We start from the raw sequence: 72,089 nt of genomic DNA, 5'->3' as shown, positions 1-72,089 counted from the left end.
ATTTTAATGAATGTTCAATCCTTTTAGTCACAGTGAGAACTTCATCCAACGTAGGTTCATCCCGTAGCCATAATTCCTCTCTGACCTTTTCCATATTGCATCCAAACATAAACTGATCTCGTATCCTTTCATCAGTCAGATTGTCAAATTTGCATGAGGATGCAAGCTTTCTCAAATAAGTTACATAACCTTCCACCGTTTCATCATCACCTTGCATTCTTTTAGAAAATGTGTATCTTTCTAAGATGGTGCTCACCTTTGGCAAATAATGCTTATCTAACTTCTTGATACAAATTTCATAGTCATTGAGTCCATTAACCTCCTGTGAAGATAAGTCCAGTAAATGGTCAAATACATCCTGACCCTCCGACCCTAAACAGTGTAAGAGTAGCGAAGATTTCCTCTCTGCGCTAAGTGAAGGTCCACATACCCTAGCATATCTTTTGAACACTACTTTCCACTTTTTACCACTGTATAGGAGGAGCCCCTGCACTAGTAAGAAAAAACGGTGCAGCAGTAACATTCTGCATTTTTAATTTCTTAAACCTAAGCAAATTACAGTAAAATATATATTTCACTCAAAACTCTAATATATCACACTGTTTTGTGTAAGAGAATTACTTAGTATACATACAAGTGATAAGCGTTGTCATAATGGTGATAAAACAAAATCTGACTAAACAGTGTACATTGTATTTATCAAACTAGTAATGCAAGATCATTTAAATTTCGAATGAAATTCTCATTAAACATACAATACTCTACTATTAATACTATTACTGTGCACGTGAGTACTATGAATGCTGTGCACATCAGCACAGATCTATAGGCAGAAGAAAACTATAATGCAACTTCCAGAGCTGTGCGTGTCAGCGCTATGAATGCTGTGCACATCAGCGCAGAACTATTTGACAGATGCAAATTATATATTGTAAATTCCTGAGCTGTGTGCGTAAGCACCACGAATGCTGTGCGCATCAGCGTAGAATTATTGACCACAGTAAAATAATGTAAATTGCACAGCTGTGTGCATCAGCGTAATAAATGCGTGCGCATGAAGAAACTTTCACTGCTGTGCGCATCAGCGTAACGAATACATGCGCATCGGATAAACAAACTTGGATACTCCGTTCACGTGCGCATCAAGTAGATTGACAAATGCAAACTTTTACTGCTGTACGCATCAGCGTACGCATCGGGTAAACAAACTTGAATATTCCATTCACTTCCCGATTAAAGATGGCTCCCACGTTTGAGATTACACTGCAGGATGACGTAGAACGCAGCTGAGGAAATAGGCTGCAGAGAGAAGAACACCTGTGAGGCGAGCGAAGCCTCCGCACTCAGGATTCCATTTCGAAATCATCAACCCACAGCTAATGACAAAACGTTGATGTGTACATTTGATAATTTAAGGATACACTTGTAATGGTCAACGATATATGCTGGTTTCCGTCATGAAATTAACTCACAAATCTTGTTTCGACCCACGCAAGCAGGCAAGAGTCAAATTGGATAATAAGCAAGATTTCCAACGGATTTCTGAAACTGAATCAACAATACTATCCAATGCCGTTAGTCAGCGACGACAGGCGAACGACTTTAAATGTGTTAGAAGACACATTCAACACCGCACTGGCAAAAGTCAGATGCGCATAGTCTCAATAAGCACATAATGCTGATTAATACTTCAAGCGCCAAAAACCATTACAAGCACCAAATGCCAGATGCGCTTAGACACAATAAGTACATAATGCTGATTAACATTTCAAGCGCCGTTAATCATTACAAGCGCTTCATACAGATTATCTTCCTGCCGCTTCCCATCACAAACGCTTAATGAATACTTCGAATTACAAGCACTTCATTTTGGTTTGCAAATAACATGACAACCTTTCCAGACTAATAGGATGAGCCCGCATCGATATTTATAACACCACACAAAACAAAAAATAGGGCAATTATGCGGCGAAGCTCCCAATCCTTTAAAGAACAAGTCATAAGTTATCAAAGTTCTTTGGATGACAAATCTTCTTTTCTTTTAGATATTAAATCTCTCACCAATCATCCGTGTTGAGATCCTTACTAGGTATCCTGCCGACTACGCCAGTGAAGCATTCCTTTAACATAAAGTCTGGACAGAGGAATGCTGTTTCTTCTCAAGTTTATTCCAGGAAGGATCCCATCCATCAACACCAGGTATTAACCTCAACAACTGTACAGTTTACTTCTAAACAGCTAATAGAATGCAGTGACATAGGGTTATGACACATCTAACATTCTGTACATGACACATTACAATTCCATGCCTAATTGAATACTATTGAGAGAAAAGGCAGAACACCACAACCAGGTTCTAAACAGAGGCTGCATGGGTGGGGATACACAGCAGCAAGTGTTGCAGAGGCACAAAAAGTACATGCAAAGAAGGCAGGGAACTCTCAGGAAAAATCAGGGCACAAACAAGTGGCCCAGCAGCACTGGATGCTGGCTAAAATGACTTAAAGTTTTTTTTAAAAAAAGCACAATGAGGCAGACAGCTTTGACTGTATCATAGCGCTTTACATTTTTTATTTTACTTTAAATCATGTTGGATAGTAGCCCGTTCTGCTGTGCAACATGTAAAAGAACAGTGTGGGGGGTTGAGTGTTTTGAACCTAGACGAGGGAGGAAGTTGCGAAAGACGTGGGTGGGGGGTTGGATGAAACCACAGGGTTAGGGAGGAGGAGGGGTGAAACCATGAGTAGGTTGGAAAGTATTTAGTGTTGTGTAGCTTTATGTGCACACAAAAGGGAGCACTAGAGTGGGTCCCTGCTTCGGCCCCGGGGAGACTCGTGAATGCGCTACTTGGTTTGCAAACAAAAGGGAGCAATAGGGTAGGCCCCTGCTTTGTCCCTGGGGGTGTTAAAGAGTGTGCATTGCAATTGGAGCGCTGGCTTCCCACAAAACATGCAGAGGTGTTGACACGCTTAAAAGAAGCTTCAGCAAAGCTGATGAAAACAGTTCTTGGGCCACAGAACAATGATAAGAAAAAAACAGAGGAACAACAGGAAATAGTATGCTACAGCCAATAGAAATGGAGTAAAAGTAAGTGGCAAGCACAGGAACCAATGAAAAGTAAGGGCAAAATGTAAGCCACTTTTAAGATTTATACTAAATACAATAGGTTTCACAAGCACAGTGCACGCCTAACAAGCATTTGCAATTCAATAGGTCTCGCATTTACGGGAGCATAAGCTATTGGCATTGTAAATGACAATGCCTTTTATTTTATGTTTTGAAAACCAAAACATAAATAAAAGGCATTGTCATTTACAATGCCAATAGCTCAAACTCTCGTAAATGAGAGACCTATTGCATTGCAAATGCTTGTTTTAATTTTGATAACGCCTTATCACTTTCTAACATTGTGTTTGTTGCATGATTTACATGCCAAATATTTTCAGGGCTCGGCTTGTGCATGAGCTCTTGAGCCAGAGCTGACCTTTGGTTCGGCTCTCCCTGTTGATTTGTTGCCTCACCCACCTTTAGTTTATACAATACAGTCAGTGGCCCAATTGACGTGATTTTGACTTTTTGCAGAAGAACAGTCAATGCCAACCCTGATGTGCAGGCAGAGTCTCCATGGCATTAGACTTCCTGCCTCTAAAGAGTACAGACCCCATGTTTCACGTTGGAGTGTAGTCAATTCCTCCCAGCAGTAAACAGCATAGTGAAATGACCTAATTACATCAGCCCTTCCGGCTGTCCTCAGTAGTAAAGTCAATCCTCCACCCCACCCCCAAACATCCCCGCACCAGGACTTTCAGACACCAGAGATACTCAAAGTATCTGGCCCTCCTGACCTTTCCATGCCACCCCCTGATCAACAGCAGCACTGGGTTGCTGTTCACTCCACTCAGCACTAACATTAAAAAGATGTTAAATATGCAGGGAAAGCTTTATTTAAAGGTTAAGTGAAGTTAAAGGAACACAGTATCTATGCTGTCCTGCACCACTTAACTTTAGGAACAGTGCTGCAGGTAAGAGGGGGGGAGGTGGCCGCCGACCCCAAAACCTGTGCCGCCCAGGGTGGACCACCCCCACCACTTGCAACACCACTGCCGTACACTCAACATCCTCCTGGTTCACACAGCAGGACAGTCACTGCCCCCTCCAGGAATCCGGGCCATGTTGCCTTAGTCAGCCATAAAGTCACACTTTATGCTGGGCCCTGGGGCACATTCAATGGGTTGTAGGCCATGAAGCCCTCAGCTGTGCAGTACAGGCAATACCCATGAACTTACCGCCCCCCTCACCCAAGAGTATATAAGTATATATACACAAATACACACACCTGTCGCCATCGCCTTTATGCAGTGTGATATGTGTGTTTTGAGAGGGGCGGGCGTAGGTGGAGTGTGGGCCAGAGGAACAGGGTGTTTTGAGAGGTGGTGCCATTGGAGGTGAAGAAGTGAATGTGCATATGTATGGCAGGAGAGGGAAAGAGGGGAGGAAACACGGAAGAGAAATGAGAAGAAGGACAACGATTGGAGTGGTGGAGATTGAAAGGAGAGTGAAAGGACGAGAGAGGAAAGGGTGCTCTTGTTGCAGAAAAAAAAGAGGCAGGATAAATGAAGGGGCGTTACAGAAAAGAGAAACACGGGGCATGTAGGAGAGTAGGGTCTGCAATCCTATGATCACCCAGATTTTTTGCTTTTGCTTCGTTGGTTTACGACTTTCTCCGGCTGTGGGCCTGCCAATCAGACCCACAGCCTAGCTGTTCTCTCTCGAAATCAACACACATGTACATTAGGTGCATCCACTAATTGGAACTGGGCCGCCTTGTCAGTCCCTGTCTCAGCATACCACAGGTATCCAGGGCATCGGTGTACCCAGGGCCTACCAGGGGCTGAAGCATGTATTATGCCACCCCTGGAATGGCCGCCCAAATCTGACACAACTGGCTGCACGACAGCTGGGGCCACGTGGTGTAATCACCCGTTGCTGTAGGTGTAGTATTCCTACACCTAAACCCTAAAATGGACACATGGATTCCTATCAGTCACTCCTATAGCAGGCCTTATCAATCCTGAAGGCAGAGTGCAGGGAATCATGTGGGACGGTGCTCTGGCGCGAGCTGAGCCCGTCGACGGCTTGCGGAACCAAGTCCTAATAGCCGTTCCATGGTGACGCGGGCCAACTACTTTTAATGCATTATAATCCTTGCGGTTATTTGCTAACTTTGGCATCACATCACCTACACATGTCGAGTAAGGTGTCATACGAATGGGAATACGAACCCCTCGCCAGTCCTGGCGACGGGGTTAGCATTCCCCCCTTTTAGAGGGACACGACATGGAAGTAACCTTGAACCCCGGTTAAAGTTGACTCAAGCCTCAGCATCACAAAATGGATGCTGCCACCAGACACAAGTCTGACCTCCTGCTGCTGGGGGACCTTCCAGCAAGGGGAGCTTGGACAAAGGGTTTCCTGTCGAGGGCGGTGTTAGCACCATCCCAGACAGGGTTTGTGTATCCCAGGTAGGCAGGGCTGAAAGGAAGGTGATTGCAAGTGGCACCCCGGTGCTCACTGTGCATAGCCCGGCTCAAACCAGTTTCGGGGGCACACCAGCCCCTGAGCTGGCGCGAAGCCGGACAAAGGATAGGGGTGTAACCACCCCCCTCCTGGCTCCACCCATAGGTAGAACCTAGTCACGGGCCAGCCCCTTTTCTTAGAATAAAGGTAGGAGCGAGTCCCCTTCCCAAATTGGATAATCAGATAATCGGATAACTCCGAATCACGAACCACTTTCCACGAAAGGAACTCTTGACTATTTCTGAAGACTCTCCCTTGTGGCTAAGGAGTAGCCACCCTGCACCAGCAGGCACCACCTAAGCGCTTGCGGTTTGCTGTACGTCTCCTACGGATCAAGACTGCCCAGCTCGACGAGACCCGAGTTCCCTGCCATCTCTGACCTCTTACCTACCTCATCAGCCCAGCTGAGAGTCGTAGGTGTGACGAGACCTGCGGGACCGGCTATCGTCAGAACCTGCACGACGCTTATCTAGCACGCCCACCGAGGGACCCTCGAGTGAGTGCACCTAGGGTTTGAGAAGCCCTAACCCCTGAGCAGCTCCAGCATCGAAGTCTGTCTCCCCAGCATCCACGAGATCTGCGTGGGGGCCCTTCCGCTTCTTGCTGTTCCCGGCGTTGTCCGACCACTTGCCGACCGGCTTGTGGCCCTCTTCACGACGCTCCAAGATTATTTGCATCACCGGTCTGGTTGCTCCAGACTGGCTCTTGCTCCCCTTCAACAGAGGAGTACCACGGACCCTCCTGGTCCACTCCCGACGCCATCTTGACTCCCCCGCTTGGGTTGCCACTGCCAAGATCCGCTGCCCCTTCCTGGGCCCAGCATCATCGACAGCAGACACCTTCGTGGGACAGCTCGCCCTCCATCCTGTTCGCCGCCGCGCCTCCTGGTCCGAGGAACAGCCGAGTCCGACGTCACCCACTCACCTGGTCGAGGTGACTTCAGCCGGTACCCCCCTGGTACCCACACGATCGCTGGCTAGCGGTTGAGAACTGAGTCCCCTCTGCTTTCAGGTTTCCTTCATCACCGATCCAGGCTTGGATCGCTCTGAACATCGTCACTGGTCGCCTGCCAGCAACTTCTTCTTTCAGGCTCCTGAGACTACACGAGGACTCCCGACATCTTGCCGAACTTCACGCAGCCGCAGCTTCCGGGCTCGGTAACTCGAGCATCTCGGTGCTCCATCGCAGGTTCGCTCTACAAGTGTCCAGTTCCTTTTTCGTTTAGTCCCACTGATCGGAACACTCCGGAATCAGTACCTCCAGACTCTAACCATTCACATTTCACTGTTAGTGTAGATGGTTTCTCGTGCCCCTCGGGCATTTGTGTAAATTGTGCAACTGAAGTATTTTCCTAAGAGTTTTGTAGTGTGCTTAGCTCCCTGACTCATAAAGAGCCAGGGTAGTCTTGTTATAAATAAATATCCTTTTATTTTCATAACATCTTGTGTGGTGTCCTTTCACTTGGTGTTCAAGGGGTATATGTGATGGTAAACAGCTGGCTTAACACGCCCTCTAGAGTTTAGCCTAAGACTGCTCGTATCCACGCTACTAGGATAGCTGGTCTATAAGGTTGACTTACAACCAATCATCAATAAGGGTCGTTTGGAATGATACACAGTGATCACTAGAATAGTGAGCACTACATATCAGGCCAACTTCTCACATTGGTGTGCAGCGGTTGGGATTTGAGCTTGCTGTTGTTTTACCACACACGTATCCTAAGAATATCGCAGTGAAAGATCACATAAGTACCCAGGTACATATAACTTAACTTAGAATACTCCGAGTTCTACTGAACCGGCTGTTGTAGTGTAACAGGGCTTAGCACACCCTGACTACAACTCTTAGCAAGGGATCAGTAGGTAAACCCATAGTGTAGGTAGGTGCAACACTTACACCTCACTAGAAAAGCATGTCGGTCCACGGAGAGTCTGCAGGGACTCCCTTAGTGGTCAGTGACCCTCCACAGGTCGTGTCACGATATGCAACTCTTAGCTTCAAGGAGATGAGACAACTGTGTGCCTCCAGGAAGCTAAACCAGGGTTCTAACCCTACCATCGCAATACTGATAGGTCTCTTAGAGGCGTACGATGCTAGGAGGTCCTCTAACCCAGGTCCCCCCAGTGCAGATGGGAACATGCCTCCCTTAGAGGGAACCCTCGGTGACCCAGACCTCGACCTCCACACAGAGGAGGAGGACGAGGACGAGTTATCGGGAGACGAGGCAGACAAAGGTCCAGTGGTAGTCGGCAGGCTTACAAGGACCAACTTAAGCAGGCATGAGAATGGAACTGGGGGAGCCCCGGGCCCACGCTCAAGCAGGCTTAACCTTGGGAACGGACGAGCTAGGTCTCTCTCCAGAGGCTCTGGCAGATCGGTTCATACACATGTCTCTCAGGCACCTTCTCAGAGAGGAATGACTTCCCCTCAGAGGAGGGAGCATGAAGCGAAGATGCGGGAGGTCAATCTGAGGATCGAGCGGGAAGAACTTGCCCTCGCCAAAGAAAGACTTGCCTTGGCCCGAGAGCAGAAATTAAGTGGGTTAGACCCCACTGGTGGCAGCATTCTCAATAGAGAGAAAGACAGGGGTATAGACACTAGACACCTGAGTAAAATAGTGCCCCCCTTTAAACAAGGGGACGACATCCACAAGTGGATAACTGCCTTGGAGAGGGCCTGCACTGTCCAGTGCGTCCCCCCAAGTCAGTGGGCAGCTATACTGTGGCTTTCCTTTGAAGGTAAAGGAAGGGACAAGCTCCTCACTACAAGAGCTGAGGATGCTAACAACTACCAAGTCCTGAAGAACACACTGATTGATGGGTTCGGCTTAACCACGGAACAGTACCGGGTGCTGTTCCGGGACACCCAGAAAATTCAGTCTCAGGATTGGGCTGACTTTGTCGATTGTGCCACTAAGGCTTTGGAAGGCTGGTTGCTGGGTAGCAAGGTTACTGATTACACAGGATTGTACAATCTTATCATGCGAGAACAGATTTTAAACAACTGTCAGAACCAATTGTTGCATCAGCACCTTGTCGACTCGGATCTGACCTCTCCCCAAGAATTGGGAAAGAAGGCAGACAGATGGGTCAGAACAAGGGTCAAGCAAAACCAGAATCAGAACCAGGGTGGTCAGAAGAAAGCAGACCAAAAGGGTAACAAGAACGAACAAAATGACCAGAAGTCTTCGACAGGTCCCCAACAAACCAAAGAGGGTGGGGGTCAGGCTTCACAGAAGAAGAAGACTCAAGAAGGCCAGTCAAAAAGGTGGTGCCAATACTGTAAAAGTAAGACTCACTGGTTTAGTGAGTGCACCAAGAAAGGAGGGCAAACTCCTGCCACTGCAGCCCCTAAGGCACCTGCGCCCCCTAGTACAGTCAGCAGTGGTAGTGCGCCTCCCAAGGCATTAGTTGGGTTAACCTTGGGAACCGAGGGGAGTGACGACTTAGTCGGCACGCTCACTCAGGCCGTCCTTGTCTGTACAGGGGATATGGATATGTCCCCTGATGCCAGTCCCAATACTTTGGGCAAATACAGACAGACACCTTTGATAAATGGAAAAGTGGCTCAGGCCTACAGGGACACGTGTGCCAGTGTCACCATGGTGACGCCTAACTTCGTGGACCCTGGACAGATCATGCTAGGTACCAGTTACCTAGTGACCAATGCCAGCAACGTCACTACCAATCACAGTATGGCAGTTGTTGATTTCTCCTGGGGAGGGGTAAGTGGCCCGAAAAAGGTTGTGGTTAGTTCAGACCTCCCCGTAGAATGTCTGTTGGGCAATGATTTGGAAACGTCACAATGGTCAGAAGTGGAGCAGAGGACTCACATGGAGATGTTAGGCTTGCCAGCACATGTCCTTGCTGTGACCAGGTCACAGGCCAAAAGATGCCCCACTGAACAGGTGCTGGATCCTGGAAGAACGGACCAGACACCTTCCAAGAAAAGGAGCAGTAAGGGTAAGGCTTCACCTTCCCCCTTGCCCCAGGTCGTGGATCAAGTCTCCGAGGAGGCTGACCTTAAAGAACTGAGGGAAACTGAGCCGCAAGAGCTTGAACCTGGTCAGGTTGAGTTTCTGGGCTCAGGGGGACCCTCCAGGGAAGACCTGGGGAAGGCACAGTTAGACTGCCCCTCACTTGAACCCCTCAGACAGCAGGCCGCTGCTGAGGCTGCAGGGAACGCCACAGGTACCCACAAAGTGTACTGGGACGATGGACTCCTGTACTCCGAGGCAAGAGACCCCAAACCTGGTGCGACCAGGAGGCTGGTCATCCCCTTGTCTCTGAGAGGTTTCCTTCTCACCTTGGCCCACGAGATTCCCCTTGCAGGTCACTTAGGCCAGAATAAGACTTGGGACAGAATTGTTCCACACTTTCACTGGCCCCACATGTCCGAAGATACGAAGGAGTTTTGCCGCTCCTGTGTCACTTGCCAAGCCAGTGGTAAGTCAGGTGGCACGACAAAGGCCCCCCTCATACCACTACCAGTGGTGGGGGTACCCTTTGAACGAGTGGGGATCGACATTGTCGGACCAATGGAACCCCAGACAGCATCGGGGCACAAGTTTATACTGGTGGTGGTGGACCACGCCACCAGGTATCCCGAAGCTATTCCCCTTAGGACCACTACAGCACCTGTGGTGGCACGGGCCCTACTTGGAGTGTTCTCCAGAGTGGGCTTCCCTAAGGAGGTCGTCTCAGACAGAGGTGCAAACTTCATGTCGGGATATCTGACTGCTATGTGGAAGGAATGTGGTGTCAACTACAAGTTCACCACACCCTATCACCCACAATGCAATGGGCTTGTTGAGAGATTCAACAGGACCCTAAAAGGGATGATTCACGGACTACCTGAAAAGCTTCGGCGGAGATGGGATGTCCTGATACCCTGCCTCTTGTTCGCCTACAGACAGGTCCCGCAGAAGGGGGTTGGCTACAGCCCTTTTGAGCTTCTGTTCGGACATCCTGTAAGGGGACCCCTTTGTTTGGTAAAGGAAGGATGGGAGAGACCTCTCAGAAAGCCGGCATCAAACATTGTGGACTATGTGCTCGGTCTCCGCTCGCGGATGGCGGAGTACATGGAAAAGGCGTCTAAAAACCTGGAGGCGAGCCAAGAATTACAGAAAGCTTGGCACGACCAAAAGGCTGTCCTGACTGTGTACCAGCCTGGACAGAAGGTGTGGGTGCTGGAGCCAGTGGCCCCAGCAGCACTCAAAGACAAATGGTCTGGGCCCCACACGATCATTGAGCAAAAGGGAGAGGTCACCTACTTGGTAGACCTGGGAACTCCCCGGAGCCCCCACAGGGTGCTCCATGTAAACAGGCTCAAGGCATATGTCGACAGGGAGGGCATGGGCTTGCTCATGGCCACAGATGAGGGACAGGAGGAGGAGAGTGACCCTCTCCCAGACCTGCTCTCTCAGAACCCTGACGATGGATCAGTAGATGGTGTTGTCTTTTGTGGCAGCCTCTCTGGACATCAACAAGAGGATTGTAAACAGGTTCTTCAATCCTTTCGACATATGTTCTCTCTGACACCCAGTCAGACCAAGTGGTGTACCCATGAGGTCGACACTGGGGACAGTCTGCCCGTAAAGAGTAAAATCTATCGGCAACCTGATCATGTCAGAGACTGCATCAAGACAGAGGTGCAGAAAATGTTGGAGCTGGGAGTCATTGAACCCTCGGACAGCCCCTGGGCTAGTCCCGTAGTGCTCGTGCCGAAACCTCACACCCAGGGCGGTAAGAAAGAGATGAGGTTTTGCGTGGACTAAAGAGGTCTCAATGCGGTCACTAAGACTGACGCCCACCCGATACCAAGAGCAGACAAACTTATCGACCGGTTGGCCTCGGCCAACTACTTAAGTACGTTTGACCTGACAGCTGGGTATTGGCAAATCAGGTTAGCTGAGGAGGCCAAGCCCAAAACAGCATTTTCTACCCCGGGTGGGCATTACCAGTTCGTGGTAATGCCCTTTGGTTTGAAAAATGCACCTGCCACCTTCCAAAGGCTGGTGAATCGAGTTCTCACTGGGTTGGACGACTTCTGTGCGGCGTATCTGGACGATATCGCTGTCTTTAGCTCCACCTGGGAGGATCACTTGGTCCACCTGAGGAAAGTGTTAGAGGCCCTGCAGAAGGCAGGCCTCACTATCAAGGCCACCAAGTGCCAGATAGGGCAGACACAGGTTGTATACCTGGGCCACCTTGTAGGTGGAGGCCAGGTTCAACCATTGGAGAGCAAAATACAGGCCATCCAGGACTGGGCTCCTCCAACCACCCAAAGCAGGCCATGTGCACAGCACCTATCCTAAAGAGTCCAGACTACTCCAAACCATTCATTGTCCAAACAGACGCTTCGGAGCTGGGTGTGGGAGCTGTTCTATCGCAACTGAATTTTGATGGTCATGACCAGCTCATAGCTTTTATTAGCAGGAGGCTGACCCCCAGAGAGAAGAATTGGTCAGCTATTGAGAGGGAGGCCTTTGCTGTGGTTTGGGCCCTGAAGAAGTTGAGGCCATACTTGTTTGGCACTCACTTCAAGATTCAGACCGACCATAAGCCCCTCTTGTGGCTAAATCAAATGAAGGGTGAAAACCCCAAACTACTTAGGTGGTCCATTTCCCTCCAGGGGATGGACTTCACAGTGGAGCATAGACCTGGCACTGATCATGGCAATGCAGATGGGCTCTCCAGGTATTTCCACTTAGAGCAAGAAGACTCACCTGGTCAAGGTTAGCTTATTGTCCCAAAGTTTGGGGGGGGGTCATGTAGGAGAGTGGGTCTGCAATCCTATGATCACCCAGATTTTTTGCTTTTGCTTCATTGGTTTACGACTTTCTCCGGCTGTGGGCCTGCCAATCAGACCCACAGCCTAGCTGTTCTCTCTCGAAATTAACACACATGTACATTAGGTGCATCCACTAATTGGAACTGGGCCGCCTTGTCAGTCCCTGTCTCAGCATACCACAGGTATCCAGGGCATCGGTGTACCCAGGGCCTACCAGGGGCTGAAGCATGTATTATGCCACCCCTGGAATGGCCGCCCAAATCTGACACAACTGGCTGCACGACAGCTGGGGCCACGTGGTGTAATCACCCGTTGCTGTAGGTGTAGTATTCCTACACCTAAACCCTAAAATGGACACATGGATTCCTATCAGTCACTCCTATAGCAGGCCTTATCAATCCTGAAGGCAGAGTGCAGGGAATCATGTGGGACGGTGCTCTGGCGCGAGCTGAGCCCGTCGACGGCTTGCGGAACCAAGTCCTAATAGCCGTTCCATGGTGACGCGGGCCAACTACTTTTAATGCATTATAATCCTTGCGGTTATTTGCTAACTTTGGCATCACACCACCTACACATGTCGAGTAAGGTGTCATACGAATGGGAATACGAACCCCTCGCCAGTCCTGGCGACGGGGTTAGCATTCCCCCCTTTTAGAGGGACACGACATGGAAGTAACCTTGAACCCCGGTTAAAGTTGACTCAAGCCTCAGCATCACAAAATGGATGCTGCCACCAGACACAAGTCTGACCTCCTGCTGCTGGGGGACCTTCCAGCAAGGGGAGCTTGGACAAAGGGTTTCCTGTCGAGGGCGGTGTTAGCACCATCCCAGACAGGGTTTGTGTATCCCAGGTAGGCAGGGCTGAAAGGAAGGTGATTGCAAGTGGCACCCCGGTGCTCACTGTGCATAGCCCGGCTCAAACCAGTTTCGGGGGCACACCAGCCCCTGAGCTGGCGCGAAGCCGGACAAAGGATAGGGGTGTAACCACCCCCCTCCTGGCTCCACCCATAGGTAGAACCTAGTCACGGGCCAGCCCCTTTACTTAGAATAAAGGTAGGAGCGAGTCCCCTTCCCAAATTGGATAATCAGATAATCGGATAACTCCGAATCACGAACCACTTTCCACGAAAGGAACTCTTGACTATTTCTGAAGACTCTCCCTTGTGGCTAAGGAGTAGCCACCCTGCACCAGCAGGCACCACCTAAGCGCTTGCGGTTTGCTGTACGTCTCCTACGGATCAAGACTGCCCAGCTCGACGAGACCCGAGTTCCCTGCCATCTCTGACCTCTTACCTACCTCATCAGCCCAGCTGAGAGTCGTAGGTGTGACGAGACCTGCGGGACCGGCTATCGTCAGAACCTGCACGACGCTTATCTAGCACGCCCACCGAAGGACCCTCGAGTGAGTGCACCTAGGGTTTGAGAAGCCCTAACCCCTGAGCAGCTCCAGCATCGAAGTCTGTCTCCCCAGCATCCACGAGATCTGCGTGGGGGCCCTTCCGCTTCTTGCTGTTCCCGGCGTTGTCCGACCACTTGCCGACCGGCTTGTGGCCCTCTTCACGACGCTCCAAGATTATTTGCATCACCGGTCTGGTTGCTCCAGACTGGCTCTTGCTCCCCTTCAACAGAGGAGTACCACGGACCCTCCTGGTCCACTCCCGACGCCATCTTGACTCCCCCGCTTGGGTTGCCACTGCCAAGATCCGCTGCCCCTTCCTGGGCCCAGCATCATCGACAGCAGACACCTTCGTGGGACAGCTCGCCCTCCATCCTGGTCGCCGCCGCGCCTCCTGGTCCGAGGAACAGCCGAGTCCGACGTCACCCACTCACCTGGTCGAGGTGACTTCAGCCGGTACCCCCCTGGTACCCACACGATCGCTGGCTAGCGGTTGAGAACTGAGTCCCCTCTGCTTTCAGGTTTCCTTCATCACCGATCCAGGCTTGGATCGCTCTGAACATCGTCACTGGTCGCCTGCCAGCAACTTCTTCTTTCAGGCTCCTGAGACTACACGAGGACTCCCGACATCTTGCCGAACTTCACGCAGCCGCAGCCTCCGGGCTAGGTAACTCGAGCATCTCGGTGCTCCATCGCAGGTTCGCTCTACAAGTGTCCAGTTCCTTTTTCGTTTAGTCCCACTGATCGGAACACTCCGGAATCAGTACCTCCAGACTCTAACCATTCACATTTCACTGTTAGTGTAGATGGTTTCTCGTGCCCCTCGGGCATTTGTGTAAATTGTGCAACTGAAGTATTTTCCTAAGAGTTTTGTAGTGTGCTTAGCTCCCTGACTCATAAAGAGCCAGGGTAGTCTTGTTATAAATAAATATCCTTTTATTTTCATAACATCTTGTGTGGTGTCCTTTCACTTGGTGTTCAAGGGGTATATGTGATGGTAAACAGCTGGCTTAACACGCCCTCTAGAGTTTAGCCTAAGACTGCTCGTATCCACGCTACTAGGATAGCTGGTCTATAACGTTGACTTACAACCAATCATCAATAAGGGTCGTTTGGAATGATACACAGTGATCACTAGAATAGTGAGCACTACATATCAGGCCAACTTCTCACAGGGAAGATGACGCAAAACAAGAGGCCTGTGATGGCGATGGTAAACAGAGCGAAGAGAGAATGGGTTAATAGACGGGAGAGTGGAAACGCGAGAGTGAGAAGGACAGGGGATTAGCAAAAGCAGAAGGGGTGCGAGTGAGGAGAACGAGATCCCGGTGAAAGAAGGGAAGAGTAAGAAGATAGTGGTAGGATACGAAGGAGAGGGAATTGAGAGCTTCCTTGCAGAGGAGGGAGGAGAATGATGGAGAAGTGAAGAGCCTGTGATAGAGGGAGTGCGGGGCCGGAGCGAAGACTAGAGATAAGCCCTGAACGTGGAACGTGATGGTAGGGCGCAGGGTGGGGATGGGAGGAGAGGGAATGGGAGGCACAGGGAGCTCCCTGTGAGGTCACGGCCTCCCTCCCTCCTCGGCACTCAGCCCCCGCAGCTTCTGATTGGCCCAGCAGGACCAGGCTGGCAGGCCTGAGGCCGCCCCCAGAATAGGAGCCGAGGGCCGGGGAAGTGAGGGACGGAGGGTGAGCGCCGGGCCCAGCCTGCAAATAACACCGGCCCAAATAAATCTGGCCTGAAATAGCCAGCAGAGCCTGGAAGCCAGCCCTGGGGAGAGGGGGAGCACGGACCGGGGCACACTGGAAACGGGGGCACAGAAGCCTCCACTTGGCAGGACAGGAGAACCGACCGAGGCGGCCCTACTCGGTGAGTGAGAGCCGCTCGTGGAAGGTGGCAGTGAGCGCTGAGTGAACATGGGTGTGGGAAGGTATGAGGGACAGTTGTAAATGTAGATGGATAGTGTGAATAGAAGATGCAAGTGTAGCGGTTGACAGTATGAATGAAGGGTAAGAGTGCCAGATTAGGGGTGGTAGTGTGAACGAAGGGTCTAGGTTGTAGTGTAATGGAGATGTGGTGTGAATTAGTGTGGGTGGTGTGAGGGGAGGTTGTGAGGTAGGGAGGGCAGTATGAGAGGACAAGGGTGTAGTGCGAATGAAGGGTGTGATGGCAGAGGTAGTTGAGTAATGCGAATGACGGCAGGGTTACTAGTGTGAGTGACAGATATAACGGCAGGGCTGGCAGTGAGTGACAGTGTGACGGTTGGTGAAGTAATACAGGAGCAATGGGGTAGAAGTGTGAGTGAAGGGTGACGTCGTGAGTGAAGTTGGAGCAGTACTTTTCAGAGCAGGGGTGGCAGTGTGCTTGAAGGGCAGGGGTGAAAGAGTGAGTGGCGATGAGACTGAAGGTGTGGGTAGTGTGAACTAAGGAAGAGTTGGTAGTGTGGTTAAGTTGCCAGATGACTCCTCTCACCGGAGCACTGTGTAACAGTCATAGTTTTTTTCCCTTTTCAAATGACTGTTTTCAGGTGAGTAAGCCCCAATGACTTAGGTGAAGTGAACCAAAAATACAACTCCCAGAGTGCAATAGGTTTTGAAAGAGAATCCTAGGACCGAGAAATGATGCTCCTGATGACAGTCATTCATATGGTAATCAAACTAGTAGTTGGACTGTGAGAATAATGTGCTGATAGTCGGGGTGGGAGGGTCAGGTCATGAAATGGTGGTTTAGGTGCAGGTTAACAGTGATGGGTAGCATCTGTGAGGCTAGCAGTAGGCCAGAGCTCTCAAGTTGCTCTGTTATGTGTGAGGTTAGCTCATTCATCATGTATTTCTGGGAATTGAAGTCATGTTTGTCTTTTTATGAAATCAAGACTACAAGTTGCAAAATACAAATAAAACAAGCATTGGCCGCGCGGCCATAAAAATAACGCGGCCGTGAACGTGATCGCGGGGACGTGCTCTGTGGTGGGGGAGGGGCGGAGCGAGGTAGGCTGTAAGGGTGCCGCGAGGAAAGCCAGGTGGCGGCTTGAGGCCAGCAAAAGTGTGTGGTCGGACTTTTAAAAGCCCACTTACTAAATGTCTCGCCAGAGCAGCGCATGCACTGGCGAGACCTAAAAAAGGGAGCAAGAAAGATGCAGCTGAAACGCATCTCTTTAGCCGCAGGGTCGAGGGAGACCCGAGGAAACTAAAAAAGTCCTATACCTACCGCCTTGAGTATGTGCCTTCTTCTTTGTTGGAGCAGGATGGAGCTTTGCATACAATGTAAATGTAGGAAAAGACTAAGGGGGAGATTTACAAAATCTCAACGCAATGCAGCACAGCCCCCACAAGGCTGCACTGCGTTGCGCGACAGGGAGGTAGCAGGAGAGCACCATATTTTCAGAGATATGACTCACTCCTCCTCTTTCCCTTGCGCCGGCGCTGATTTCAGCTGCTGTGCGCCATGCACACACCTTAGCGCCGTAGCACTAGGGTGTGTGCATGAGTGCTGCATAGGTTTTGTACAGGAAGGCTACCCTTCCTGTACAAAATACTATGCTAGGCACGATGCAACGTAGGAAAAGGGAAGAGGAATGAAAGCATTTCTCCTTTCTTGCGCCTACTTTAAAAGGGCGCAGTTTTCTCACGCTAAGCCTAAACTACTGTTTTTAGTAAATTGGGTTTAGCGTAAGAAACCTTGGGTGGCTGTATAGGAATGCCCATGCACCACCCTTGGTACGCCCATATGGTGCAAAGTAATGCGAAGCAACGCAATGCGCTGCTTCATATTACTTTTACGTTATTTCCAGCGCTAAACAAGTTTAGCACTGGAAGGTTAATTTGGGAAAAAAATATTCTGTGCTGATTTGTGTCACTTTTGTGATGCAAATACAGCACAACATCTTAGTAAATATCCCCCTAATCGTTCTCTCTGATGTAGGGGGGGTGTAAAACTGTCATCACCTGCCTTGCCCACACACTGGACTTTCAAGGTCTGTGGGCCAGGCAGAAAGATCAATTCACATTTTTTTATATCTGAGATTAAATCACAATCGAATGTCTTTCTCGAAAATGACATATAATAAAACAAAACATATTGAAATCTCACTTGAGGAGATATCAGCCATAAACTAAGTGGCTGAGGAGGGGCTATCTTGCCCCGCGAAATTGAAAAGTAGATTACATATCTTGCCTCACTTTGTCTTGTGGAGAGACTTCACTGTCGCAAGACCACTCCCCAATTTTTAGACTACTCCATTTTTCGAATGTATTAATTAGCAAGCTGAGTATTTCTACCAGAAAGTGTGTACACAGTAAACAAGTGGTAGGTGTATTATAGTTATCAGATCACAGGCAGCAGCATGGTACAATTGTTCAGTTGATTGGTGATAAATGAGACAATACAATATAACATTACATACAATTTACATTATACATAATGAGCCTTTTTTCCTTATGCATAGTTAGAATTTTAGGAACAGAGAGATAAAGTGATTTGCACAGAATCGCGTGTGTTGTGATTTGCATAGAATCCAATGAATTTAATTAAAACATGTCTTCAGGATTCAGGGTTGTAAACTTGGTCACACAAGAGTACATTTCTACCCATTTTAAAAGCATCACCAGTACATAAGACGGAATCTTGCAGAATTTCCGAAGAGTGACATTTTTAGACTGACGAGCAGTTGATTTAAGAGTGCAAAGCTATGTTTATGGACTGGAATTACTAGTGGAGACTGCCACCCACTGGAAACTCTCCTTGCTAGAAGTGGAACTAGAAGACTGGCTCTGCCCCCACCATACCAGCCTTTCAGTGTCATAAGCCGACTTATGATAAACTCTACTCCTGCACTAGGAGCTAGTTTCAAAGTCATCAGCTCTTCAATCTCACTAAAGGTCAGTGTCTGAAAGGTGACTGGCAAAGAAACGGTGTTTCAAAAACATATATGTAATCGAAGTCCAGGTCACTTCCTACCATGGCCTCCCTTGCTTCAAATGCCCTGCTCACTGGTTCTTGCCTACATACTCTGGTACCTGAAGCCAAATAATTTCTAACGAAGATGAGCTGTGCTTGATAGACTCATTGTTCATACACTCTGTGGCAGCTGTGATTCCGTTTGTTCTAGGCTCTGTGCTATATGTCTCCTATCACATCGGACTACTTTCTGGGACACTCTCGATCTTATGTGTACCACTCTCCAAGCATCTCTTGCTTGTTTTATTTATTACTCCAGTTTGATCTCTATTCCGCTCCAGTAAAGTAGTATAGAGGTAAGGCCAGCTTGAATCAAAATAAGCACTTTACTCACTGTACACAAACCACAGAAGGTAATCCTCAATCAAACCAGTGTAGTGGGATAATAGAAGCCTCACGTCAATAATAACCCACTCATTGAAGGTTTTCACCCGATGACTGTGCCCTAAAGAAGACATACAGAGGTTAGGGGACTCAGTGAAGCAAAACACATGGCACTGTGGAATAAGCTGCCCAAGCTGAGGGAAGGAGAGGGCGGAGCAAAAAATCCAGTATTCAAAAAACCTGAAAAAATTCAAGGCATGTTGCAATTTCTAGTATGTGTTAGATATTCGATGAGCATGAGAGGAGCAGGTTCTCATCCACACTGTTTAGAAGAAAAAAGAAACTGACAAGTGTGTGCATACATGCTCCGATGATGATCGCACGTGTGTACAGTACCTGCACACAAAGCTCTGATTTAAGAGCCACAGAAGCAGCTTAAGTACTGCATACATGCTCGGACATGTGTACCATACCTGCATACAAAGCTTTGATTTAAGAGCCACAAAAGCAGCTTTCAGTACCACCACTCCCTGCCACAGGATGTCTTTCAGGTTAGGAATGGGTTAAAGCCAGGATTTAGGACCATGCACTTTATTCATTGTACATTGAACAGAATATTTTTACTAAACATATAAGTAAAGTAGCCGGCAAATCAAATTCTTGTGAACATGAATGGCACTTAAGATGAAGTGGCTTATTTGCCGGGATGGTGTGTCAAAAGAAGCTTGCAAGCTGCAGCCTCTGAGTTGCTAGGTTTCCAAACAAAAGGAAGGATTGGAGTGGGTCCCTGCTTTGGCCCCAGGGAGACTGGTGAGTGTGTTTCTCCATTTGCAAACAAAAGGGAGCACTAGTGTGGGTCCCTGATTCTGACCCTGGAGGACTGGTGAGTGCGTGTTGCGATCAGAGTGATGGCTTCCCACAAAGCACACAGAGGTGTTGCCATGCTTAAAAGAAGTTCCAGCAAAACGGATGAAACCAGTACTTGGCCCACAGGAAACTGATAAGAGAAACCCACGGGGAACAGCAGGAAATAGTATGCTACAGCCAATAGGAACGGAGTAAAAGTATGTGGCAAGCACACAAACCAATGAAAAGAAAGGGCGGGATGTAAACCCCGTTTAAAATGTATACTGATTACAATAGATATCACAAGAGCAGGCCTAACATAACAAGCATTTGCACTGCAATAGGTCTCGGATTTACGCGAGTTCAAGCTATTGGCATTGTAAACGGCAATGCCTTTTATTTATGTTTTAAAATCAAAAACAAAAATAAAAGGCATTGTTATTTACAATGTCAATAGCTCAAACTCGCGTATAAGAAGAATGTTCCTGTGCTAAGTTATCCAGGATGGTATAGGGAAATGGTTGAGAAGAAGTTTGTGAGTCCCAAGGAGACTGGATGCCAATCTAGTATTAGATATTATGTGGCCTGAAACACTATGATGCTATTAAAATAAAACAAGCACAGAGAAGCAGTACATCTTTTAATTGTCCTTAGTAATATGCAACTAACAGCCATTGAGAAAGCCAATAGTGCTGGCTTGTTGTAGGTGTAATGTTACTTGTTGTATCATATATGTGGATGCTATGACAGAAGCAGCAAAATAGCAGTAGTGTGGCACACTATGCTAGGCACAGATGTTTAGCTTAGGTGTTTTAAGCCACGCCCTTTATTAGATTGGCTATAGACCTTTGAGAGACCTCCCCCCCCAGTTTCTTCATCTTACTAGCTAGAAGTGGGCAGCATCTGAGCAGGAGGGAGCAGTACCGAACACAAAAACGCAGCATAGAAGTGGCCAGAACACGGCAGCGCAAAACTGGATAGAACAGTACAGCGCCCAAAAGAAAAAGCCAGCAGAGAAGTGGGCAGAACAAGGCAGCACAGAACAATGCAAAATAGAGCAGGGCAGCACAGAAGAGTGCATAATAGAACAGGGCAGCATATAACTGAAAAGAACATTGGAAAATAGAACAGGGCAGAACAGAATAGTGCACAGCAGAACAGGGCAGAAGGGAACAGGGCAGAGCAGAGCAAGGAAGCACAGTGAAGACCAGCAGAGAGCAGAGCGGAATAGAACAACGAACAAACGGGAGAGCTAGCATTGGGAACAGAAAGGAGGAGACGCGGTGTGTGAAGAAAGAAATGAAAAGTGAAACGGGAAAAGTATAGGACAGAGACGGGACAATAAAGAAGGGAGAGGAAGTGAAGGGGAATGGGGGAAGGCAGGGTATGCCGTACAAAAGGCAGAAGAGCGGGAGGGGGCCACATGCCTTACGATGCCACGGCAGACTCGGTGGTTGCAGACAGAGGGCACACCCAATGCCATTATCGCTTGGCTGAGCAGGACCACAGCTGACGTGCTGATTATATTAAGACACGCTGAGGCTTTTGAGAAGGTGGTCACACATTAGAAAATCCTTGACAGACATGAGAAAGTGGCGAAATGGCGAAGAAATAACAGAATGACTTACCATGCAATTCCCGCTGAAATGAGCCACTCTTGCTATAAAATAACAGAAACATCGGCTTTGCAGAGGGCGCTATTGCAGGTTATGTTTGGGCTTTTTTAGCCTTTTTACATTCCATTTAAGCTTTGCGTTCCGGTGCTTATATGTTTTTTTTTTTTAATAAAGCACTGTGCCAATCTGTGTGCAGACGGGTGCAGATTATTTGCGCACATGCACTATACAAAAGTTACACCTATCGGCTGCGCCAGTGCTTGGTGTTTTTGTGGGACGATTTGAGAAGCTGCAACCTTTAGAGACATGTTTAATGACAGACTTGACAGGTTGCAGGCGTTTTTGCTATTGTGTGTACAGCAGTGGCCTTAAGTAACTGAAATACCCCATATTCAGAAACCTCTGCAGAATTCGGGGTGAGCATGCCATGCCATGGCAAAGCTGCAGCTCTTCCTAGCTCCGGGGTCGCTCTACAGTCCGGCCCTGTGACATTACAGGAGGTACACCGATGAGCGGCGGCAGTGGTGGCTGTTCATCAGCGAGCGGTATAAGATGCCCGGATGCCTGTGGGACCTCAGACCCTGCCCTGCTCCGGTGTGTGTTTGCGGAAACTTAAGCACAAACTCCCGGTATGGTTGTGGGCCCCGGACCCTGCGCAGTCTAGGTGGCAGAGAGCGCACCCCAAGTTCAGCCGCCATTAAGGTCCTAGTAATGGAGAGCGCCGCGAGCTCCTGCCTGCCCTCGTTAAAGCAAGATGCACATTTGTATTTAAGCCTCCATGCTTCCGCTTCTGGGTAACGGAGCAGCCGTGTGAACGAGCGACTGGACAGGTCAGGCAAAAAAGAGTGCAAATACAATCAGAGGAGAAGGCAAGCATTTACAAATGCAATAGGACTCGTATTTACGCGAGCCCTATTGCATTGTAAATAAAACTGCGGTTGTGCAAGAAGACAGGAACGGGAGTGGATGGTGGGGGTTGTGGTGGGCAGAAAAGTGATGGACTGCGGGAGGGAACGGGGGAAGTCAGGGGAACTGAACTGTTTTGAAAGTAAAGGGGCTGATAGCCACAGAGGGACAAAAATTGCGTCATGACCGTGAGGAGGCGGGACTAACTTGCCGAACACCAATCAGAATGCGGCATTTACATTTTCGGCCAATTAAAAAGATAGCTGGAAAGTGAGCGGAGCTTCCCCCACTATACTGTATACAGCATCTCTCTGACGAGACAGCGCATGCGCTGCCTAGTCCGAGCCCTAAAAAGGAAGACAAACTTCCACAACAAAAACCTCAATTAAAGAAGAAGATTGTGGGAATTTTGACTAAATGTGCCACATTTATTGAGAACTCTTCTTCAGAAGAAGACGTGGGCAGTGACTCTGCTAGACAGTGTGACAGAGGTCACAATAGTTTGCCATCTTCAACAGTTTCTGGATATGAAAGCAACTAACAACTTCATTGAAGTTGAAACCCCAGACCAGCATTCAGACCCTCCAGGCAGACTTTATACCTTAAACATACAGATTGAGGGTGACATAATGCAGACCATTAGGGTAATCTTCTGGGAAAATGTAACACTTAGTCATGACATTCTCTTAGCGGAGGTCGACTGGCCACCGGAGTTTGTAAAAACAGCACCACAAGGAGAGGAGGTAATTTTCTGTTCTTTTTTCGGCTTGTCCCTGATGAGGTTAAACAAGTGTATGTCACAGAATGGGCTCTTACACAAGCCACGGCATTATACTGCAACCATGTAGGTTGGGATCAGGACTTGACTTATCATATTATACCCATATGGTCCAGCCCACAAGTGCAACCACAATACCCAATACCCAATTACGTATTAAACGAAAGCACCTGTGAGAGAAATCCTGTCCCAACTAGAGTACCAGGGAATAGTTGAACCCTGTGTATCTCCTATGAATAATCCCCTACTTCTGGTTGCTAAACCAGATCATTCCTATCGCATAGTCTTGGACTACAGACACTTAAGCAATCATACACGCACAGTTGTGATTCAAAACTCAAGCAGTACGGCTTTATTGAACAACATAGTCCGTAAAAAATTTAAAACAACCTTGGATATTTCCAAAGGATTTTGTCTGCCAAAACATAGCGCCTGAAAGCAGAGACATTTGACAGTGTTCTCTGCACTGGGCTCACAACTCCACCTTTGTGGGGTCCCTCAGGGGTATAAGAACAGTCCTTGATTGTTTGCTGCCCGAGTAATGTCAATCCTACATGAAAAGCATTTTCCTACATTGATGATATATATCTAACGGATGATGACTTAAAGGCACACTTAGCGAGAGTAGATCACATTGTTTTGGGATGTGCTGAACAAGTCTACAAATTCAATTTAAAAAAAAAAATTGCCTTTCTCTGTGTCCTTTTTGTAAGATACAAAATATCAAATGAGGGAAAGAGGCTGTTACCACATTGCCTAGAGAATTGTGCTCTTTTAAAATCTCCAAACACCATAAAAAATTGCAATCTGTTAAGAAGCGGACTCTAGTAACTTCTATTAAGGTTTAGTTCCTTCTATACATTCACCACCAACAGTGCCAGCCAGCTGGGTCAGCACACAGACTTCAATACCATCCGGAATGAATAGCTACCATGGAGCCCATGAACATCCCTAGCAGGTGCCTCTTGCAATTCTTAAAGAAGCAGACTAAAGAAATGCACAAAGCAATAACATCAAAGAAATGCAACTACAACACAATACTTGTTAGGATTCTTTAATTTTGGCAGAACATGCATACCAGATTATGGACAACGCAAAACACCTTTATACAATTTGATTCACCCAGATTTTTCCAGTGCACATTGGACATCAGAACACACATAAAAACTCAGATCACTACAGCCTGACATACTTACATCAAGACACCTACATACACGTGTCAACAAAACAAACTTGGTAATCCGTATAAAAGCGGGTGCCATTGCTTGAAATATGTCACATATGTCACATTCAATGAAGGTGACACAGTGCCAATTGCATATAAATCACATCTATATTCTAATGCTGAAATACATTTTGCATCCACTGAAAAAATACTGACTGCAGTTCAGATGGCTGTCATAAAGGAAAGACCACACTAAGATAACAGATGCTATACAGCAATTGGCAGGGGGAAAACTCCGGGGACAGTTGATTGGCCCTTGAAATTCTACGCCTCATTCAACAGGCAACTGGTTCCTCGCCTTACCCAGGTGTACAAGGACGCTTACGAGCGGGGCGTACTGCCGTCTTCACTACGGGAGGCCAAGACCCACTGCAGATGGGATCATACCGTTCCCTATCTCTTTTGAACACAGACTACAAAATACCGGGTAGGGTACTAGCCAATCCGTTAAAAGAAGCCACACAAATACTGGTGCATTCAGACCAAAATGGATTCATCCCCAGCAGGTGCACCAGCTTCAACTTACGTCAGCTCTTCCAGCTACTAGAATGGGCACCTACAACAGGGGAATAGACAGGGATTGCCTCTCTGGACATAGTGATGGCATTCAATACCCTGGGATGGAAATACCTAAGAGGGGCACTGGCAGGATATGGCATGGTTTCTAAATTCTTGCAATGGATTAAACTATTATACAGCACACCGCAGGCGCGAGTCAAGACAGGCCGCCTTATCTTGGACTCTTTCGAGCAAGGCACCAGAATGGGGTGCCCTCTATCACCAATTATTTTTGCCCTGGCGAAGGAGCCTCTGGCCTGTGCAATGCGCAACCGTGTAATGGACTAGGGCATCAAGGTACAAAATCAATGGCATACCATCTCGCTTTGCGCTGATGATGCCCTGACATATCTTTGATGCCAACAATTAGTGTTGAGCGGTTTGATGGAACTGCTGGACCGCTATGGACGTATTTCTGGCCTCACAGTGAATGTGGGAAAATCTCTCCTATTTCCAATGACCCCCCCCCCCCCAGTCTTCGGGCCAAAGAGCGGCCTTACCACAGGCCCTTCTGACCTGGCCATTTGACTCCTTCAAGTATCTGGGAGTTCAAATATACAACTCTCAAGTGGACACAATAGATAGCAATTTAGGCAGAGCAATCACCAATGCTCGCTCCTCTGTGGTGTCTGGACGGAATTACCACTCTCTCCAATGGGGCGTATAGCCATATCCAAAATGCTGTTGCTCCCTAGGCTGCTGTATTTCTTTGCAGCTCTCCCATTCCTGCTGCCAGGTAGGTTGTTTCGAGACCTGAAATCACTTCTCACATCCTTAATCTGGGGTAAGTCCAGAATTCGAGTTGCCCTCCCGAAACTCTATGCCGCAATTACAGAAGGAGGACTGGGTGCCCCTAATTAAGAGCATTATTATGCAGCCGCACAGCTTCAATGGCCAATGAGATGGCTAGCAAGCCATATTACTCCCGAACTGGGACACTGGTCATCACCACCTATGTCAAACGACGATCCTGGAGTGGCTGAATGGCTCAGAGACAGTGATCCCGAAGAATCCAGGCAATATATTACTGTCTACGCCATGCAGCTGCTGGACCCGTTACCTGTGGATCAGGCACTCACCCCCACCCTACAATCCCGACCTACCACTTGGGGTACTCCCAAGCCCTCAAACAAGGGTAAGACGCCCAGAAATGGTGCACTGGACCTCAGCCGGCCTAACGACATGGGGAGATTTATAGACTCCTCGCTCTGTGAGTTTGCAACTCTTGTGGACAATTATTGCATTCCCCCAGGATCATTCCTACTATACATGTCACTCACACATCATCTATTCAGGACATGGGACAACACACGAGACAAACCCAAAATATCCAAGCCACTTCAAACACTATTCACACATGAAAGAGGTGAAAGGGCAATCATTATGTTGTATAACCACCAGCCACTATATCCCTCCTGGTGCCACTTAGAGAGTACTGGGACATGGCATTATCAACAACACTAACTAATAACAGTGGGCGCAGAGCATTGGCTACCCCAAGATGATATCCACAAATGCTAGAATCAAATACACTCAATTAAATTACCTTCACCATACATACCTATCTCCACACAGGCTGGCACAAATCTACGAGGGCTCCTCAGACACCTGCCCCGATGCCTCAACCACAAAGCCACATTTATCCATATGGTTTAGTAATGCCCTCAGATAGCAGGATATTGGAACAAGGTGGCTACTACACTCTCAGAGACTACAGACACAACAGTTGTAGCACAAAGCCTTCACTTTCACTAGGGCATAACTAAACGCAATGAATGATGAAAAACTACCAATTCATTTCTGGACCTGGCACTTGGTCTAGCCAAACACAGGCTGGCTATGTCATGGAAGTCAAACTCACCCCCACATATGCACGTATGGATTGCAGACCTCAGTGGGGCACTAGTGGCCGAACATGAGTGGGTACAAGGCAACACTCAAAAACATTCCACAACTACTAATTCTCTAGACTGGCAAAATATCTAGCATTCATAGAATAAAAAATACACAGCCCCAAACTCGGCACCGGATCCTCACAGGATCAATCCATCACTTAACGGCAGCTGCCATCCCCTACCTGCCGGTCTCAAACATAGCGGGGCTACCCCACCACCTCCTCCCTTCTCTACTCTGCCCTCTCACTTCCCTCCACCCTAACCAGGACGAAAAGCACCGCCTAGTTATATTCATACCTATGTGATCACACTTTCAACTAATTCCTTCCCACACATAAACATAATTGGTCCGGACCCAGTGCTCACAACTCGGAAAATTACAACACAGTGAAAATAGTGAAAACGTTAACGTAACGTAACATGATAGGTCCGTCCAACAATTTCAATCGGCACATGATGATTTCAAAAGTTATAAATTATGTTAGTAGTGTTTTTTATTATTGCAGTAGACTTAACTAGTGTCGCCAACAGCTTTATAATTGTGACAAATGCAGAAACTGTCATATTGCGTTATGTCATGTAATGTTACATATACCTCTCATTATCACATAGGCAGCTTGAACTAAAGTGAAACATCAACAAACACCATTCAAAAAATAAAGGAAAGACCATTGGCTCAAGAGAAATAGTTAATTGTGCTTGCTCCCATCCCAGCCTTAGAGGCTGTTATAAAGGCCAGCGTCCTATTGTGAAATGGATACAATGGGCCACTTCCCTGACGGCTACTGATGTAGACTATGTCTTTGACCGTACTTTATAAACTAAAGAATGTCTCCAATATGAACGTAAATTTACCATGCCCAGTAATATATTTCCTCTTGATCAGTATAAACTCTTAATATATACTGATGGGTCAGCCCAGTCTGCTATAGGCATCAAACACCAATACTCAGCAGCCTGCCTCAAAAAACCTTCACGCAGTCCCTAGGGGATTGAACTGTACAACTGGCTGAATTGAAAGTCTTCATTCTTGCACTAGAAAATATGGATCCAGAATTACCCACACTCATAGTGTGTGATTCGTATTATTGTGTCCAGTCTTTTAATAAAACTTTGCCTCACTGGCACCTGAATGGATTCAGAGACTCAAAAGGGAATACTATAAAGCATAAGCTGCTCTGGGGAAAGGTGGCACAATTTAAAGACAGTTTGCCAAAGGCTCATGATACACGCATCGAGTCATCAGCGTGTTTGAATACATTGGCTGATGTAGCTGCCAAATCTGCAGTTAAGACTGTTACAGTAGCTGCAATTACTCGTCCCCATACTAAGGTAGATAAAGATATCATGGCAGCCGTCAATGCTTTGTGAAACGGCACTCCTTTACCTAAAAAATATCAAGCAAAATATTTCTATCACTTAAGTGCCCAAAATATTCCTGTGCTGGGTGGTCGTGTGAATCCCAACCAAGACCATAGACTAGAATTAATAATAGCTGCCCATGAGGGTGAAGCATATGCCTATGTTACTGTGGCCACCATAGTTTCTCTACTACAGCAGAACAATTAATGGGCTGGTCTGTACAAGCAGATAAAACAGTATGACCCTATTCGAGACATTTGTCCAGAAATTAAAAGCTTCACCATTGCACCACCACTGCAGAGACCCCTCTTAGTTTCAAATAAACTGCTCCTAGGTGTGTACCGCAATAAGTTAAGTCCAGGTCCCTTAAATTTGGATGGTAAATTTAAATTAATTCTACTTGTTGTAGATTTTTGCTCCAGATTTCTATGGGTGTGTCCACAATGACTGGCTGACCTTGGCATTGTTATTAAAAATGTGAAAGACTTTATCGGGACATATGCTGTAGCTGCATTTCACTTGTCCACGGCCCTGCTTTTGCCTCTAAGGCTTACAGGGATACTATGGAAACCCTGGGTGTTGCTGTTAATTATTCCTCACCATGTCATGAGTAGGGAAATTCAGTTGTGGAGAGGAAAAACACTGACTTAAAGCAAACCTTGACAGCTAGAGTATTTGGTTCAGGTCGTAGTTGGATCTATCACTTGTACGGCATTCAGAAAACATTAAATAATCTGCCTGGATGATCTGTGGGTGTTCGGACCCCGTACAAGGTCATGTTGGGCACCCACATGCCCCTTCCGGATCTTGATAGTCCTGGAACAGTGGCACTAGAGACAGTTTTTGAAATAAATATAAGTATCGCTATCTTACAAGAACTACAGGACTTCTGGGATGAGCCCAACAAACTTTAAAATTATTCTGCCATTGATGGAGTGAAGGAACAACCAGCACCCTCCGGCTTCATTTCCAAAGTTGGGGATCTAGTTAGAGAGACGATTGCGGTAAAGGAGTTTGGTCCATCTTACAGTGCACTAGTGCCATTTCTTGGCATTCAAGTTGCAAGAAACGTGATTCTGCCACTACTTGCTGGTTGTAAAGACAAACAACGTGTCTCAATTGATCAAGTAAAATTGCATCATGTGGGCGGTACTACACAGTAGGCCATGAGGACTCCTGGGTAGTTTCCAGACTTCTCTATCTACCCTTAAAGAAATTCCTCTACAAATTTTATACAACACCAACTTGGTTTCTCCCCGGCTAGGGAGTGGGGCGAATGAACTATTGTTGATTTCTGTTACCACTACAAATACATGCCAAACATTGGATGTGAGTATAGAGCTTGCTACTGTTGCTCCTAACAACAGAGTTGTTTATGATGAACCACCTTTGGAGTTGTCTACCAGTTCTCTTCTGCCAAATATGGCCCCTGTTTTTAAACAGACTGCTTCTGGTTAGTTTGTCAATGTTGATGGCTTTTGCTCTGACTCTTTTGATACTTCACTACATGGTGTACATGATTTTGTTCTTTGACTGAAACACACTTATCTGATACCTCCATAGCTTTACGTTTGGGTTGAGTTCTCATTACTTTTCCTGCTTCTTTGGATTGGATTTGTGATGGTGTTCTTCTTGCTGATAACTGACATTATCTCCCAGTGAGTTCTACTGCAGAACTGGTAGTCAAGGAGTTGAAACCTCATTCATCTTCACATAAAGTGCAAAGAGACCTGTCCCATGTGAACCTTTCTGCTTTTCCAGTGCTCGATGGAATTGTTGGAATTGTTTGGGGTAAGGTCCCATTTGATATTTTTGGCCCTACAGAGAATCCACAGATTCTTTATTTTTTTAAGGTGGAGATGGGAGACGTGATTAGCCCAGGCTATATTTCTGATGATTGGGAGGTAGAAAAAATTACCACAATGCTCTCAGAGCTTGAATATCACATTGTATTTGAAAGCAAGGATTTGTAGCTTACCTCTGCTAATTATGGAGATGTGTTTTGTTATCATCACTATGCACATCATTATTCACACAGAGCTAGTGTTCCAGGTATAGTTTTCAGATTTTACACAATGGGAACATTGCCCGACTCCTCCAGTGGGTAGCTCCAAGACATATATGGACAAAGATGCATATTTTTCAAGGCATGATACTTTAGATCCTGTTTCTTTTTATTTTAAACGTACCCCCTCACAAGCAAAGGAAAATATGCTGACCCACACAAAATTGATTTATTCAGATTAATTAATGTTCCAACAGACCCTAAAAGGCTACGACTACTGCAAATACACTATTGATTTAAAATCAGTTTAGGGAACTAGACACTGGCAAGTGCAGGGAACAGGCACTTTATTTAGACCCTTTGTAATTCCAATGCAGATGAGTTTCTTAAATAAGACATTGCAGCAGACTACTTGCTTGGGTCCGGCCAAAATGAAAGAAATTAATTTGCCTAGCATTCCCTAAATTGCCTGTTTTGATAATTGGCAACATTTTGTCAATTACACTGAGGAACAGCTCGATAGTATAGTGTTAACGGGCGGTTAGGCACAAATGCTTGTTATGCATGTTTTTTTAATTCTATACAGGGTTTTAAAGCTAGCAGACCCTCGTTACATTCGGTCTGAACACTGTTATTACTGCCTATTCCGTGAGGAAGTTATGCCAGCAATGGTTGCAATATTCTACTTTGTCTGCAGTGAAAGAACATCCTTCTCTCCTTTCACGTGACATGGATTTTTGTAAGATTTCTTGTTAAATCCTAGGTCTCCACATTCGAAGAGATTAATTTATGCCGCCTATAATGAAGTTTGAAAAACATCACAAAAGGAAGCTGCTGCACATTTAAGACAAATAGATCAAGCTAATTTAGGAAAAAACCACTTGCTGTTGTTGACAATGGCATGAATACATTGTCAACATGTATTTACAGTTTGAATAACATTGTATTGTCTGCAATTGCCATTATACAAAATGGCATGTCTTTATTATACCAAGGCAGAGTTAGCTTAGGTCGATTATGCAGTTGAGTTGGACATTGCAAGTTTTAAAATCTCACTGCATGCCATGGAGATACTTGAACCCAACAGAATAGTTCTTGCCTTTTAATTTAACACATAGACAACATGTAAAGGCTAAGAAAGACGCTGTCTATACAATGTTAAACATTGAGAAGTTAGAAAAGTTGCCTTTCATAGTAACTCAGACACCAGATGTAGTATGGTTAGTACACAGGATATCTCATTGCAAATTTCAACGTTTCATTTTACATTTTGCTTGAAACATTTATAGATATAAGTCTTTAGGAGAAGGTTTTTTCCACAAATGTGCAAGTGGGGAACAGGAGGTGTTCCTTAGTTGAAACAAGAGTGAATCTTCGCTCGGCCCCTCATTTATTTGTAAAGAAATAACTCTGCATAGGGCGTGTAATGTTTTGATGGCCAATCTGGCATGCTATTTGAAGGGAGTACCAGCTTCTTCGATTCGTCCAGGCATTAGATTACTTTTAAATAGAAGTCATTTGATGTTAAACGATCAGGGTTGCTCTGGGATGAAAGCAGATGTCCCATATGTGATTTCAGTCTCTCAGGTAGTAATGTTGTAATTCCGTGCTATTTCCTCCCATGCGTATGTTTACAGTAGTTAGCTTATGGCTTTCCATTCCAACTTTCAAGGTAAACTGTCACAAACTGAGCAGACTAAAAGCCTTATTCTTTCAGAAAGAGGTGGCACTTACAACTGCCTGCAAAACCTTTCAGCTTCTAGAAGCAAGGTCGCCCTCAAAAATGTAATCGCTATTATGCACAAACCTGCCTCGACATTTTGGTGAACTTGCCCATTACATATTTAATGCTTCCAACACCACAGGTGTAGTACACGTTTTTTAAAGCAGTTCGGTCTGGCTTTGTCAGCACATTTCAGACCATTTTTGGAGTGATACCGTTCTTCATACTAACTATGTTTTCTAGCGTTTTTGGAGGTATATCACTTGTGTTATTTCTCATTTGTGGTATTTTGGTCCCATTTTTGCTGCTCCGCAATGGATGTTCTATTTTAAGGCTAAATGGTGATTGATCTACCCACACCCAACTGTGTCATGAATGAATGATACAGGTTTATGGAATGTCTTTGCTTCAGGAACTGAACGATGACTGGGTCCTGTCCTTTAGACCTTTGTGGTTTGCCTGCGTACAGCCTGTGTTCCACTGTTTGTGGTTCTCTTATGGGTCTGCACTCAACATTTGCCTTGCAATGTAACTGGTACAATCTATGGACATAGATCTGCTGATTCGTCCAATGAGGACCCATTTTCGTAGTTGTCCCATTAGACTGCTATTGCTTCAGGAGGCTTTCTATGAGCCATTCTTCTCTTTGGATCTGGATGCTTCAGCTCCTCAGTTTTTGGATCCCGGCTGTTCTACTGCGGGCACACTGCAGGATGACACGCCTTCAGCATCGGATGATGGTGCTGACCATGTTTGTTCTTTGAAACTCCTCAAAGAGACCATTGTGGAAAGGATGTATGACGTTACAACGCACACTATTACAACGCATGCACTTACAACGCATTTTTTACAACGCATAATCCATTACAACGCATGACATTACAACGCATGACACTACAACGCATTTTTAAAAAATACCTTTACAACGCACTACCATTACAACGCATACTACCTTTACAACGCATACCATTACAACGCATAATATTAAATTACATTTAAGGTAAGTATTAGATAGTATAGGGGTAAAAATTACTATTCTAACTCCAGGGGGTGCAACAGTAGGGTAAGTGTTGGATAGTGTAGGGGTAAAAATTACTATTCTAACTCCAGGGGGTGCAACAGTAGGGTAAGTGTTGGATAGTGTAGGGGTAAAAATTACTATTCTAACTCCAGGGGGTGCAACAGTAGGGAAAGTGTTGGATAGTATAGGGGTAAAAATTACTATTCTAACTCCAGGGGGTGCATCAGTAGGGTAAGTGTTGGATAGTATAGGGGTAAAAATTACTATTCTAACTCCAGGGGGTGCATCAGTAGGGTAAGTGTTGGATAGTATAGGGGTAAAAATTACTATTCTAACTCCAGGGGGTGCATCAGTAGGGTAAGTGTTGGATAGTATAGGGGTAAAAATTACTATTCTAACTCCAGGGGGTGCATCAGTAGGGTAAGTGTTGGATAGTATAGGGGTAAAAATTACTATTCTAACTCCAGGGGGTGCATCAGTAGGGTAAGTGTTGGATAGTATAGGGGTAAAAATTACTATTCTAACTCCAGGGGGTGCATCAGTAGTGTAAGTGTTGGATAGTATAGGGGTAAAAATTACTATTCTAACTCCAGGGGGTGCACCAGTAGGGTAAGTGTTGGATAGTATAGGGGTAAAAATTACTATTCTAACTCCAGGGGGTGCATCAGTAGGGTAAGTGTTGGATAGTATAGGGGTAAAAATTACCATTCTAACTCCAGGGGGTGCATCAGTAGGGTAAGTGTTGGATAGTATAGGGGTAAAAATTACTATTCTAACTCCAGGGGGTGCATCAGTAGTGTAAGTGTTGGATAGTATAGGGGTAAAAATTACTATTCTAACTCCAGGGGGTGCATCAGTAGTGTAAGTGTTGGATAGTATAGGGGTAAAAATTACTATTCTAACTCCAGGGGGTGCATCAGTAGGGTAAGTGTTGGATAGTATAGTGTAATATTATGCGTTGTAATGGTATGCGTTGTAATGGTAGTATGCGTTGTAATGGAATGCGTTGTAAAGGTAGTTTTTAAAAATGCGTTGTAGTGTCCTGCGTTGTAATATCATGCGTTGTAATGGATTATGCGTTGTAAAAAATGCGTTGTAATGGTAGTGCGTTGTAAAAGTTGCGTTGTAAAGGTTGTTCCCCTTGTGGAAATATCGTCTGCGGATATGGAGTCCAACTTGGATTCCTTTAACACTGAAAACATGGATAACATCTTAGGAGCCTCCTTTGAATGTGAATTCGGCCTTTGCTTTTATAAATTTATTTAACTTTCATTCTTTTTATAGCATATTTTAATTGACATGTCCTTACGTGGCTTTTGTTTGCTTAGCTTGTTAACGTGACCATTATTTTCAATATATGGGTTGTTATTTTTTTGTGTGGTTTATATAAAAGCTTTTCATGGCCAAGACAAGGGTCTCATGAGGCCTTCTTGGGTTCACTTTGGTTCTCCATTTTAGATTTCTATTTTACATGTTTTAGGTTGACATTACTTTTGCAATGTTATTTTATATGTTTATGCTTGTGTGGTAAATATTTAAATTACCTGTACTATTTTTTATGCGGTAAAATCTAGTAAGAATAACTCAGTCAAAATAAGAGGCAGAATCCGTGGTATTAGAGGTTCTGAAAAGGGCTTTATTCCTTACAAAGGAATCATAGTTCGAACTAGGCAATCTTATTCCATCACCACGAAGGTTCAGGAAGGGATAGGCAATACATTATTGACAAGTAACAATATATATATGAAAAACATTGCATTAAGACAGATGCAGGAGGCGTAACAGCTGATAATACAGATAAGAATACACATACGTAATGAAAATGGGCGTAATAACAGGCGTATACTAGAAACGTCATTTAAAATGATGTCACAAGTGGGTGGATCCATAAGAGAATCCTGCAGTGTCAGCAGAAATATTTGGCAGAGATGCGCGCGCAGCCGTATGACGTGTAATTGACGTGCAACTAGAGGGTGAAGGGGAATTGACATTTAGCTCTACATGTGGAGACAAAAAGTCTGGGGGGTCAGGTCAACCTAATCCCAAATCGTATCTAATATCTTTGTTTAAGGAACTGTGTTATCCAAAAGGAAAGGTTTCTCGGACGGAATCTATTCTATACTAACTGTTAGTGCATGTACAAGCGTCTATGTGTCTACATGAGATGCGAGGGGGCAGGAATCTTCCATGGTAACAGGGGCTATGAATTACTTGCATAAAGACAGCGAGGCCAAGCTCTTTGCTCGGTAGCTGGAAGGATGTTTACCTAAACTACTAGACAGGAATGCATTGGATGAGGAGCGGAGCAGATAACTTGAAGGCTGAATACAGTTTTTGGCAGGCAACAGGCCGCGTCAGGCACCGTTAGCCGCGCAGGGAGTAGGACAAAGTTCATGGATACAGATGCAGGTCCAAGCTGGAGCATTTCAGAGGCAGAAGCAGAAAAAGGCTTGATGGCAGAATTCAGGGCCTACTCGCCTGAACTGAAAAATGTGAAAAGTGAACCATATAAAGTCGGTGGCCAATCATACTTAGGAATGGAATATTCGACCCCTTCATGGTGGATCTGAAAGAGGACACGTTGACGTTGGACGCACATATATTTGCGTCTTCATAGCTGGAACTGGAGGGAACATACATGTACTTGTAACATGTACATGGAGCCGTTGGGGTCTAAGATAGGGGACACAATTAACCATAAAAATTCATATTTCCTCATTACCTCCTTGTCCCCTACGGACCCTTATGAAATATCCATCTTCATCAATCCATCAATCTGTTCATCATTTGTTCTTCTTTCTTCTTCCGGGATCTTGAATGAAAATTCGAAGGCGGGATACACGATGTGGCACACAGACCACAAATCGCTGGCCCACATTGTAGACACAAGCAGCAACTGAATAAAATGAGAAAGCCAATACCTAGGAAGGATAGGATCCTCCATCCCCAGGCTGACAACACGCTCCAGAACCAACCGGACCAAGTCCAGGTGCCTGGATTCTGGTGTATCTGGCTTACGATCTTATGAAGTCGAGTTATGGCTTTATATACTGACGGCGCGTTTTCTGGTATGAAAACACAGCAACTTGATCCGATGACCCTACAAGCTCCGCCCCTATCGGCCAGGATGACGTCAAGGACAAGACGATTTTGAAGAACAACAATCCGCATCGCAGACTGCTCCTCTGTTAAGTTGCCTAAGGCGGAAGTAGTTTCATTCACTACTGCTTCAAGGGTTCTAGTTAATCTACGTATCAACTTACTATTAGTGACTGTACCTATGTAGGGAAAGAAACCTTTATTGAAATCTGTGTATTGCTCCCATGCTGTTTCGGTGTAGTCGACAATCGGGAGATCTCTCTGCTGTCTATTGTGTACTAAATGGGTATTCCTATGGTAATCGGGCGGGGCTAGGAAAACAGGTGGCAGAAGGAATGCAATGTAACAGGTACCATCCCAATCTAGGGGTAGGCGTATGTATGCGGTGTGACCACAGATGAAGTAGGAATGACGAGAAGCTCTAAACGTAGATTTGCCTTTATCACTGAATTCTATTACAGTGGTACATTTACTATGGCCCATGTGAATTGAACCATTCTTTCTTACACATAATTCGCCTCTAACTGGAAATACTGACATAGCGGGCAAGATTGGTGTAGCTTCAGATTCAACATTCAGGATCATGAGATTAAGTGTAAAGTTACCTAATCCATATACTTCATTTTCTAGATCAGTTCCTGAGCTTTTGGGAAGTCCCTCCTTGTTAGGGTAGCAGACTTTAAGTAAAACTAGGTTCAGGTTTCCCCAAACCCAGTTGTCTTGATAAACTACTGAATTTGAATCTAGGGAATTAATCAAACTAAACCATGCTCCACAGGAGCCATTGTGGGTGAATGGATATGGAAAGAGAGGCAGAACTCCCTTGTATTTCTGATAGGGAGGGAGTCGGCCACATATCCAACAATTTGTAGCATTGCTGATCTGATGAGAATGATGTAACATACTAATGAATGTGTTGTTGCGCAGCGCAAATCTATAGGACAACTCATGCGGGGGTAGTTCGCTAAAGGAATGTTCGGCAGTAACATTGAAAGCACACTTGGAAATAGGGTAATACATGTGTAATAATATACTGGTAATGATAATCAGAAGACTTAGAAAAAACATAATTAACAATGTCACTATGCAGTGACTACGAAGTGATTTACAGTACGCATATTTTTTTAGCTGTTTCTGTCTATTTCTCTCTCTATTTCGGTCTAGAGGATACATGTCAGAGACAAATTCAACCGATTCACCTTGGAGAGGACTTAAACAATCAAATTGTCTGACTTGCTAGACCTTAGTTTCAGTTTATAGTTTTCCTTTTCTGTCTTGTCAACCAGGGGGAGTTTTGAGTCAGTCTGTGAGGAATGCAGGGCTGATAGTTCAAGTCGGATGATAGTCCATGAAATTTTTTGATATGGCTCGAGTGCAACCACCCTTTACGTCCCTCAATCTTCACAGCTGTCCTTGTGGTCAATAAGACGAGTTTAGGCGACTGCCAGCGAGGCTCCAGCGGGTTCCTTCTGTCGAAGTTCCTTATCAGTACCAGATCTCCCGGAACCACGTCATGGGGCTTCACCTCAGTGTTATCGAGAAAAGCTGCAGCTACCTGTGAACGACAAGATTGTAGTGCAGACATCAAGGAAGCCAGGTAATCTGTCAGCATATTACAATCAACATCAGTTATTTTACGGGGTATAGGCGTCCCCCACATATTTGGTGGTCTACCGAAGATCACCTCATACGGGGATAGCCCTGTTCGAGAGTGTGCTACCATTCTCATGTAAAAGAGCGCAACTGGTAAAGCTACTATCCAGTCGACACCTTTTTCTCTACATACTTTGGACAGTCTAATTTTCAAAGTTTGATTATGCCGCTCCACGAGACCTGCTGCCTCGGGATGTCGGACACAGTGGAATTTCCATTGATAGCCTAACAAAAGTGAAACATGTTTCATTAGCTCGGATAAGAACGGTTGGCCATTATCTGAGTACACGACACGGGGCAAACCATACCGTGGGAAGAATTCTCGAACTAACTGTTTGGCAGTAGTCGGGGCAGTGTAATCTGAGACGGGATACGCCTCTGTCCACCGGGAAAGAGCGCATACAACTACGAGGACATATTTGAATCCTCGACATCGTTCCATCTGGACATAATCCATCTGGAGGACTTCAAAAGGGTGATCGGGGGGTTGAAATCCACCCTGGTCTACAGGTACGCCTTTTCCTGGATTGAACTGACAACAAATCATGCAGGTACGTACTTTCTGTTTAGCTGCTGCTCGCAAGTGTTTATTGAACCAAATGTGTTGAATACTGTCTAGCATAGCTTTCTCTCCTAGGTGCGCTGGACTATGTATTGTGTTAATGATGACTTGAACCATTGAGTCGGGGAGAAACCATATAGATTTTCCCTTTGTCATCCATCCTTGATCCGTTTGGATCCCTCCTAATTCAGTCCATCTCTTTATTTCTTCTGGTGTAGCATGTGTCTGTATGTCAATTACATCAAGGGCGGGATCCTTAACTGTCATGCAGCGTGTTGGTGTCGGAACTATTGTCTTTGTCGTGTCAGTTGTATGAGTCTGATTCTGAGCAGTCTGTTTAGCTGTTCTGTCAGCTAGGTCGTTACCCTGAGAAATAATGTCAGTCACTTTTGTATGGGCTTTACACTTCATAATCGATATTGCAGTCGGCAGATGTATTGCATCTAACAGAGCTTGAATAAGGGGACCGTGCTGGATGTGGGCACCGTGAGAAGTTAAATAACCTCTCTCTCGCCAAAGCACGCCGAAGTCATGGACGACTCCGAATGCATAACGTGAATCTGTGTATATGTTGACTTTCTTATTTTTGGCTTGAATACAGGCTTGGGTCAGAGCGATGAGCTCTGCTGCTTGAGCTGACAAGGTATCTATACAATTTGTTTCAATAACTTCAGTGTCTGTTGTGACTGCATAAGCAGCCACTAACTCTCCTGTACTTGTTCTCATGCATGAACCATCTACATACAATGTCAGGTCTGGATCTGATAATGGAATATCTGTCAAGTCTTGTCTGGGTTTCGTCGTAATAGTAATGACTTCAATACAATCATGTGCCAATGGGTCTGTTCCGCTCACTGGCAAAAGTGTGGCAGGATTTAATGTACTACAACGTCTGATTTCTATGTGTGGCTGGAACAATGTTAATTCATAACCCGTCAGTCTTGCTATGGTCAAGTGTTGTGTTTGGGTCCGGTTCAAGAGAACCTCTACTGCATGTGGTACTTGTACTGTCAATTGATGTCCTAACACTATGGCATCGCTTTGTCTGATTGCTAAAGCTGTTGCTGCGACTGATTTCAGGCACGCAGGAAGAGCCTGAGCTACGGGATCTAATGTACTGGAAAAATAAGCACTTGGCTTGTGTGATCTTGCTTGTTCCTGCGCGAGTACTGACAAAGCAGTACCTTCACGTTCTGTAACAAAAAGTGTAAAACGTTTGTTGTAACATGGTGTTGCTAAAACAGGTGCTTGACATAAAGCTTTCTTTAAGCTTTCAAAAGCTTGCGTATGTTCCTGAGTCCAAGGGAGGACAGTTGATGTCGCTGCCTCCTGTGTTGTCAACTGAATGAGTGGCTTTGCTAGAAATGCATATTGAGGGATCCACTGCCTACAGTACGAAGTGAGGCCTATGAATGCCCGTACCTCCTTTTGTGTCTTGGGTGTCGGCATGTTAACAATTAACTGGATACGGTCGGGTGTAAGCTGTCTTCCCCCCTTGGACAGCAAGTGCCCAAGGTACACAACTTGCTGGACACAGAATTGCAGCTTTGAAGGGGACACCTTGTGCCCCTTGTCGGCTAGGAAATGTAAAACCGTCAGTGATGCTTTTTCACATTCAGGTTCGCTTCGGGCGGTGATCAGCAGATCATCGACGTATTGAAGCAAGGCAGTGTTAGCTGGCATGTGGATACTGTCAAGTTCTCTTTTCAGTGCTTGGCTATAGATGCTGGGGCTTTCTGTGAATCCTTGAGGTGCGTGTGTGAATTTAAAACTTCGTCCATTTAAACTGAATCCGAACAAATATTGGCTTTCCGGATCAATTGGGACGCTAAAGAAAGCGTTCTTGAGATCAATTACAGTAAAGAACGTTGCTTCTGAATCTATGGCTGTTAGCAATGAAGAGATATCTGGGACCACGGGGTATTGTGATACAATGCTTTTATTTAATTCTCGTAGATCAATAACTAATCGATATACTGGTGGTGCTTTTGGATCAGTTCGTTTAAGAATCGGAATTATCGGGGAATTACATATATTGGAGTCCGTTTCTACAACCACTCCTTGTGCAATGAGCTCGTCAATGATTTGCAGTAAAGCCACAACAGCATCTGGCGGTAACTTGTATTGTCGTATTCGTGGTAATACTACTCCTGTTTTGAGTGTAACTCGGTATGGTGTAATGTGCATACAACCTACATCAGTGGGGCCTTGTGCCCATAAATGTGCAGGTAGATTCTGTAACCGATGATCCATGTCTCTAGACACATAGTGACCTTTAAAGTCACGCAAAAATAGTCGTACTCCTTCCGGAGAACAACATATTACAGCTCCTAGAGCTTTCAATGTTTTTATACCTAACAAGTTTTCTGGGCATGATTTTGTGAGCAATAGATCTGTAGTCCGTGTTAATGGACCGACCGATAATGCAAGCGGTTGCGATACTTCATTAATAGTGGGCTTTCCTGAAAAACCAAGGGAAATATTTTGTGAGCCTGAGAGGGGTACCCCTGGGACTTCGCTGTGACGGATAGTGGTTCTGCTTGCCCCTGTATCGAGTAGAAACTTTCTGTCTTTCCCTAATACTTGACTCTGTACATAAGGACCTTCTTGATCTACGGGAACCTCAATAAGGGGTGGGCAAACTTCCCTCTCTAGGCTATTTCATGTGTAGCGCTGATACTCTGGATAGTCATTTTGTGCATACTGGTACATCTGTTGTGTCGTGTTTTGTGTTGCAGCAATAGGCTGTGGCTGTTGTTGTTGTTGTTGTTGTGGTTGTGGTGCGGTCTGTTGTGGAACTGGCATAGGCTGTATATTCTGAGGTACTTGTTGTTGGATCTGATCCTGTCTAGGCGGACGTGGTCTCTCTTTCGTTATACCCGTAGAGATATTATGTTTTAGAACTGCGCAATCGTGTATATAATGACCTGGCTGTTTACAATAGTTGCATGTCCCTCTAACAGGACCTACTGAATCATTGGACTGTGTTGTACCCTTTTTATGACCATCAGCTGGAACTGACTGTGCAACAAGCATTTTCATTTTCGTGTCTTTCATACGTCTTTGTTCATTTTCTTGTTCTTCTCTAATTCTATTGTGATGATATTGTAACATTTGTAACATCTGTGACGGTGTGTTACCTTGCCAGGTACTCTCGAATTTTAATACTCTACCTTTAACTTGGGGCAGGGAATTCTCAACTAATTTTGTCACAAACAGATGTGGATACGACTCACTACTTGCTTTTATGCCACTATTAATACCAAAACATTTTTCAAATCGGGAATAGAAATCACTAGTGTCTTCATCTTGTTTTTGTTTACAGGCCGAAATTGCACCCCAGTCTTCCTTTTTCGTAGTCAATAGACGTGGTAGTACCTGCACTAATAATCCTGGTAAGGCTGTAGTCTTTTCCCCAAGCCCTGAACCTGCAGCTCGGGCTTTTTCTTCGTTTTCTAATGCTGTCCACTCTATCTTTTGGTCTCCCACCTCCCATTCCTTTTCTTTGAGTTTCTCGTAAATACCGGCAGGCAATAAAACCTTTAATATTTTCATAATGTCAGGATAAGTATACTCTCCCATGAGTAACATGTCTTTTATCTCACGGTGGAAACCTGCTGGGTCTTTGTCATGGCTAGGTACTACTTTCTTCATTTCTAATAATTCAATTTTTGTTATGGGCGTGTACACAAACACGCGTTTAAAAGTATTGTCTTCACCTCTGATTGGGTGTACTTCGCGTAAGGGATTCTGTCTGTCTATGTGATACGTTTTTCTTTCCAACTTGGGAGGAACTGAAACATGTTCTGGGCATACGAAGACAATGTACTGGTGTCGATACTCTAGAATTTCTTTAATTAAATCAGTACCCGAACCTCTCCATTTATTCGTGAGTAATTCTATCAATATATCAGGTAGGGGACCAGGATCGGAACGTTGGCTTCTATACAATATAACGAGGTGCTGTATCATGTATATACCAGCTAAACGCTGTTCGTCTGGGGTAAGATTCAAAAACGTGTGTGCTAACGCATCATCACTGTATTTTTCAGAACTGTCAGCCCATTGTACTGCTGACCTAGCTAATTCTTGTTCATCCATAGAGTCGAGCATATGATACCCCCTTCGGTCTCGGAGTAATTTATCAGCAGCCTGGAATAAGTGTTCAGGGGACTTCGCATTTAGCATAGGGGCTTGAAAATGTCTGTTACATTCTGGACGTATCGGACGTATCGGGTCATTAAAGTATCTGGTATTGTTACAGGGTCTTCCCCTACCTACATAAGCAATCGTTTCTAATTGTCCTGTGGGCATTTCTGATTCTTCCTCCTCCTCTCCCTCTGATTCAGTTTTGTCTGCCTCCGATCTGGCCTTATGTGTTCGTTCTACTTCCTTGCGTATCTTTCGGCACATAGCTACTATACATGTCTGTTTATCGTGCTTTCCCTCTGATATATTCTGACCCCATCTGGTAAGGACTTGCATTTCATCCTGATCTACCTCGGACCTATCTCTGTCTCTGATCAAGCAGTTTATGAAGAAACGTAACAGTAGTCTCTGTACATCCACTTTCTGGTATTCCATGGCTTCGTCAATACTTTCAGGGCCTTGCCCTGTTTGGACAAAGCGATATATATTGTCTAAATGTTTAATCATTCCTGGTAATGTCGTTAAATACGTTGAAGCTCGTCGTATACGTAGTGATGATAGCAGCATTCTGTCATTTTTACCGGGCACTGGATCATATCTACAATCTATAAGATGTTCCTTAAACATGTCGGACGTTGCTATTTGTGGTGTACGTTGGTTTGCTAAATCTCTAAGAGACGATTTGCTTCGTAATGGTGGCGTGGCGAAAATTGCTGCCGCACCTCCTGTCGCACCTTCTGAGGTGCTAGGCATAAAAGGATTTGTGGGATGTAAGGTAGAAACTGTGGATTCAGGAAAAGTTGGATTGTGCGGAGGAGTTTGTGGTTGCGGAGTTGGGGGCGGATGATCTCGGCGTTGAGCACCCTCGACAGGTGGTGTGTGTGGCGGAACATTAACATATTCGGGAGCTACATCGTCTAAATAGGAGGAAAGGAAAATATCTTTTGCGGTCTTGGGATGTGCTTTAATCGGGAGTAATGGGGGTGGCAAATCTTTCGGTATTTCCGGGGTGGCCTTAGGTAAACCTTCGGCCAAAAGAGGATACATACCATTCATAAGAGTGTTTCGTTGTCTGTCTACTTGTTCTGTTTTTACTCGGGTACCTTCCTCAATTAATATATTTTCTCGGGCTTTATTTGAGTTTTCCCTACTTTTCTCTTCCAGTCTGAGCGCTTTCTCTGTGCGCCTATGCGATTCTTTACGCCATAGTTCAATGGCATCTTTCTGTGACTGTCTGGCTTTCTTTTTCCATAATTCTTCTTCTACTCTCATGATGCAATCTGCATACCATGTCCCAGCTGCGGGCCATCTCTGACTTTCTGCTAGATCCTTGGTGTAGTCCACCCATAAATCAAGATATAACACGGCATCTAAGCCATGTTTATGATACATAAAATACCCTGGAGTATCCCTAGGTGGAATGGGAACAGCTTCTTCGAGTACTCCTTTTCTAGTTTTGATCTGTCTTAGTTTTGAAAAGAACGGCATCTTTAAACCTTGCTACTTGATTCTTACTCAAACTGGACTTGAACACAATTAATACGAAAAACACAATGATGAACACTCATTCATACCACAATTTTTGAACACAGTAAAACATTTAACATTTAACATTTAACGAACAATGATAATTAAGAGAAACTAACTACTGACATAATACTAATACTAGATAATACTAGATTATATACATGAACATACTGGATATACTGCTAAACAGTACAGATACACTGCTAAAACAGTGCAGACCGGATTTGTGTACCCAAACCCGTCAGGACCGGCACAAACCAATGTGCACGTCTAACTGCCTCCCCAGCAATGGTACTCACCGGGTAGCACGGAACGGAAGGCCTCGGAACTGAACTGAACTGGACCGGACTGGACTCGACTCGACTCGGAAACTTCGGAACCTGGTGGGCCTCTGTATACCTCGGATCTTGCTCTCTCAGCTAGGCTCTGGTCGGGATACTTCGCACGTCTCACCGCCTCGTCTGGGTGTTGATCGCAGCCTCAGTCACCCCCGCTTGGCCGGAAGGAGATACAGGAAATCCTGCGGGTACGCGTTTTTGTCCGTCCAGCTGTGGCAGAGGACCGGGCCTGCAACGCACCTCCGGCGCGTGAGATGAGAAAGTGTCCCTGTTCGGGCGCCAATTTATGTGGTAAATATTTAAATTACCTGTACTATTTTTTATGCGGTAAAGTCTAGTAAGAATAACTCAGTCAAAATGAGAGGCAGAATCCGTGGTATTAGAGGTTCTGAAAAGGGCTTTATTCCTTACAAAGGAATCATAGTTCGAACTAGGCAATCTTATTCCATCACCACGAAGGTTCAGGAAGGGATAGGCAATACATTATTGACAAGTAACAATATATATATGAAAAACATTGCATTAAGACAGATGCAGGAGGCGTAACAGCTGATAATACAGATAAGAATACACATACGTAATGAAAATGGGCGTAATAACAGGCGTATACTAGAAACGTCATTTAAAATGATGTCACAAGTGGGTGGATCCATAAGAGAATCCTGCAGTGTCAGCAGAAATATTTGGCAGAGATGCGCGCGCAGCCGTATGACGTGTAATTGACGTGCAACTAGAGGGTGAAGGGGAATTGACATTTAGCTCTACATGTGGAGACAAAAAGTCTGGGGGGTCAGGTCAACCTAATCCCAAATCGTATCTAATATCTTTGTTTAAGGAACTGTGTTATCCAAAAGGAAAGGTTTCTCGGACGGAATCTATTCTATACTAACTGTTAGTGCATGTACAAGCGTCTATGTGTCTACATGAGATGCGAGGGGGCAGGAATCTTCCATGGTAACAGGGGCTATGAATTACTTGCATAAAGACAGCGAGGCCAAGCTCTTTGCTCGGTAGCTGGAAGGATGTTTACCTAAACTACTAGACAGGAATGCATTGGATGAGGAGTGGAGCAGATAACTTGAAGGCTGAATACAGTTTTTGGCAGGCAACAGGCCGCGTCAGGCACCGTTAGCCGCGCAGGGAGTAGGACAAAGTTCATGGATACAGATGCAGGTCCAAGCTGGAGCATTTCAGAGGCAGAAGCAGAAAAAGGCTTGATGGCAGAATTCAGGGCCTACTCGCCTGAACTGAAAAATGTGAAAAGTGAACCATATAAAGTCGGTGGCCAATCATACTTAGGAATGGAATATTCGACCCATTCATGGTGGATCTGAAAGAGGACACGTTGACGTTGGACGCACATATATTTGCGTCTTCATAGCTGGAACTGGAGGGAACATACATGTACTTGTAACATGTACATGGAGCCGTTGGGGTCTAAGATAGGGGACACAATTAACCATAAAAATTCATATTTCCTCACTTGCACGATAATATTCAGAGAAGACGCTATACATGTTGCTTGTTTTTAGAAAGCTTTTCTCGCTATGTAAACAGTACACTCCTTTCAAGGCTAGGAACACAGAACAAGATATCCTGGTGCTTGCTTTGCCCATTTGGAGACCGCTTCTGACATTTAGACATATCATTGCATCCGAGCTACACCTCTAATACAGTGGCTTTTATTGTATAAATGGTACACAGGACTTCAGAGGGTAGAGGAGCACTCTGGTCATGACTGTCCTGGAACGAAAGGCTGTGTTCGACATGTAGCTTTGCTGACGCAGATCTTCAGAGAAGGATTGGCAATCCCACTTCAGGCCGATTCCCTGATCAAGTTATCCAGGTATGGGGGATCAGGCTAACCTAAGAGATCGGGTATGCTCTCCGAGTGGGGGTAGTGAAAGGGAGAAATATATAGTAATCAGGCTGCCATGGTTGGACTGTTTATTCTTTTCACCATATATATTATGATTGTTACATTGCTTTCTTGTATCTTCCTAATGATCGCAGCTCATTCTTTCTATGCAAGACTACGATTGTTTCAAAAAATGTATTGAAAACTTAATCTGTATCTTTCTTGTGTTTACCATGGGCATGCATAACTAAACATCGAAAGGAGTAAGATTTGTTTCCATGATTCCTTTGGGGATCAGAGTGCCATGTTCAAGGTTGCTAGAATCACCTGCTGCCCCAGGAAGGTTAGGGGTGTGGGTGAGGCACTGTGTGCTAACTAGGAATTGGGCCAAAAGTCTCTGATGTTGTAGATGGACTCAATCCCTACATTCTGAAGTTCTGTCATCCTATTACACAGTCCTACCTTTTCTAGTGGGAACCATATAACAAAAGGCCCCAACCCCCAAGGTTGTGGCCCAGGAGCCCCTGTCTGTCACGTAGTCTCCTGAACAGGGTCTGACACAAGAGTCAAGGAATCCCATGGACCTTTTTGCAGTGGGTGGAAATCAACATTAGGGTGCTTTGCAGAGCAAATAGTTTCAGACTTCACAGCTTCTGATCAAATTAAATATTATATGATGAATTAGTAGTGACTTTTTTGTGGCTTTTAGGATCCTGAATATTGTCTTCCATTGGGTAGTGAGGTCTGCAAAAAGTGCAATGGTCAAATAACACTTTGATATAATATTGATAGGGCCAATAAACACTATCACTTAGGTAAAGTAAAAATACATTCTCTATTTTGTTGACTTTTTCAGGATATTTCTATTACCTCTGTCATGCTTTATTTTGTTGTTGGGCCCGGCCCAGGCACTGGCTACTGGGTAACATCTATGATGAATACTGTTTTTCTAATGCTTTCCCAAAGTCTTGGCCCTATGGCACTGCAATTGGACAACCACTTTAATACCATTGTACACTTAACTCTCCAAGGGTAATCAGGGGAACAATCTAGGGCAAGGTTGAGGGTTTGGAACTAACATAGTGTTTGACTGAGGTAATAACAATCAATAAACTTACTGCCCTGTAAGAACTGTATAATGTATTAGGGCCTGTAAATAAGCCAATCGCTAATGTCCTTATTACAGGTGGCCTGCAACGTCTCTAGTTGTCTGTAATAAAGAAATCACATAGCCATAACTGTAATAACTTATTAAAGCTGGGTTCTGATGTCACAATGCCTGCTGCTACATCCAGCAGCTAAAGTGAAAGGCAGATCACAGAACATAATAAAGTTACACTTTAAAAAATGAAAATAAAAAATTGCTTTTGCTTCTTCTGCTCTGCTTTTCTGGATGAACAGCAATAAACAGAAAGGAAATATTTAAGCCAAAATGTTTAGTATGTCCACGATTTCGGTACTTATAGGATACAAAGAATCTTCTTGCATGTTTCTACACATTCCGAGCTTCAGAGTTTAAATTAGACTTGTATAAAACTGATTCTAATATATTTGTGCAACAAATATTTAACCACTTTTTGGTGTGACTAATTTCACAATAGAGACTTCTTTTATTCTTCATGTTTACAAACATCCTATCTTTCATTAGAAAGAGCACCACACCAAGGTTATGAATGGTTTGTGGGAAGGGTGATAGTGTGACGATGTATTATAAGGAATATAGTACCCCCTGCCATACATTATAAGTATATTGCAAATCACCTCGGAGTTCCATGACCATATAAAGGTACTACTCACTTCATCCTTCTTCCTCCATATGGCCATTGAACTCCTCAGTGACTTGTAATATCCTAAGAATGTACAGCAGGGGTTTCTTTATTCCATATATGTTAGGAAAATAATTGTTCTGGTATTACAGGTAAGAAAGTAGGGCAGTTGAAATAAAGAAGCCTATACAAATTAATAGGACCCGACCTATTGTGGGGCTTAGGTAAAAGCACATATTTAGTAGATAGGTGGCAAGATGTTATACTTCAAATAAGATAAGTTCTTGCATCCAACCTTATGGGAAACATTTTGACTGTCCTTATCAATTTTCATGAATAATCATCTGTACTCTGGACTAGGTTTACTGGTATAGTGAGCCAGTGGGTCAGAAGTGCCAGACAGAAAGCTTTAATGTATCAAGATTTCTATGATACACCTACCTTTAGCTCTAGTTTTGCAATGGCATTGGGTAGATTCCTGGCCAAACCAGTGGGTTTGAGATCTGGTAGCGGATAATAGAGAAGAAATAACACGAAAGTCCACTGCCCAACAAGATCAAAGGGTCAACCATAGTCACTGGTAATGTTTTAAGATGGCAAATTTGCCAGTTCAAGGTCTCAATGTTTAGTTATCACAGCTTCCAGATATCAAGTAGTCAGTGTGTTGGGCAAAAGACAAAGATCAGGTTGCACCAGTTGGACATCAAACTAGCCACAAGTTCAAAAGGCAGATATTACTGCTGCTGCTATGAGGTTGTACTAAAAGTGCATTCCTGTGAGAAACTTCAGGAACCTTTGACTTGAAAATGTTAAGTCGAGAACAGGATTTCAGTATAGAAGGGCAGGCCTTGTGGTCAAGCACTGGCATTCCCAAACACAGATGTCACTGTTTCAGGTTCACTCCCACCTGAGACAGACAGTTAAATCAATTAACTCTATACAACTTTTAGTCCCTTGTTAGTTTTAATTCCAATCCCCTCCTCTTAACCACAATACACCACACATCCTCTGAGTCCAGCTTTTTTTTTCTATCGTCGATATGGTAGAAGGCTGTTTCCAGATGCATTATGGCAATGTGGGTAAGGTAAGAAAAACATTCAGCATAGTTATCATGAAAGCTTTGCTATAGCATGCACATTTCTTCCTCAACACAAAAAGATAATGGACAGAATGCTGAACATTGTCAAGCATCCACACCCAGTCAAAGATCTGGGTTAAATCTATTGTTCTTTTGCTCACCACACCAATTTGGACCCATCCATATGCAAATCAGCCCTGACTCTGCTCCCCATGGCAACAGTCCAGTCAGAACTGCCAGGCCAGGTCCTCCCTGGACTGGAAAACAAGCATTCTGGGATTGGTTTCGGGGTCTCACTCCTCATCAGCCATGCTACCTTGAATCCAGTAGCAAAAACAACAATTGATGGACAGAATGCAGAACAATGTCATACATTCACCCCAGTACAGAGATCTGGGCCTAAATCCATCGTTTTTTTGCTCACCATGCCTTTCCAGTTTGAACCCAGCCATATGCAAATCAGTCTTGACCCTGTGCCTCATGGGAACAGTCCAGCCCGAACTGCCAAGCCAGGTCCTCCCTGGACTGGAAACAAGCATCCTAGGACCGGTTTCGGGGTTTCACCCCTCTTCAGCCAGGATAGCTTGATTCCAGTGGCATGGTGAGCACGGGACCCACGTCTGGGCATACCCTTCCCACTCGGGGTGCCAAAAGCAAAAACAACAATTGATGGACAGAATGCAGAACAATGTCATACATTCACCCCAGTACAGAGATCTGGGCCTAAATCCATCGTTTTTTTGCTCACTATGCCTTTCCAGTTTGAACCAAGCCATATGCAAATCAGTCTTGACCCTGTGCCTCATGGGAACAGTCCAGCCCGAACTGCCAAGCCAGGTCCTCCCTGGACTGGAAACAAGCATCCTAGGACCGGTTTCGGGGTTTCACCCCTTGTCAGCCGGGATAGCTTGATTCCAGTGGCATGGAGAGCACGGGACCCACATCTGGGCATACCCTTCCCACGGGTATTTCGGGCTGGACTGTTCCCATGAGGCACAGGGTCAGACTGATTTGCATATGGCCATGTCTGAACTGGGGTGGCAGAGTGGGCTAAAGAACGGTGATGGATCAAACCCAGATCTGTTGACTGGGTGTGAGTGTTTGATTGGTTCTGATGCTCCGTCCATCACAACCCCTTTTTGTACCGCTTTGTTCGCCATAAGTTGGCAGGGTTTGCTCAGACGTGAGTCCCTTGCTCACTTTGCCACTGGATTCAAGCAAGCCTGGCTGAAGACGGCTGAAATGCCAGAAACCGGTCCTAGGAAGCTTGTTTCCGGTCCAGGGAAGGCATGGCTTGGTAGTTCGGGCTGGACTGTTCCCATGAGGCACAGGGTCAGTCTGATTTGCATATGGCCATGTCTGAACTGGGGTGGCAGAGTGGGCTAAAGAACGGTGATAGATCAAACCCAGATCTGTTGACTGGGTGTGAGTGTTTGATTGGTTCTGATGCTCCGTCCATCACCACCCCCTTTTGTACCGCTTTGTTCGCCATAAGTTGGCAGGGTATGCTCAGACGTGAGTCCCTTGCTCACTTTGCCACTGGATTCAAGCAAGCCTGGCTGAAGACGGCTGAAATGCCAGAAACCGGTCCTAGGAAGCTTGTTTCCAGTCCAGGGAAGGCATGGCTTGGTAGTTCGGGCTGGACTGTTCCCATGAGGCACAGGGTCAGACTGATTTGCATATTACCATGTCTGAACTGGGGTGGCAGAGTGGGCTAAAGAACGGTGATGGATCAAACCCAGATCTGTTGACTGGGTGTGAGTGTTTTTGATTGGTTCTGATGCTCTGTCCATCACCACCCCCTTTTGTACCGCTTTGTTCGCCATAAGTTGGCAGGGTATGCTCAGACGTGAGTCCCTTGCTCATTTTGCCACTGGATTCAAGCAAGCCTGGCTGAAGACGGCTGAAATGCCAGAAACCGGTCCTAGGAAGCTTGTTTCCGGTCCAGCAAAGGCATGGCTTGGTAGTTCAGGCTGGACTGTTCCCATGAGGCAGAGGGTCAGACTGATTTGCATATGGCAATGTCTGAACTGGGGTGGCAGAGTGGGCTAAAGAATGGTGATGGATCAAACCCAGATCTGTTGACTGGGTGTGAGTGTTTGATTGGTTCTGATGCTCCGTCCATCACCACCCCCTTTTGTACCGCTTTGTTCGCCATAAGTTGGCAGGGTATGCTCAGACGTGAGTCCCTTGCTCACTTTGCCACTGGATTCAAGCAAGCCTGGCTGAAGACGGCTGAAATGCCAGAAACCGGTCCTAGGAAGCTTGTTTCCGGTCCAGGGAAGGCATGGCTTGGTAGTTCGGGCTGGACTGTTCCCATGAGGCACAGGGTCAGACTGATTTGCATATGGCCATGTCTGAACTGGGGTGGCAGAGTGGGCTAAAGACCGGTGATGGATCAAACCCAGATCTGTTGACTGGGTGTGAGTGTTTTTGATTGGTTCTGATGCTCCGTCCATCACCACCCCCTTTTGTACCGCTTTGTTCGCCATAAGTTGGCAGGGTATGCTCAGACGTGAGTCCCTTGCTCATTTTGCCACTGGATTCAAGCAAGCCTGGCTGAAGATGGCAGAAATGCCAGAAACCGGTCCTAGGAAGCTTGTTTCCGGTCCAGCAAAGGCATGGCTTGGTAGTTCAGGCTGGACTGTTCCCATGAGGCACAGGGTCAGACTGATTTGCATATGGCCATGTCTGAACTGGGGTGGCAGAGTGGGCTAAAGAACGGTGATAGATCAAACCCAGATCTGTTGACTGGGTGTGAGTGTTTGATTGGTTCTGATGCTCCGTCCATCACCACCCCCTTTTGTACCGCTTTGTTCGCCATAAGTTGGCAGGGTATGCTCAGACGTGAGTCCCTTGCTCACTTTGCCACTGGATTCAAGCAAGCCTGGCTGAAGACGGCTGAAATGCCAGAAACCGGTCCTAGGAAGCTTGTTTCCGGTCCAGGGAAGGCATGGCTTGGTAGTTCGGGCTGGACTGTTCCCATGAGGCACAGGGTCAGACTGATTTGCATATGGCCATGTCTGAACTGGGGTGGCAGAGTGGGCTAAAGAACGGTGATGGATCAAACCCAGATCTGTTGACTGGGTGTGAGTGTTTTTGATTGGTTCTGATGCTCCGTCCATCACCACCCCCTTTTGTACCGCTTTGTTCGCCATAAGTTGGCAGGATATGCTCAGACGTGAGTCCCTTGCTCACTTTGCCACTGGATTCAAGCAAGCCTGGCTGAAGATGGCTGAAATGCCAGAAACCGGTCCTAGGAAGCTTGTTTCCGCTCCAGCAAAGGCATGGCTTGGTAGTTCGGGCTGGACTGTTCCCATGAGGCACAGGGTCAGACTGATTTGCATATGGCCATGTCTGAACTGGGGTGGCAGAGTGGGCTAAAGAACGGTGATGGATCAAACCCAGATCTGTTGACTGGGTGTGAGTGTTTAATTGGTTCTGATGCTCCGTCCATCACCACCCCCTTTTGTACCGCTTTGTTCGCCATAAGTTGGCAGGGTATGCTCAGACGTGAGTCCCTTGCTCACTTTGCCACTGGATTCAAGCAAGCCTGGCTGAAGACGGCTGAAATGCCAGAAACCGGTCCTAGGAAGCTTGTTTCCGGTCCAGGGAAGGCATGGCTTGGTAGTTCGGGCTGAACTGTTCCCATGAGGCACAGGGTCAGACTGATTTGCATATGGCCATGTCTGAACTGGGGTGGCAGAGTGGGCTAAAGAACGGTGATGGATCAAACCCAGATCTGTTGACTGGGTGTGAGTGTTTGATTGGTTCTGATGCTCCGTCCATCACCACCCCCTTTTGTACCGCTTTGTTCGCCATAAGTTGGCAGGGTATGCTCAGACGTGAGTCCCTTGCTCACTTTGCCACTGGATTCAAGCAAGCCTGGCTGAAGACGGCTGAAATGCCAGAAACCGGTCCTAGGAAGCTTGTTTCCGCTCCAGGGAAGGCATTGATTGGTAGTTCGGGCTGGACTGTTCCCATGAGGCACAGGGTCAGACTGATTTGCATATGGCCATGTCTGAACTGGGGTGGCAGAGTGGGCTAAAGAACGGTGATGGATCAAACCCAGATCTGTTGACTGGGTGTGAGTGTTTGATTGGTTCTGATGCTCCGTCCATCACCACCCCCTTTTGTACCGCTTTGTTCGCCACAAGTTGGCAGGGTATGCTCAGACGTGAGTCCCTTGCTCACTTTGCCACTGGATTTAAGCAAGCCCGGCTGAAGACGGCTGAAATGCCAGAAACCGGTCCTAGGAAGCTTGTTTCCGGTCCAGGGAAGGCATGGCTTGGTAGTTCGGGCTGGACTGTTCCCATGAGGCACAGGGTCAGTCTGATTTGCATATGGCCATGTCTGAACTGGGGTGGCAGAGTGGGCTAAAGAACGGTGATGGATCAAACCCAGATCTGTTGACTGGGTGTGAGGGTTTGATTGGTTCTGATGCTCCGTCCATCACCACCCCCTTTTGTACCACCTTGAATCCAGTGGCATAGCGAGCACGGAACTCACGTCTGGGCATACCATTCCCACTTAGGGAGACTTATAACAACACAAAAAGATGATGTCAATGCTGAATATTGTCAAGCATTCACCCTCAGTAATAGATATGGGTTAAGTTCATTTTTTTTGTTCGCCACACCACCCCAGTTTCGACTCAGCCATATGCAAATTAGTTGACCCTGCTACCCATGGAAACAGTCCAGCTCCTCAGTGAGCGAGAAAACAAGCATCCTGGGACCAGTTTTGATGTATCACCCCTCATCAGCCAGACTAGCTTCAATCCAGTGGCATAGCGAGCATAGTCTGTGCTCGTAGCAACGCCTTCCTGCGCGACATTTCATGCCAGCACAGAGGACCTGGTGGAGACAATGTTGAGCTGGATCACTTCATGTCTATCTGCCAGAGTCTCCAAACGCATTATGGGAGGGCTGGCGACAGTGCTTAATTTGTAAAGGAATGAGTGCCTGTGGCCAAAGCTCTGCCCAGAATCCAACGACTGCACTATGCATGTCAGTGAGCCAAATACCAAAGCTGCGTAGTCTGGAATCCATCTTGTCTCTCTTTAATTGACTACAATACACCTCCTGTCTCTTTACCTTACTCTTAAAGACCCCTGCTTTCTCCTTTTGTGACAGTTTTCCCATCGTTCTCTTTCTCCTTCGTTCCCCTATGTGTGTTTTTCAATCTCTTGCTCTTGAGAAACGTCCCATAAGTGCTGTTCTCCACAAATGAGTGCCAGTGGACCCCACAGGCAACCACTGGCTCACATTAAGCACTGGGGAGGGACTGTGACCCCTAATTATTAATGAGATTCCCTACGAGGTGGGGCCAATGAAAGTACATTTAATGGCTTAAGCTTCAGTAAGCTTTCATTTCTTTTTAGTTTTCGATATGGAACGTTGCAAGCATGCAGACAAGAGGAAGCACACAGAGACGGTGCCAGACTCTGGGGAAATAATAACTCTATCACCTGATGAATTACAGAACTTTATAGATAAGCTCTCTAAAAGCAGAAAAAAATTATAACAGCCCAGTGATAATGATGATGAAGCAGAGCAGCATAGGGACAAGTAACTTCAAAGTGTCCAGCTCATTGAGGTGATAAATATTATCAGAGAAGGAATGGGGATCCAGATGCCCATTCAGAGAATGGACCCTAATGAACTGTTTCAATCCTTTCCAGCAAACACTTTCGTTGCATTACCCCTGAATTATGAAGTGAAGATGTTTTTCCAAAATTTCTCAGTTTCAGATACCGTTTGGCAGACTTCAGTACATAATTCCTACAAGCTATGAAGGACAAATCCCTTTTGGCAAGTATTTCATCTCCACTGGCTACCCAAGACTTGCTCTCTAATAATTCAATAGACAAGAAGGTGGAGGGAGCATTTGAGGGGGGATGCAGCAACCAACTTTGCATTTGATGCTGCAACATATGTTGCATATACAACACAGATATTGTTCCTGTAAGAAGGTCTGCAAAAAAGAATTTACAGATTGTAATGGCCTGCATGTCATCTACTCCATTCTAGAGCTTTCATGTGGTTTGGTTTGCTCTAGAACTCTCACAAGTCAGCTGCTGCTGTCGCCCTGTGGGTAGGACGTTACTTCTGTAGATGCTTGGTTTTCAAGAATAAACTTCCTTCTATTAACTTCCCCAGTGTACCTGCTTTATTACACTGGCGGCGATCCTGAAACTGACCCACATCCTGAACTACAGAATCAACAAGACATCCTAACACATCTCTGAACTCAACGGTAACAACTGACTGTCGCACGACAAATTTTACCCTGGCCTGGCCTACAAGGTACTGTGTACACCCTGCCACCCCTGCGTTTTCCGCGTACGAACCGCATGTTTTTACACTTATTTCTTTTATCTTACCGTTGTACACGCGCGCTCCTCGGGTCTCCAGTAACGCGTGCTTCGCTGTTTCCCTGACAACCGCTTTGAGGAAAATATACAGCTTCCTTGATGACGCATCTCCGTTGCGTACTCTTGACAATGGAACCATCCTCTACAGAGCCACGCACGTTGCCAAGTAACCAAGAACGCAACAGAGCATCGCTGAGCATTTTGGTTCAAGCTACGGAGAGCGCTGCTACCTGCTTCCCGTTGTTTTTGCTCCAAGCCACGCCTATAAACTAAACGACTTTTAGAATCACATTATACTTTCTGACTGCGCATACAAACATACCGCCTGCTTCCGCTGACTGGCACAGCCTTATTGCTCCCAGCTGCGCATATAAATTAATGAGTTCTAACCTCACATTATACATTGTTCCTGCGCATACAAGCATACCATCTGCTTCCGCTGACCGGCACGGCCTTACGTAGTGCTTGTTCTGGGCCACCTGTCTCCCTCTACTTTCTCGCTGGCAGGCACAGCTTGTCTTCCCGTCTACCTGCTTCAATTATTTTCATTTTACCTACCTACTCTACATGTGTCTCTCATGCTGGCAGGCACAGCTACTACAGTACTTATAAACATCTTTTCTGCCTGCTCCGCTGACAGGCACAGTGCATTTCAGTACATATGCTCACAATTATCAACATTACTCCACTGATAGACACAGCATTTACTTTATTCTCTAGGGTGATAGGCACACCTATATTCATATGTGCCTTCGCACCATTTGCAGCAGTGATAAGCACACTCCATCTTAAAGTGCTTTCACCACCTCACTCTCTACGGTGACAGGCACACAACTGTTTCTACGATGCAGAATTTCACCCCGCCTCCCTTCTTCTTATCCAATCCAGGCAAGCCCTCCATCCGCTGGTCAAAGTGGAAGAAGGTTTTTCTCAACTACGCTAGGGTGTGTAGTGTGTCACTGATTGCAGAGAGGAAGTCAGCCTTACTTCTACACTGTCTGGACTCGGAAGAGCAAGAAGTTTTCAAACACTTACCAGACCTCAATGATACTGAAGCCGACAGCCTCAATGAATTTGAGATCTGCTTGAAAAAACTAGACAAGCACTACCTCCTCAAAATCAGCACCACCTTGGAACGTTACCATTTTGAGAAGTGCGTACAACAACCCCAATAGTCCGTTGAAGCATATGTTACTCACTTGTGTGAACTAGCTTCCACTTGCAAATTTGAGCGTGCTCTTGAGGAACATATACGTGACCAATTTATGTTAGGTGCATCATAGAGAAGGTCAAGGACGAACTATGGCAAAAGGATGATCCCAAACTTGATGAAGTCATCTCCATTTCCAAACGTATTGAACACTCTTTAGCTTGCGTAGAAGTGATAAAAAAAGAAAAAAAGGGACTGTAAACACAACTAATGATAAAGTACAAGTCATAAGAAAAAACAAAAACGTTTAAGCAAAGTGAGCACCAATCTTCCATGCCTAAAAGTGCTTTCTCTGGAAAATGTTACCGCTGTAACATGGTTGGTCACCTGGCCAATGACAAGTCTTGTCCTGCTTTGAACTCAAAGTGTCTTAATTGTGAGAAATTAACCATGTGGCAAAAGCCTGTAGAGCTTCAAAATTTAAAAAGAACAAGCGAGTGAAAGAAGTTTGGGTTCAAAACGACTCAGACTCTAATTCTGATGATTTACATTGTGGTGAGATTGTAACTCAGACCTGTCAGAGCAAATGCAAAAGTCCCATCGACAGTGTTCTCATAAATGGTCATCCTGTTAAAATGCTCTTTGACTCCGGGGCGAAAATCACATTGGTCCCAAAGAGTTCTTATGATACTTCCTTGTTGGGTAAGGTGAAGATCTTCAAACCCGACATCCGACCGCTAGCTTACGGTGGTCAACCTATTAAGTTCTTTGGCTATTTTGAGGGTGATGTAGAGTATAGAAGCAAACTCACAGCTGGGAAGATCTACATCTCCTCAAAGGGCGACAGTATAATAAGCTGGATCCACCAGGGCGATCTCTGTGTCATGCTGATTCCGGGTGGAGATCCATGTATAGTCTTGAAGGGAGACCTGCCTCCACCACTTCCTGATACTACTGGTACACCATACTCTGTCAAAGTTGAACAAGTGAATGATCTACGCACTGAATTTGAGCAGGTTTTCAGCGAAAAGTTAGGTTGTTTGTCCGGCTATACACATTGAATCACCCTGAGGCCTGGTGCCACCCCTATCACGTGTAAAGTATGTAGTGTACCATTAGCCCTGAGGGAGTCTATGCAGAAAGAACAGCAAAAGTTGCAAGAAGAAGGAATCATAATTGAAACTGAGGCGGGTGATTGGCTGGATCCTGTGGTACTCGCTCGCAAAGCCTCTGGCGAGGTGAGACTATGTGTGGACTTGCGTGCTCTCAACCGTGCTGTCATAGCTGACAAGTACCCTCTACCTAATATTGCTGAGATGCTGACACAGCTAGGCGGGGCTATAGTCTTCTCCACATTAGATCTGAGTGCAGGGAGATCCTTCTTCCCCCGCTACTGGAAGTAATGAACGAGGCTTTAATACAAGGTATTTTTCCCCTGGCTTGGAAAAAGGTTATATAGTGAAGCCTCTTCTTAAAAAACCTTCCCTCGATCCCAGAGTCTTGAAGAATTTTAGACCGATTTCTCTGCTACCTGCTCCTGCTAAGCTGCTTGAAGCCCATCTTAACCGTCATCTATCCACCTTTCTTGACTCGTCTGAGTTTTTAGATTGTTCTCAGCACGGATTCCGAAAATTTCATAGCACTGAATCTGCTTTGACTATGGTGGTCAATAACATTCGCTGTAGGGTGGACTCTGGCCAGACGACCATTTTGGTCCTACTCGATCTCACTGCAGCGTTTGACACCCTGTCTCCCTCTATCCTAACTTCTAGGTTAAGGGAGGTGTGGTAAATAATTTAATTACCGGGACTTAATTTGATACAGAAACATAATAAAACAGCTCAGTAAATAAGAGGCAGAATCCGTGGTATTAGAGGTTCGGAATGGGCTTTATTCCAATGGTCGATTATAATCGGTTGCTCCAAGTTCCGTCACCACGAAGGTTCAGGAAGTGAAGTACATACATTATTGACAAGAAATCGTTTTTATAGAACATACATTACAATGAAACAAATGCGGGAGGCGTAACAATTGATAAGGAAGATGATAATTCACATGCGTAACCGAAAATGGGCGTAATGAGGAGTAAAAAGGAACATAATTGGTTATGATGTCATATATAGGTGGATCTATAAGATTATACTTGGCATAGATGCGCGCGCAGCAGCATGACGTGTCATTGACGTGCAACTAGGGGGTGAAGGGGACTTGACATTTAGCTCTACATGTGGCGACAGAAGTCTGGAGGGTCAAGTCAACCTAATCCCAAATCATATCTAACATCCTATGTTTAAAGAACTAAGTTATCCAAAAGAGAGGTCTCTTCGAGTAGAATCTTATTCTATACTGACTATACTGACCATTAGTGCGTGTACAAGCGTCTAAGTGTCTACACTAGATGCGAGGGCGGAAATCTTCCATAGCAATAGGGCTATGAATTACTTTCATAAAGACAGAGAAGCCGAGCCTTTGCTCGGTAGCTGGAAGAATGTTTACTTAAACTGCTAGACAGGAATGCATCGGGCAGAGAACAATACAGATAACTCGGAGGTGAAATACAGTTTTTGGCAGGCAGCAGGCTGATGTCAGGCTTCGTGAGCCGCGCAGAGAATGAGACAAAGTTCATGGTCACGGACGCAGGCTCAGACTGGAGCTTTCAGAGGCAGAAGGCAAGAAGAGTTTGATGACAGAATCAGGGCCTACTTGCCTGGACTGTAAAAATGGCATAAGTGAACCATATAAAACCGGTGGCCTTTCATACTTAGGAATGGAATATCCGGCCTGTTCATGGCGGATCTGACAGAGGACATGTTGACGGTGGACGCACATGTATTTGCGTCTTCATAACTGGAACTGGAGGGAACATACATGTACTTGTGATTCATACATGGAACCGTTGGGGTCCAAGATAGGGGACATAACTGATCAGAAAAATCCATATTTCCACATTCCCTCCTTGTCCCCTACTTGCCCGTTAAGAGATATCAATCTTCATCAATCCATTGATCTGTTCATATAACATCATTTGTTCTTCTTTCTTCTTCCGTGACGAATGAAATCTTGGTGGTGGAATACACGATGTGGCACACAGACCACAGATCGCTGGTCCACATTGTAGACATAGACAGCAACTGAATAATATGAGAAGGCCAATACCTAGGAGAGATAGGACCTTCCATCCAAAGGTAGACAATACACTCCAAAACCAACCGGACCAAGTCCAGGTGCCTGGGTTCTGGTGTATCTGGCTTACAATCTTATGAAGGCGAGTTATGGCTTTATATACAGATGGCGAATTTTCTGGTATGAAAATGCAACAGCTTGATCCGATGACCCTACAAGCTCCGCCCCTATCGGCCAGGATGACGTCAAGGACAAGACGATTTTGAAGCACAACAATCCGCATAGCAGACTGCTCTTCTGTTAAATTGCCTAAGGCGGAAATAGTTTCGTTCACTACTGCTTCAAGGGTTCTAGTTAATCTACGTATCAGCTTACTATTAGTAACAGTACCTATATAGGGAAAGAGACCTTTATTGAAATCTGTGTATTTTTCCCATGCTGTTTCAGTGTAATCGACTATCGGGAGATCTCTCCTTACTCTATTATTTACTAAATGAGTGTTTCTGTGATAATCAGGAGGAGCTAGAAAAACAGGTGGCAAAAGGAATCCAATATAGCAAGTACCATCCCAATCTAGAGGCAAACGTACATATGCCGTCTGACCACATATGAAATAAGAATGGCGGAAAGCTCTAAATGTAGACTTGCCTTGATCACTAAATTCTACTACAGTGGTGCATTTACTATGGCCCATATGTATGGAACCATTTTTCCTTACACATAGTTCACCCTTTACTGGAAATATTGACATAGCGGGCAAAATTGGAGTAGCTTCGGATTCGACATTTAGGATCATAAGATTAAGCGTAAAATTACCTAATCCATACACTTCGTTTTCTAGATCAGTTCCTGTTCTCTGGAGAAGTCCCTCCTTGTTAGGGTAGCAGACCTTAAGCAAAACTAGGTTCAAATTTCCCCATACCCAGTTATCTTGATAAACTGCAGAATTCGAATCTAGAGAATTAATTAAACTAAACCATGCTCCACAGGAGCCGTTGTGTGTGAACGGGTATGGAAAGAGAGGTCGAATTCCTTTATAATTCTGATAGGGAGGGAGTCGGCCACATATCCAGCAATTTGTAGCATTGCTAACCTGATGGGAATGATGTAACATACTGATAAACGTGTTATTGCGCAGCGCAAATCTATAAGACAACTCAAGCGGAGGTAATTCACTAAAAGAATGTTCAGCAGTAACATTGTAAACATGTCTAGAAATAGGGTCATATATGTGCAACAATATACTTGCAGTAATTATTAAAAGACTTAAGAAAAACAAGATTAATAATGTCACTATGCAATGACTACGCAGTGATTTACAGTACGCCTGTCGTTTCAACATTTTCCGGGTGTTTTCTCTACTCAGGTCCAAGGGATACATGTCAGAGACAATTCAACCGCTTCACCTTGGAGAGGACTTAAACAATCAAATTGCTTGACTGATTGGGCCTAAGCTTTAGTTTATAAAGTTCAGAACTACTCTTTTCAACAAAAGGAAGCTTTGAGTCAATAGGTGAAGACACACGAGGTCCGATATTCACATCGGCTGGCAGTCCATGAAATTTCTTGATATGACTTGAATGAATCCAACCTTTTCTGCCCTCGATCTTCACGGCTGTTCTTGTGGTGAGCAACACCAGCTGAGGCGTCCTCCACCTAGGTTCCAGCTGAGTCTTTCGATCAAAGTTCCTCACGAGGACCAAGTCTCCCGGGACTACGTCATGGGGCTTCACCTCAGTGTTGTCAGGAAAAGCTGCAGCTACCTGTGAACGACAAGATTGTAGTGCAGACATCAAGGAAGCCAAGTAATCTGTCAGCATATTACAGTCAATATCAGTTATTTTGCGTGGTATAGGCGTCCCCCACATATTTGGTGGTCTGCCGAAGATCACTTCATACGGGGATAGCCCTGTTCGAGAATGGGCTACCATTCTCATGTAAAAGAGTGCAACTGGTAATGCTACTACCCAGTCGACACCTTTCTCTCTGCATATTTTGGACAATCTGATTTTCAGTATCTGATTATGTCTTTCTACAAGACCTGCTGCCTCGGGGTGTCGGACACAGTGGAATTTCCACTGATATCCTAACAGAAGTGAAACATGTTTCATTAATTCGGATGAGAACGGCTGGCCGTTATCTGAGTGAACAACACGTGGTAAACCGTATCGTGGGAAGAATTCTCGAACCAACTGTTTGGCAGTAGTCGGGGCAGTGTAATCTGAAACCGGGTATGCCTCCGTCCAACGGGAAAGAGCACAAACAACTACGAGAACATATTTGAATCCTCGACATCGTTCCATCTGGATATAATCCATCTGTAGGACTTCAAAAGGGTGATCAGGAGGATGAAATCCACCCTGTTCTACGGGAACGCTTTTTCCTGGGTTGAACTGGCAACAGATCATACAGGTACGAACTTTTTGTTTGGCTGCTGCTCGCAAATGTTTATTGAACCAAATGTGTTGAATGCTATCTAGCATAGCTTTTTCTCCTAGATGTGCTGGACTATGTATAGTATTAATTATAACTTGGACCATTGAATCAGGAAGGAACCACACAGACTTTTCCTTCATCATCCATCCTTGGTCCGTTTGGATCCCTCCTAATTCGGTCCATTTCTTTATTTCGTCTGGTGTAGCATGTGTCTGTATGTCAATTACGTCAAGAGTAGGATCTTTAACTGTCATACAATGTGTCAGCGTCGGGACTATTGTCTTTGTCATGTCGGATGTTTGAGTTTGAGCAGTCTGTTTAGCTGTTCTGTCGGCTAGATCATTGCCTTGAGAAATGATATCAGTAACTTTCGTATGAGCTTTACATTTCATAATTGATATTGCAGTGGGTAGATGCATCGCATCTAGTAAGGCATGGATAAGGGATCCGTGCTGAATGTGGGCACCGTGGGAAGTTAAATAACCTCTCTCTCGCCACAACACGCCGAAGTCATGTACAACTCCGAATGCATAACGTGAATCAGTGTATATGTTGACTTTTTTATTTGTGGCTTGAATACAGGCTTGTGTCAGAGCGGTGAGCTCTGCGGCTTGAGCTGACAAGGTATTTATGCGATCAGTTTCAATTATTTCAGTGTCTGTTGTGACTGCGTAAGCAGCCACTAACTCTCCTGTACTTGTTCTCATACATGAACCATCTACATACAATGTCAGGTCTGGGTCTGACAATGGGACATCGGTTAAGTCTTGTCTGGGTTTCGTCGTTATTGTAATAACTTCAATACAGTCATGGGCTAGTGGGTCTGTTCCGATTACAGGTAAAAGTGTGGCAGGATTCAATGTGTTACAACGTCTGATTTCTATATGTGGCTGAAACAATGTTAGTTCGTACCCAGTGAGTCGCGCAATAGTCAAGTGTTGTGTTTGCGTTCTATTTACAAGAACCTCTACTGCATGTGGTACTTGAACTGTCAATGGATGTCCTAACACTATGGCGTCGCTCTGTCTTATTGCTAAAGCTGTCGCTGCCACTGATTTCAGGCACGCAGGCAAAGCCTGAGCTACGAGATCTAATGTACTAGAAAAATAAGCACATGGTTTGTGTGCTCCTGCTTGTTCCTGTGTGAGTACTGACAAGGCAGTACCTTCGCGTTCTGTAACAAAGAGTGTAAACTGTTTTCTGTAACATGGCGTTGCTAAAACAGGTGCCTGACATAAAGCTTTCTTTAGGCTTTCAAAAGCTTGTGTATGTTCCTGTGTCCAAGGGAGAACAGTCGATGTGGCTGCCTCCTGTGTTGTCAACTGAATGAGTGGTTTTGCTAGAAATGCATACTGCGGGATCCACTGCCTACAATATGAAGTGAGGCCTATGAAAGCTCGTACCTCCTTTTGTGTCCTGGGTATTGGCATGTTAGCTATTAACTGAATGCGGTCGGGTGTAAGCTGCCTTCCCTCCTTGGACAGCGAGTGTCCAAGATAAACAACTCGCTGGACACAGAATTGCAGCTTAGAAGGGGACACCTTGTGCCCCTTTTCGGCTAGAAATTGTAAAACTGTCAGCGATGCTTTCTCACATTCGGGTTCGCTTCTCGCGGTGATCAGCAGATCATCGACATATTGGAGCAAAGCAGTATTGACTGGCATGTGGATACTGTCGAGTTCTCGCTTCAGTGCTTGGCTATAGATGCTGGGGCTTTCCGTAAATCCTTGAGGTGCGCGGGAGAATTTAAAGCTACGTCCATTTAAACTAAATCCGAACAAATATTGGCTTTCCGGATCTATTGGGACGCTGAAAAAGGCATTCTTGAGATCAATTACAGTAAAGAATGTTGCTTCGGAATCAATAGCTGTCAGTAATGACGAGATATCTGGGACCACAGGGAATTGTGGCACAATGCATTTGTTTAATTCGCGCAGATCAATAACCAATCGATATACTGGCGGTGCCTTTGGATCTGTTCGTTTAAGAATCGGAATTATCGGTGAATTACATACATTGGAGTCTGTTTCCACAACCACTCCTTGGGCAATGAGCTCGTCAATGATTTGTAGTAAAGCCACTACAGCATCTGGTGGTAACTTGTATTGTCGCATTCGTGGTAGTACCACTCCTGCCTTTAGTGTGACTCGATATGGTGTAATATTCATGCAACCGACATCAGTAGGGCCTTGTGCCCATAGATGTGTAGGTAAAGTCTGCAGTCGGGGATCCATGTCTCTAGACACATAGTGACCTTTAAAATCACGTAAAAACAATCTTACTCCTTCCGGAGAACAACATATTATAGCTCCTAGAGCTTTCAGTGTTTTTATTCCTAACAAGTTTTCTGGACATGATTTAGTAAGCAATAAATCTGTAGTTCTGGTCAAAGGTCCTATCGTAAGTGGAAGAGGCTGTGACACTTCATTGACAATAGGTTTTCCTGAAAAACCAAGGGAAATATTCTGTGAGCCTGAGAGGGGTGCCCCTGGAACTTCACTACGTTTTATGGTTGTTCGACTTGCCCCGGTATCGAGTAAAAATTTTCTGTCTTGGCCTAATAATTCACTATGTACGTAAGGTCCTTCTTGATCTACAGGGATCTCGATAAGGGGTAAGTCAACTTCCCTCTCTAGGCTGGTTCATGCGTATCGTTGGTAATCAGGATAGTCGTACTGTGCGGTCTGGTACAGTTGTCGTGTCGTGGTTTGTGTGGCAGCAACAGGCAGCGCTGGTGCAGCCGGCACAAACTGTATAGACTGTGGTGGAGCTGGCATGGACTGTGCATGCTGCGGGGCTCCTTGTTCATTCTGATCCTGTCTAGGTGGCCGCGGTCTTTCTTTTGTATTACCTATGGCGATATTATGTTTCAAAACTGGACAGTCGTGTACGTAATGGCCTGGCTTTTTACAATAGTTGCATGTCCCTTTTACAGGTCCTGTTGAATCACTGGAATGTGTCGTACCCTTTTTATGTCCTTCAGCTGGAACTGTCTGGGAAACTAGCATTTTCATTTTCGTGTCTTTCATGCGTCTGTGTTCATGTTCTTGTTCCTCTCTGATTCTATTGTGATGGTACTGTAACATTTGTAACATTTGTGATGGAGTGTTACCTTGCCAGGTACTCTCGAATTTTAATACTCTATTCTTTACTTGGGGCAGGGCATTTTCTACTAATTTTGTCACAAACAGATGTGGGTATGATTCGCTACTTGCTTTTATGCCACTATTTATACCAAAACATTTTTCAAATCGGGCATAGTAATCACTAGTGTCTTCATCTTGCTTCTGTTTACAGGCTGAAATTGTACCCCAATCTTCCTTTTTCGTAGTTAATAAACGTGGCAGTACCTGTACTAATAAACCTGGTAGTGCTTTAGTTTTATCCCCAAGTCCTGCTCCTGCAGTTCGGGCCTTTTCTTCTGCTTCTAATACTGACCATTCTATCTTTTGGTCTCCTACCTCCCACTCTTTTTCCCTGAGTTTCTCATAAATGCCAGCAGGCATTAATACCTTTAATATTGTCATAATGTCGGGATAGGTATACTCTCCCATGAGTAACATGTCTTTAATTTCTCGGTGGAAACCCGCTGGATCTTTGTCATGACTGGGTACCACTTTCTTCATTTCTAACAATTCTATTTTCGATATGGGCGTATATACAAACACGCGTTTAAACTCATTGTCCTCGCCCTTTATTGGGTGTACTTCTCGTAAAGGATTCTGTCTGTCCATGTAATACGTGGTTCTTTCCTTAATGGGTAGTGAGACATGTTCTGAACATACAAAAAGAATATACTGCTTTCTTGATTCTAGTATTTCTTTAATTAATTTAGTACCTGAACCTTTCCATCTATTCATGAGTAATTCAGTCAATATATCAGGCAAGGGACCAGGGTCCGAATGTTGACTCTGATATAGTATAAGGAGTTGTTGAATCATATAAATCCCAGCTAAACGCTGTTCATCTGGGGTGAGATTCAAAAACGTGCGTGCTACTGTATCATCACTGTACTTTCCGGGACTGTCAACCCAATGGACAGCTGACCTGGCTAAATCTTGTTCGTCCATAGAATCGAGAAAATGATAACCCCTTCGTTCTCGGAGTAATTTGTCAGCGGCTTGGAACGAATGCTCATTAGACCTTATATTAATTATAGGTGTTTGGAAATTCCTGTTATTATCTGGACATATCGGACGTATCGGGTCAATAAGACATCTATTACTATTACAAGATCTTCCTCTACCTACATAGGCTATGGTGTCTGATTGTCCTGTGGACAGTCCGGATCCTTCTTCCTCGTTTTGTTCGAACTGGTCTACCGCTAATCTTTCTTCGTGTAGGCGTTCTATTTCTTTACGGATCTTTCGGCACATGGCTATTATACAATTTTGCTTATCATGTCTCCCTTCTGATATATTCTGGCTCCATCTGGTAAGAATTTGCATTACTTCCGGGTCTACCCCCGGTCGGTCTTGATTTCTGATCACACAATTTATGAGGAAACGTAACAGTTCCCCCTGTATCTCCACTTTCTGGTATTCCATAGCTCTGTTAATACTTTCAAAATCTCGCCCTGTTTGAACAAAATGATATATATTATCTAGATGCGCAGTCATTCCTGGTAACTTCCCTAAATACACTGCGGCTCGTCTGATACGCAATGATGCCATGATCATTTCGTCCTCTTTGCCGGGCACAGGGTCATATCTACAATCTACAAGAAGTTCCTTAAGCGTACGGGCATTTATGAGTTTGGGGGTACGTGAATGTGCTGACTCTTGAAAGGTAAGTTTATTTATTCTGGGTGGCGTAGAAAAAATGTTGGCAGCACCTCCCGTAGCCCCATCTGGGGCATCGGGTGTGAAAGGGTTCGTTGAACGTGATACAGCAACTATAGGTGTGGACACAGCTATAGAAGTAGCTGTAGGAACAGATGCAGAAACAGATGTGCTTGCCGGAATTTGTTGCTGTAGAGATACCGGTACTGGGTCTTGGCGTTGAACCTCCCTAGCAGGCGGTCTATGTGGGGCGGAATTAGCATACTCGGGAGCTGCGTCATCTAAATATGAGGAAAGAAAAACATCTTCTGCGGTTCTAGGATGCCCCTTAGGATGTACCTTTATTGGAAACAATGGGGTTGGCAAGTCTTTTGGTATCTCTGGAGTAGCCTTAGGTAATCCTTCGGCCAGAAGGGGATACATACCATTCATAAGGGCATTTCTTTGTCTGTCTACTTGTTCTGATTTCACTCTTGTACCTTCTTCAATTAATAGGTTTTCTCGTACTTTATTTGAATTCTCTCTATTTCTCTCTTCCTGTCGGAGGGCCTTTTCGGTACGTCTATGAGATTCTTTACGCCATAACTCAACGGCGTCTTTCTGTGACTGTCTGACTTTCCTTTTCCATAACTCTTCCTCGACTTTCATGATGCACTCTGCATCCCAGGTCCCCGCTGTGGGCCACCTCTGACTTTCTGGTAATTCCTTGGTGTAGTCTACCCATAAATCAAGAAATAATATAGCGTCTAAGCCATGTTTATGATACATGAAGTACCCTGGAGTGTCCCTAGGAGGAATAGGAACGGCTTCTTCGAGTACCCCTTTTCTTGTTGTGATCTGTCTTAATTTCGAGAAGAGCGGCATATTGAGAACTGATCTGATACTTGGTTTTAAACAAACTTAATACAGTAAACACGATAATAAACAGTCATTCACACCACAATATGCAGAACGTACTTAAAACATTTAACATTTAACATTTACCTGAACAATCAATAATGATGACGATCTAAGGAGAACTTAATCACTAAACATAATACTCGACATTAACTGAATCATTCTGAATTATATACTTGATATACTGCTAAACAGTACAGATACACTGCTGAAACAGTGCAGACCGGATTTGTGTACCCAAACCCGTCTTGACCGGCACAAACTATGTGCACGTCAGAAAGCCTCCCCAGTAATGGTACTCACCGGGTAGCTCGGAAACGGAAGGCCTCGGAAACTGAACTGAACTTGAACCGGACTGGACTCGACTCGAACACTGCGGAGACTGGACTCGACTTGGGACTTCGGAAACTGGTGGGCCTCTGTATACCTCGGATCTTGCTCTCTCAGCTAGGCTCTGGTCGGGATACTTCGCACTTCTCACCGCCTCGTCTGGGTGTTGATCGCAGCCTCAGTCGCCCCCGCTTGACCGGAGGGAGATACAGGAAATCCTGCTGGTACGCGTTATTGTCCGTCCGGCGCGTGAGATGAGAAAGTGTCCCTGTTCGGGCGCCATTCATGTGGTAAATAATTTAATTACCGGGACTTAATTTGATACAGAAACATAATAAAACAGCTCAGTAAATAAGAGGCAGAATCCGTGGTATTAGAGGTTCGGAATGGGCTTTATTCCAATGGTCGATTATAATCGGTTGCTCCAAGTTCCGTCACCACGAAGGTTCAGGAAGTGAAGTACATACATTATTGACAAGAAATCGTTTTTATAGAACATACATTACAATGAAACAAATGCGGGAGGCGTAACAATTGATAAGGAAGATGATAATTCACATGCGTAACCGAAAATGGGCGTAATGAGGAGTAAAAAGGAACATAATTGGTTATGATGTCATATATAGGTGGATCTATAAGATTATACTTGGCATAGATGCGCGCGCAGCAGCATGACGTGTCATTGACGTGCAACTAGGGGGTGAAGGGGACTTGACATTTAGCTCTACATGTGGCGACAGAAGTCTGGAGGGTCAAGTCAACCTAATCCCAAATCATATCTAACATCCTATGTTTAAAGAACTAAGTTATCCAAAAGAGAGGTCTCTTCGAGTAGAATCTTATTCTATACTGACTATACTGACCATTAGTGCGTGTACAAGCGTCTAAGTGTCTACACTAGATGCGAGGGCGGAAATCTTCCATAGCAATAGGGCTATGAATTACTTTCATAAAGACAGAGAAGCCGAGCCTTTGCTCGGTAGCTGGAAGAATGTTTACTTAAACTGCTAGACAGGAATGCATCGGGCAGAGAACGAAACAGATAACTCGGAGGTGAAATACAGTTTTTGGCAGGCAGCAGGCTGATGTCAGGCTTCGTGAGCCGCGCAGAGAATGAGACAAAGTTCATGGTCACGGACGCAGGCTCAGACTGGAGCTTTCAGAGGCAGAAGGCAAGAAGAGTTTGATGACAGAATCAGGGCCTACTTGCCTGGACTGTAAAAATGGCATAAGTGAACCATATAAAACCGGTGGCCTTTCATACTTAGGAATGGAATATCCGGCCTGTTCATGGCGGATCTGACAGAGGACATGTTGACGGTGGACGCACATGTATTTGCGTCTTCATAACTGGAACTGGAGGGAACATACATGTACTTGTGATTCATACATGGAACCGTTGGGGTCCAAGATAGGGGACATAACTGATCAGAAAAATCCATATTTCCACAGAGGCAGGGGTGGCTGGCTCGGCCTTGGATCTCCTTGACTCTTTCTTACATTCTACAGAGCAAAGAGTCATGCTGGGAGAGTTCCTCTCCCCTGCCAAATCTTTGCAATGCGGGGTGCCCCAAGGGTCTGCCTTAAGCCCTACCTTATTCAACATCTATGTGGCCCCCCTTGCTAGATTAGTAAGATCTCAGGGGATAGAGGTAGTGTCGTATGCCGACGACACTTAAATCATGGTGTCCCTAGCACACTCTGTTAGTGCTTCCGCTGCCAGTTTTAGGTCATGTATGCAGATGGTGGCAGAGTGGATGGTCCTAAACTCATTGAAGTTGAATGCCGACAAAACAGAGGTCCTGGTTTTTGGTAAGGATCAGGACATCTGGTCCAATGATTGGTGGCCTACATCTCTAGGAACCTGCCTTTCCCCCTCCAAGTCGGCTCGAAATCTCGGTGTCATCTTTGATACTTCGTTGACCATGGATTTGCAGGTCAGCAGGACGGTATCTACCTGTTGGGGAGTCATTATGACCCTAAAAAAAATTCTTCATTACCTTTCGCCATCGGCACGTAAGCAGACTGTGATTGCCCTTGTTGGTTCGAGGCTGGATTACTGTAATTCATTATACTCGGAGATTAATAAACATCTTATCCAGCGCCTCCAGGTTGTGCAAAATGCTGCCGCCAAATTCGTTTTGGCTCTCCCAAAAGGTTCCTCCGCTACAGCCGCCAGGAAGTATCTTCACTGGCTTCCTATTCATTACAGGATTTCTTTTAAACTCCTATGCCTCACATATAGAGCCCTTCTCGTCGGCCCCTCGGATGCTCTGGGGTCTTTGCTGACCCGTTACATTCCTAGTAGATATCTCCGCTCCTCGGATGCTAATCAACTGGTAGTCCCTCGAACCAAGAAGGTTAGATGGGGTAGCAGAGCTTTTTCTGCCGTTGCCCCGTTACTTTGGAATTCACTTCCTATGGAGATTAAATCCCAACCCTCTCTGGTTCTTTTTAGGAAATCTCTTAAGACCTGGTACTTTGAGAAGGCCTACCAGTAAGTTCCTTTTATTCTACAGTCAGTGTTTTTTGGTAGGCGCCTTGACGCCCATTGGGCTTAGTAGCGCTTTATAAGATTTGTTTCATTCATTGTTTCATTCATACCACCAAATAAGAATTGGTCCTGATTCCATGGGCCTTATTGCCTTTATAACGCCGTTTGACACATATACATTTACGAGGCTCCCCTTCGGCCTTAATTCTGCAGCCTCTGTCTTCCAGAGAGCTTTGGAAGATGTCCTGCATGGGTTACCTGGCATCAAAATTTACCAGGAAGATGTTCTAGTGCATGGCCCTTCTCAGAAACTACATGATGAGAGACTCAGAGCTGTCCTGGAACGGTTTAGATCACGTGGTTTAACCTTACGAGAGAATAAATATAGATTTAATCTCTCTGAAATTGACTATTTGGGGAACAAGTTGTCTAGGGATGGTGTGAAGCCAAGGGACCACTTAGTAAAGACCATTGAGAACCTTCCCATGCCCCAATCCAGAGACGAATTGGTTACCTTTCTCGGCATGGCCGAATATTATAATAAATTCATCCCACAGTTCGCTTCTTGCACCTTCACTCTAAGGACACTTCTCAAGAAAGGTGCAAAATGTACCTGGTCACCACAGTGTCAAGTAGAATTTAAGGATATAAAAAGAGCCTTGAGTAGGCCCCCTCTCTCCAGAGTTTGGACACCACTGCCCATTCCATCTTTATCACCAATGCTAGCTCCAAAGGTCTCGGCGCTGTCCTTAAGCAGGTGAAGGATGGAAAGAAGATAACTATCATGTTCCTGTCATGGGCACTGGTAGGGCCAGAAACACAGTACTGTGTCATAGAGAAAGAAACCCTGTGCATCTTTTGGGCAATTAAGTAACTGAAAAAATTCCTTTGGGAAGTACTTTTATTGTACAGTCCGACCATAAACCATTGAAAGACTTGTTTACAAAAAAAGTTTCGATGCTGTATCCTCAAGGATCGCCAGGGGGAGAGTCGCACTCCAAGACTATGATTTTATTGTAAACCACATACCTGGTGCCCAAAAAAAGGTTTCGGATTGCCTTTCCCACCTCGTCCTAAATGATCCTGACTATGCCCTTGAGATTTCAGGAGACTCGTGGGAGAATGACGATTATAAAGTGTGTGAGGTCATGACAGGTGTGTTGAGTGAGGGAGAGTGGAAGTCATCCATGGAGTGTGACCCCACAATTCTTGAAGTCTGTAAGTTGGTGACTGAAGGTTGGAGAGGCATATAAAGTCTGAATGAGGAGACACAAAAGTTTTGGAATGTACGCCATGAGTTATCTGTCTCTTCTGGCTTGCTTTGGAGGGGCACTAAACTCGTTCCTCCCCTCCCTGTCAGGCAAAGAATTGTTCAACAAGCCCATCAGGGGCATTGATCTCCTTGTCGAGCGCTTGGTGAGGGATTGCTCAGAATGCAATGTCTATAACAAGGTCTACAATTCCACGGTCCAATTCATGGTTGTGCGGTAGACC

General features: G+C 45.3%; 1 pseudogene; it reads left to right on the top strand.

The window, feature by feature from the left end:
• The first annotated feature begins 22,938 nt into the window (after positions 1 to 22,938).
• Positions 22,939 to 54,534, top strand: LOC146810157 (uncharacterized; annotated as a pseudogene).
• Positions 54,535 to 72,089: the final 17,555 nt, after the last annotated feature.

This window comes from Triturus cristatus, chromosome 7 (genome assembly GCF_964204655.1).
Source record: "Triturus cristatus chromosome 7, aTriCri1.1, whole genome shotgun sequence".
Lineage (NCBI taxonomy): Eukaryota > Metazoa > Chordata > Amphibia > Caudata > Salamandridae > Triturus > Triturus cristatus.
Note: the sequence above shows the minus strand (reverse complement) of the source record. Positions and strands in the feature narration are given on the sequence as shown.